The sequence below is a fragment of the Odocoileus virginianus genome, chromosome 5, assembly GCF_023699985.2.
Source record: "Odocoileus virginianus isolate 20LAN1187 ecotype Illinois chromosome 5, Ovbor_1.2, whole genome shotgun sequence".
NCBI lineage: Eukaryota > Metazoa > Chordata > Mammalia > Artiodactyla > Cervidae > Odocoileus > Odocoileus virginianus.
In genome coordinates, this window is record NC_069678.1 from 40,479,762 (window position 1) to 40,551,850 (window position 72,089).

The following is a 72,089-nucleotide window of genomic DNA, read 5'->3' on the forward strand; positions in this document are numbered from 1 at the left end:
TCACCAAGGGGCTACATAGACTGATGAATATGGATTCTAATGTTGCGACTTTTACCTAGCTGTACAGTCTGAAACAAAAGCTTGTGGCTCAGAAAGCGCTTCCCAGGTAGTGCTAGTGGTAAAGAACTTGCCTGCCAATGCAGGAGGTTCAATGCAGAGAGGGGGTTCAATCGCTGGGTGGGGAAAATCCCCTAGAGGAGGGCATGGCAACCCACTCCAGTATTCTTGTCTGGACAATCCCATGGACAGAGGAGCCTGGCAGGCTATAGTCCGTGGGGTTGCCAAGAGTTGGACATGATGGAGGGACTGAGCACGCGCGGTTGCCTCCATTCTACTTGTCCTTTTTTTTTTTTTTCAGGTGAGAAGACTAGCTCAGAGAAGTTGACTTGCCAAAGGTCATGATCCAGCAATTAGAGTAGGTTCCTACTCTAGGAACAGTGCAGTTCCTAGTGCTTTTTAACACTAGCATATATGGAAGTTAACGTGTTGTGAACTCGTGCTGGGGCTGGGGGTGGGGATGGGGCAGCATTGTTGGAATCATCAACGGAAATTGTTCTTTAGTGAAACCAGTAAGAGGTATGCCACGGTTAAACGACTCAGTTGATAAGTTTATTTGTGAACCTAATGTGATACCCACGATTTTTAACGTTAGGTTGAAGCGCTGGATAACTTTTTTGTTTTTTAACTTTTCCAAGTAGAATTTTGCCTTGTTCAATTTATAAACGTATCAGCAGGCTGTAGCACCGATTGAGACCAGAAAGATGGCTGGGAGGTAGCCGTCCGGCTCTCTCACTTAACAGGACAAAAGAGGCCCAGAGAATTACCTCGGATAAATGGCTTTTAGCTGTTTACATTTACAGTGAACTTTCTCCCAGTCGCGATTGCCTTGGCTTTTGTTTTTCTCAAATTTCCCCCTTTAAAAACAAAAGGAGGGCACTTTTGATGATTCAAGCCTAGTGTCAGAAGATTTGGAATGCATTGGCCTTATTTCCCTTTCTGGGTGAACTCAACAGTTAAGACTTTCGGTTACTATACACAAGTGCTACCCTTCTCTTAAACAAAAGGTTGGGGGCGGGGGAATTTACCGGGAGAAGCAACTCAGAGACAGGACGCCTCCCTCGTGCCCCGCCCCCTCGCCCCTGACAACAGCAGCAGACGCCGCCGCTCGCTTTCCTGAACTCGGCCAATTGGCTGCGCCGCTGCGCCCGAGCGAAGGGGGCGGGGCGGCCGTTGCCAGAGAAGCTGCTTGCTGGTTACCAAACCGAATTCGCCTGCTTCCGGAGTCGCGTCCTTGCCTTCCTTCCTAGCTTTCATCCACTGCACTGCCCCCCGCATCCTGCTCCCTGCTGGCCCACGCAGGGCTGGAGAGCACAGGTATGCTCGCCAGGGTTTGCACCAACGTTCACCCAACGTCAGCCTTCGGGGCCCCTGCGGAACCAGCGGCGGCCTGACGTCACGGCGGCGTGATGACGCAGTGGTGGAAGTGACGGCTTGCTTTTGGAGGGGAAAACTTGGGCTTGCGCGGCGGAGGGTTGGCTACCGCGGGTGGCTTTAAGGGTCACTGGTTGGGTCCGTGGCCGGGTCCGTGGCCGTGGCGAGTTACGGAAGTGAAAGGCCCTCGCGTCCACCCAAAACTAACCTCAGCCCCTTTCTGCCTACACCTCCCACTCGCAGCCTGGGCTTGGGAAAGGCAGCGAGGAAGGGTGTGGTCCCTGGAACAGCCTGGCAGATCTTAGCGAAGTGGGCTTGTCCAGGACGGAGACGTGATCCAGACGGCCCTGGTAAAGGCAGCCCTTCTTTAGGAAATACTGCCCCCTTACATATTCGGCTGATTTTGAAGTGCCCACTATATAATATGCCAGACTCTAGTAGGCTCCGGGGCTCCTTTAGTAAAGAATACTTCAGGCCTCAGGAAATCATTCCTTTTTCAGTGTCCTAGATTTCCAGGCTCTATTCTTTAAAGTGTATGGTTTGGACAAGTCACTGACTTTCCTGGTTTCAATTGCCTTATTCGTAAAAATGAGGAGGATATGCCACTTTCGAGTGGTTGTAATAAGAGATTTAAGTTAACCAGTGTCAGGTTTTGAGTAGGTGGTCGGTAAGTGGTGCTTGTTTAGTGAGAAAACCATAGCCAGACTTTGGCTGGTGTTGGGGAGAAAGTATGGCAAAGACAGTTTCCCTATCACTTCACACACAGTTAGGTTTCAGGTGTTTTTGAATGAATGAGGGCTTCCTTGATGGTTCAGTGAATGAGGTTCTTGGAGTAGTTTTAAGTACCACTTGGTTAGTTATGGTTTAAGGAATAGACTGCAGAAAGCCAGTCTACTTTTAAAATGAGTTTAATACCCTCCTGCTTACAATAAGATTGTCACCATCACGTTTGTTATGGTCCTTAATAGCCAGGTATCCATTTTTTGCTTCTGTCTGTCTTCTTATTTCAAAATCGGTGTGTATTAGTAAGGTAGTTTTGCATCTGAAAAACTCCCAAAGGTATGAGAAAATGGCTTTGTTTATACACCTGCTAATCACTGCTTAGTTTGTGCAAATGATTGAGACCCTAGAAGCTGGGTATATCAATGAGGTTAACATAACATATATTCCCTTGGGCACAGTTCTGTTGGAAGTCAATGATGGTTCCCCTGGGCCCTGGCTTAGTAGAACTCAGTCAGTTTTTTACTACATTGAAGATGATTTGTAATAATTCTGCAAGAATGATTTTTGAAAGAATTATTTTGAAGTTGAGTTGATTCTATTACAGATAACTCTGAGAAGGAAAAAGTAATACATTTATTTTTGAAAGATTTTTTTTGATATGGACAGTTTTTAAAGTTTTATTGAACTTGTTACAGAGTAGCTTTTGTTTTATGTTTTGTTTTTTATGGCCATGAGACATGTGGGATGTTAGCTCCCTGACCAGGAATTGAACCCATACTTCCTGCATTGGAAGGTGAAGTCTAAATCACTGGACAGCCAGGGAAGTCCTAATACACACTTTTAAAAGATTTTCTTCAAACTGGTCTAAGTTAATTTTTGTATTTAACGGGATAAGCAGTCATTTTCTGCAACTTAAATGTTGAGCATCCATTCAGATGGTCATGAGTAAATAAGGGGTTACACTTGATCATTTCCATACTGTTCTCTTGCTTTTCTTGTAGTCTGATTCCTTCATTGTTTTCCATGGGGTTTTGTTTGTTTGTTTGTTTTAATCACCAGCAGGAGGAACTTTTGATTTTTTAAAAATTTTTGTTGTAAAACATTGTTGAAATTTCATCTGTCTTGGGGCCTATTTCTACTCTCTTCCGTATGCCTAGTCTATTTTCCAAAACACGACTGGGTTTATCTTTAAAAGATGCACTTCTAATCTGGCATTCTCCTGCTTAAAATTATTTAATGGTCTGTCCTAACCTTTTGGGGAAGAAACTCAAGCTCTTGAACTTTGCATAGAATTACTGCTTTCATGTGTCCAATCAGTCTCATCTTTTGCCAAGTGCCCTTTCAAATCATGTTCTGCCATGATTCCTTGTTCTTGCTGGTACTTTACTCTCTATCTGGAATGCCTTTTTCTTTTCCCTTTTGCCAACCTCAGATGTGTTCTGCTGGACTCTACCGCGGATTCACCTCTGGGAAGTCTCCCAGGATCCTGCTCGTTGCTTTCAGAGGTACCCAGTGAGTCCCTTATAACCTTTAGCTCACTGGATTTTAGTTGTCTGCTCTCTTGTCTTTTCTGGGACTTCCTAGGTGATGCTAGTGGTAAAGAACCTGACTGTCAATGCGGGAGATATGACACATGGGTTCGAGCCCTGGGCCAGGAGGATCCCCTGGAGAAGAGCCTGGCAACCCACTCCAGTATTCTTGCCTGGAGAATCCCATGGACAGAGGAACCTGGCGGGCTGCAGTCCATAGGTTTGCCAAGAGTTGGATACAACTGAAGTGACTTGGCATGCTCAGAGTCTTCTCTCAAGTTAGACTTGTCTGTGCCTTCAGGGAGCTCAGTCTTACTCATCCTTTATTTCCTTGTACAGAACAGTTTTCATTTTTAAAATCTAAACTGAATTTATAAGAGTATTATTAAAACACTTACAAAAGAGAAGTTTGTATGTTACTTTCAGCTCTGTAAATTCTTATGTTTTAGTAACTGCTGGCTTTTGATTCAATACTGAGTTCCACCACTTTCTTACTTATAAACTTGAGCAAGTTATTTAACCTTTCTAAAACTTGGTTTCTTCATGTGTAGCTTTGGGATATTAATAGAAACTGTGTAGGGTTTTTGTGAGGTGATGTTATAAGGTAAGTTAATGCTCTGTTGATAAATGGCAGCATGTCCTCATGATGTTCATGTGTTGAAGGGAAAGAAAGTGCTTTATTTTTATCTGATAAAAGGATACTGACTATTTAGGGTGAAATGGTACTCTGAAGACTTTGGTCCAGTCTTCTGGGTAATTGCGTTCTCTATGAGGCTTGCTTGATCTCTTAACTGTTTCAGGTTGAATAATAAATTATTTGGTCACCCTCACTTATATATTGGAACCTAACCTATGCCTCTTACAGTATTATGTAATTTTTGAGGGTAAAGTATGACGAGTATATTGCCCTCACAGATTTAGTAGCCATTTAAAAATATTACCATTTATGGAGCAATTAAATTCTAAACTATGTAATTCTGAAAATATTATTAGATGTTTAGGATTCTTAGTGGACTGAATCAGTCAGAGGAATATTTTGAGAAGGAGGGAGGACTTGTGCCTTGAAAATATATATGTATCCTTTATTTACAAATCAGACACTCTTCCTGTCAACTTTTTTCTCGATACTATCCTATTATCCAATCTGCAACCCTTTTATATTCATTGGACAGAAGCATTATCTAATTTTCAAAGTTAATCTCTATATCAAAAAATGCGCTTTTGCAGTTTTGGTAGCTTTCACTCATAAGATCTGTTTTCCATCTCTGGCTATTTTTACTCTGTCTAATTCCAAATACCTTTTTTTTTTTTTTGCTATGGAGTCCAAAAAGCTATACAATTACTTCTCTAGTAAACTTTTGACTAGTGTTTAGTGAGGGAAATGAGTAGCATTTCTGTATCTAGTTGGTGTTCTTTGCTGAATATTTCATAGTGAATTTTTCAGTATAAGCTGCATGCTTTTGTTTGACGCTAATGGGAACTAGTTTTCCAAGGGTTAGTATTTGGCAAAACAAAATGAAATATGCAAGATTCATATGCTTTTCTCTTCAGAGAGATTAGTTTTGAATGCATATTTGAAGCTGATTAGTTTGTATAGAACAATGTAGGTTCTATGGAAGGTCATGGACTGTGATCTTTCCTTTCTGTGATCATGGCAGCATCATGGTCCCTGAACAGCCATCTTTCAAATTCTTGTTGTTGGTCAAAATGGAACATTGTTTAGTGAATGTAGCTGTGTTGCCAGAAACCCACGACCACTCCTGGAAAAGGCTTTAAATATATGCCTTTTGGGTAGAAGACTGAAAGTCATTTCTATATAGGAAATTTAATTCTTTAAACATTAAAAATATTTTAAAATTGCTATTCTTTAGGGATTTGATCATTAAAAGTGTGTGTGCCAGAATATGTGTCTTTGTTTCACCACGAGCAAATTGGACAAAAGTTTAATACATTTGTAAATTGGCAGTTTATTCTACACAATGATAATATTTCCTTGTGAAATATCTGCTTTTTTTCCATGCAAGAATACATTTGATGTACCAAGATGATAGCTTTTTTTTTATATAAAGGCAAGACTTTTTATGTTAAAGAAAATTATTATATTTTTCAGCATACATATGTTTCTGCTTATAGTATCATCACAACACAAAAATAATGGAGTACCTTGGAACCTCTCAACAATATTTTGAGAAGTTCCTGTATTCCTATATATTATAAGTGAATAATCCTATATTCGTTTCCCACCAAGCCAAGCAAGAACTTATTTAAAGTACTAATACCAAGCTGAATCTTTTTTTAAAAATATTTCTTTCTCTTTATTTATTTGCATGCATTGGGTCTTAGTTGCTACATGTAGGATCTTCTTCGCTGCATGCAAGATCTTTAATTGAGGCATTTGGGATCTGGTTCCCTGACCAGAGATTGAAGCCAGGCCCCCTGCATTGAAAGTGTGGAATCAGCCACCGGACACAAGGAGTTCTCAAACTGAGTCTTAACCTCATAAAATGTTTTCAATACATTGAGGATCCTTATCCTGTTATAATGATTTGTAAGCTTTTGTTTTAAATATATGAGCTATTGTTCTTTTAGTGATCCCCTAAAAGATGAATCAAGGGGTGAATAGTTATAAAAAGCATCAGTCTTGATTCATCATATTTGTAAATTACTCCAAACCTTGAGCCCTCTCCTTCAGTTATTGCTTAGCTTTTACAAGGCTTATAGGTGCTGAGGATTCTAGTAAAGAAGAAATTTTTCTTGAGATTCCATTGTACAGAGAGACAGATATTTAAACAAGTTAATGAACAAAAGATAAGTACCAAAACTGAGCAAGTGAGTAGATGATAATTTCCTTGATTGCAGTGACTTATCCAAGCATATTCGTTTTCATCTTTAGGTTTGGTTTTTCATTTGATTTTGTATATTCATGAAAGAAAGTGAAAGTGAAGTCTCTTAAGTCATGTCTGACTCTTTGCGACTCTGTGGACTGAGGCCCACAAGGCTCCTCCGTCCATGGGATTCTCCAGGCAAGAATACTGGAGTGGGTTGCCATTTTCTTCTTCAGAGGATCTTTCCAACCCAGGGATCCAACTCTGGTTACCCACATTGTGGGTGCAGACTGAGCCACCAGGGAATGCCTGTATATTAATATTTAAAAAATTTTTCTGCTACCAGTAGCTCAAAATATTGTTATGCTCTAATAATAGATGTTGCATATTTGTAGCAGTCACATAGATCATCTTAGACTATATGTATCTTATTCTGCATTTCCATTTTGACATGAGTTGCTAGTGTTTAAAAAATATGAGCATGCTTTCATTGGCCTATATCCTAAATATTTCTCTGATATAGAGAACCTTCAGATAAAAAAGAGATAACATTTTTTATAGACATTTTAAGTGATTTCTGAATTGCTAATTAAATATTGTGAATACTCTTCAACCTTTAATTTCACATCTGTCTAAAGATCTAAAAATTCTTGAACGTATGTATTTTATGATACAGAAAATTAAAAATAAATTACAAGGAGGTAAAGTATCTCTGCACAATGCAGAAGACCTTAAGTATGATGTTTGATTTTGTATAAACAGAATCAGGGAGACACATTTCTATATATTAGAATTGTGAAAATACAGTCTTAATGATTGCCCAAGCACTAATTCATTACTTAAAATGGAATAGCTTTGAAGAAATTCATAAATGTCATAAATAATTCACATTTTAAAATGACATCTCCAAATCTGAGAGAAAACAATTAGATTATTTACTAAGACTTAGATGTAATATCATCTGTCCATTCAGTGTCACCAAAGAATATCGTAGATTGAACTTTTTTTAAAGAATAGGATTTATTTGTAGAAATAAGTGAATTTAATGTTGAAAAGTCTACTCTTAAAAAAACCTTTATCTTTGCAGCTACTGTTGCCAAATACTTTCAAAAGTATCTTAAATTTTTACTTATAGGCATGAATAACATTCATTTCTTGTTGAAGAAATGAAATGAAATTTCATTAGTTTCTAATGAAACTAAAATTGATAGTTATTCTATGACTTTTATGTCCATTTTCTAATCTGTTTGGATCAAGATATTTTAATACTTCAAGAAACAGACTAATAGTAATTTCTACATTCTTGTGAGTATGTAGAAAATAGTGACTTTTTGGAAGCTGGCAGTTGGCAATTGTTGAATGATTGTGCTATGCAATTTTGATACTATTTTAAATTAGTATCACAACGAGTAGCAGCTACAATTTGAGTTTTGTTTGTGAAATATTTTTCTTGTATACGTCTTTAGGATTTTTATCTTATATGGTGATAATAGAAAAAAATAATCTACTGAAATGTTTAATAATGAAAATATTTCGTAGGTTTCAGCTTATGTGGAGAACTTGCTGTGGAAGCCACCTAAAAATCCATTTAATTTATGGAGGAGACTGCAAGTGATGGAAGTCATTCAGAAGAACTCTTTTCCCATTTTGAAAGTAGATCAGAAAAAGAACATTTACCACAGGATGCCAGTGAAAGTCATCTCAGCTGGTATTTTCAACAATAACAGGGGATAACTTAATTTTCTTGATTTCAGGGTTTCATATTTTGTCCATATTGTAAACTATTTGAATCAAATATAGCATTCTTTCAAGGATATCATCTAACAATCTAGTAATTGATATTTATTTAATTTGATTACAAAGTACTCATGTAGCAGAATATGGCTATTTTGAAATTTTAATGACAGCAATTAAAATTGAAAACATTACCTATAAAAATTTATAAAGTGTATACCTTTTTACCTAAGGTAAATGAAAATATAAATACCATGTAATAGTGGAAATATAGTTCATGAGTACTAATTCACTGTCATTTGGTATATTGCTATGTAACAGATACCTGTCATACTTTGCTTCTTTGGTATGGGGATGCACTTGTTTTTTGTATGACTCATTGCTCCCCAAAGTGACAGTCTTAAAATACCATGGTTGTTGCTATGGATGGTATAGTGCAGCTTCTAGTTATAAATGAAAATAATGTTTGGCCATATATAATTATTTTTGACTTTTTGTATATGGTTTCTAATAATGATAATTGTCTTTTGTAGCCAGCATTCCTTAGGCCCATCATTTTAAGCCAGTGGTGCTTAAGAATACAATGTATTTCTTACAGACATAGCCTCTAAGATGCCTTTCATTGTTGTTGTGCCATTATATTATGTTCCATAGAAGAAAAGTAGTGTCAATTAAAGAAAGACACAGTGCTTTCTTGGAATGCTTGGAATTTTATTTGTAAATACTGTAAAAGCCCCTTCAAACTTATACATAGATTTTTGTCCAAATGACTCTGCTCATATAAAGATTAAATGAAATAAATTAGTGAAGGTTTTCTCAAAGCTTCTTTATACTCAAAATCCAACTTCTTTGAGTCACTTTTTAACTCAGAGTTCTCTCTGCTATTAGGAGTATTAGTGAAATGGTATTTCTTAGGCACATCTGTATCTGAAATGAAAATTATTGGTGATGGGCTCTTACTTACAGTATACAGCAAGCCTACCTTGGAATCTTCCTTCTAGAATGTTGCTAAACATTCTTACTTCAACAACTCCTTCAAGCCCTCTGTTTGACCCTTCTTTGCTAGAGATTAAAAATGTGCTATATCCCATCTCTGGGATAGTCTTCATACTATCTGATGCTCATTCTATTAAGTTTTGGACATGTACAGGAGATACAGCTCAAGACGGCTTCCAGACTGACAAAGATTAGTAAGAAGCATCCCTATTTCGGGATGTAAAAGTATGAACTTCTTGTCCCCCCCAAGAAATGTATCTTATAGTGATACACAGTAGTGTAGATAAAACATAACCAAGAAAGCAAATATTATCAGTTTCATTTTAAATGATAATGTTTTATAAAACCAAATGTGAAGAATTTTTAGGTGTCTGGAGCAGTTTAGTTTTTTGTGTGACAAATGAGTTTAGCTTACACATTCTTCTGGAGGAATTTTTTTGTGAAGAACCATAGATTTCAAGAAAGGATTGGAAATAAGGGCTAGAAAGTCAGATCTTTTGTTTTTTGGACTAGGGAGAAGGAAGGGAAGAAAAAATGACACATTCACATAAATCATTTTACAAACTGAAGAAGAGATGTTGAATAATTATCAAATAGCACAGTGATACATTGCTGTTGGTAGTCTTCATATTTTATACATCTTAACATTTTAGAAACTGTCTTACCACTTATAGTTATGTGTAGGAAAAATATGGAAGTATAGAAAAATTCATACATTTTCAGTGACAGTTTAGTGTTAAATTTTGCAAAGCAATTTATGGAACTGTAATACTTAATCAGGCTATGCTTAGTTTGCACAAAAAGTATAACAAATTTATGTAACAGTTTTAACTTAAATTTTCTTTGTGCATATCTAACTAGCCTAAAGCAGGACATCCAAAATGAGAAGACCGAATTGGAAGCATTGTTTAAGGAAGCCGAGTTAGCAGCTTGTTCTGCAGAATTACTTATGCCATTATTTAAGGACACCATTGAAGAGATTAGTTTTGAAAATGTGAGTATTTGACTAGTGAACATCTAATAAAGTGAGGAGCTAGGATAATACTCAGAATGCATTAACTGAGGTCTCATCTTACAGTAATTATGCTCACACACTGGTATTTGATATAAAAAATGCAAGTTTATCGGTGTTCTTTTTTCCTATGTCATTAATTGCAATTCTTTTCGTCAAAGATAATCTCAGGAATGCACTTGATGAGAGGCCAAGCTAGAGACTGTACCTCAGTGCTTGACTTACCTGGAGTTGAACTAGAGCCAACTTCTCTCAAGAGTGAATTTAAAATATTCTGAGAGATGAAACCTATTTTCTATAGTACTATGTGGAATAAAAACCTCTATTCTAAAATTACAGTGTACTAAAGTATGAGTTAAGGGCAAAAAAATAGATTGTATAATATTAATTTTATTATAATAAATTCCTGAAATATTTTCGGGTTTAAGCCCTTATTTTGATTTCATTTTACTTTAGTGTACCACATAACAAATACTATTCACTGCTATGAATTTGGCAGACTTTACTACTACTATGTCCAAAAGAGGGCCTCCCTGGAGGCTCAGTGGTAAAGAACCCACCTGCCAATACAGGAGACCTGTGTTCGATCCCTGGGTCAGGAAGATCTCCTGGAGTAGGAAATGGCAACCCACTCCAGTATTCTTGCCTGGGAAATCCCATGGACAAAGGAGCCTGGCGGGCTATAGTCCATGGGGTCACAAAGAGTTGGATATGACTTAGTGACAACAGCAACAACAAGTGCAGAAGAATGATTGTTTTTACTGGGAAAAAGTATTCTTTGCTAATAGTAGCATTACATTTTAGAGTGTCTTAGTGCAATATCTTAAAATGTGTTTGTGGCTCTTACATTTTGTCAGGCTAAACTTTCTGCATCCAATTTGAACATTTCTAAACAGATGGAAATAGTAACAATAGAATTAGACACTTAAACGTGTAAAACAAACTTTAGAACATCTTAGAAAGACAGACTACCAACAAGTAAGAAATACTAAGCACTGTTTCAGTAGTGATATTTCTCACTTGAAGGGTATATAGGTTCTTGAACTGTAGAAATTAAAATATTGGTATATTTGAAATGGAAATGATTCTTGAATTTTTGTTTGAAATGGCAATCATTAACCCTCACTTTCAGTGTTTCATGAGTAGTTTTACATGAAAGCAGCATATTTTATAGAAAATACATTTTTCTTTTCAATCTCAAGAACTTTCATTATTTGTTTTACTTGATTTCAGTTGATTACTATAAAAACTCTTGGAATTTAAGCTCTTGTATTCATTTTATTTATGCATTCATATATTCCTTTCTTAATGGTTTTATTGAGATCTAATTCACATACCATACAGTTCACTGGTTCAAAGCGTGCAATTCAGTGATTTTTGGTATATTCACAGAATTGTGTAGTCATCACCATCAGCCTTGGAGCATTTTCGTAACTACAAATAGAAACCCTTAGCCCTTTAGATTTTTGCTTCTCATCCCCATCTACTCCTCCTTTATACATTATCTGCTTTCTCTGTATCTATGGATTTGCTAATTTCACATATTTTTTATCAAGTGAGTGAAAGAAGCTCAGTTGTGTCCCACTCTTTGTACCCCCATGGACTATATAGTCCGTGAAATTCTCCAGGCCAGAATACTGGAGTGGGTAGCTTTTCCCTTCTCCAGGGGTCTTCCCAACCCGGGGATCAAACCGTTCCCACATCGCAGGCAGATTCTTTACCACCTGAGCCACAGGGGAAGCCCAAGAATACTGGAGTGGGTAGACTATCCCTTTGCCAGTGGATCTTGCTGACCCAGGAATCAAACCAGGGTCTCTTGCATTGCAGGTGGATTCTTTACCAACTCAGCTATCAGGGAAGCCCTGATATTTTATATAAATAGAATCATATGGTATGTGTGACCCTCAAAGTGAAAAAACATTTTCTGCATTCTCATTTAAAATATCTATGTGGAATTCTTTTATTAATTTGCTGTAATTCTTTGAAACATTTCTTTTTGCTAGACTTTAGATTGCTTATAATTTTTACCTGTTTACAAACAGCATTGTGGGCCTCCTTTATATACAAGGTTCGTATGATTTTTATGTCATTGGCTTGTACTTTATGAGGCATTATTTAGAAATTAATTTTATAAATTGTGGGCAAAAATTGATTTGGAACACTTAAGCAAAAATCTTTCTGGTTTTTAACTTAAAAAAGCTGAACTATGCATAGTAATTGTCCATATTAATTTCTTATGCTGCACCACATTAGTTTCTTAAGTGATGCTTAATCCACTTTCTGCTGTTGTGTAGAGAAATATAGCTTGTGAACACTGATTTATAACTTCTTTTTTCCACAGAGAGGGGAAAGTTTATCCAACTTGTTAGAGAAACTAACTGATAATGAAAGTGAAAACATTGTAAGTCTTTTATACTTGGGAGTCTAGTTTTTTGAATTTTTTTGTTTATATGCTGGTCAGTTTTATAAAATTAGCCAACATTACCCAAGTTGTGATATTCTAACTTTTACATTATATTTATTGAAGAATCTTAAGAACAAGGTACTTGAAAAGGAGACCTATATCCAAGAACTTTCTTCTTTGTTTCAGAATGAAAAGGTAAGCAAATTTTGAGCTTAATTCATCATATTTTCTTAATATTGACTCCTTCTTTCTCTTCTTTCCATGCTGGCCTCCTATTTATCCTCATAAATAGACACAAAGTTTTTTAGGTTATTTGGACTTTTTCCCCAGTTTTATGTATCAAATATAGCATCTTAATTTTTTAAAGTTGTTTTTTCTTTTTAGATTTTTATGATGTTTCATTCAGGGTACTTGGCATAAATCAGGGACCTAGGTATAAATATATATTTCAGTTTTAGTATAAATTAAGGTATTTCTGTGTTTGTAGGATCATTTTAGACATATTCATGATTTTACTTAGGAGGATAGATAGGAACTTGTAACAAGAGATAATTAGGAGTTATTAAAAAGGGGAGTAGGAAACATCCCCTTGATTTTATATAAAATCCATTCGTAATGGGAGTGTTGTACTTTGCTCTTTAGCAAATTTTTAGATCGTATCCAAGTACTGTGAAATTTAATATTGTAGAGAAATACATTAAATAACACATTTTTGTTTTGTTTTCTCTTATAGGCAAATGCTTTGAAAGCAAGCCGTTTTTCACAATCAGTGAAAGTAGTACATAAACGACTACAGTCCCAAATTCATAAAAAGGAAGCAGAGAATGATAAATTAAAAGAACACATAAAGGTTATAAGTACTCATCCATTTTTATAGTTTTAAGTGCTAAAAGTAGTGAATGACAATATAGTCTTAATTGGAATTTAGTGGATTTGAAAGAATTTAAGTGTTGCCATGGGAAATCCATATTTGGGGCAAATCTTAACATTTCTGGTCTTTCTAAAGATTTGGCTCCAGATCCTAATGTGAAAATGCTGTCTCTGTTTAGTACCGATCTAGGAAGGATTTGTAAAGATTGAATTACTTAAAAAAAATCTCTCCTATTATTAGTTAAATTATATTTATTTGGAAAAGCTATTAAATATGAGAAAATTAAAATAACTTAAAAATACTGAAGTTATTAATATTTGGTATACAGTCATCCCTTTTATGCGCCTATAATGTACTTAAGTACTCTTGTACTTATTTAATGAGACAATAATGTTTATTATATTGTTTTTGTTACTAATGATAATAACATTAAGATTAGGTAACCTAGCATTGGTGTTTAGATAATCAAGTAACCTATTATACAGATTTTTTAGCAGGGTAATTAGGAGGAATTCTCTGGTTTAAACTGCATAGTTTAAATATTCTTGTGGAAGCCTCACAGTCACTCTTTGAGGTGAGAGTTTGAGGTTGCTTTGGTATGACACAACCTAACTGGATCTACTGTCATTTTTGCCAAAGGAAAAGAAGCAGTGCTGCCACTTTTGAAAGAGAAGTGTACAAAGACAAACCCCATTGAGTGTGAGGACCTCTGTGTGGGATTTCTGTTCGCTTTTATCTTCCTGAACCATGGCAGATGCCTGTAGCCCAGGCACATGTTTTTCACGACTGCATATTGAGGGTTGTTTTTTCTTTTTTCGTTCAGTGGCAAAAAGCTTTTGCCCATGAAAGAGACATTAAGCAGACTTACGTGAGGTATAAATTTTGTCTTTTGTCTGCCTTTAAGTGCTTTTTAGCACTTTCCCCCAGAGATCCCCTGTGTTCTTTGCGTCCGTGTCTTAGGACACTGGAGATGAGCTAGAGTTGAAATGTACTGCTCTGTCGTGGTAAATATAAGAGAATACATGTAATTTAACATCCCAGATCGTCTACTACAATTTATCTTTTTTTTTAAAAAAAATTATGTCCTTAAATAGCAGTTGGGGAGTTCTTGAAAATATTTTCTTCAGTTTAAAAATGAAAAAAAAATTTTTAAGTTAAATTTGACAGTTCCTTTTTATATTCATGATATTTAGGAGAGCAAATATAAGGCTATAAAATCCTAAGATTTTGCCATCACATTCACCTGTCTAATACTTTGAGTTGACTGTCTCTTATAAAATTCTATTATTTAGAAATAATTAGAAGTTGAATTAGCTCATGGATTTTTTTTTACATTCCTTCTAACACAGTTTTGGAATTTATTTAGGGTTGACAAGTTTTGTTGTTGTTTTTTTTTTTAACAAATGCGTGCACAGTGAACTAACTAACTCAGTTTGCCAACATAAATCTCATTTTTTTTTAGTACTGTTGATGACTCAACAATTATATTAGGTCTTTTAAATTTTTTAGTTACATTATAATTCTTTGAGAACTACCTTAAAGATACTTTGAACTCATTTTTCTTTCTAGATCTTTAAAATATGTCAATTCAAGTTAGAAGATTTTCACATTTTATAAGAGACAGAATAATTATCTTTATAATATACTGCAAGTATAATTCTTTGGGAAGAGGAAAAGGCAAATAGTTGGCTTAAAATATATATCCATTCATTTGGCAAATGACGGTGAAGGGATTATTTTGAAACTATAAAAATAATTTGATAGTTTCAGCACACTTCCTAATAGTGGTTGAGCATGGGATTTGATAATCTAGTAAGAAAGTCTGTGGATCCATGTTCAAAAAAATCTGTTTCACCCTGTTAAGTGTGCCTGTCATTCATGATGTGATGATGACACCCTGTGGTTTCTTAGAGAAAGTACAGCTGTTTTTCTTGGGTTGGGGAGGGTTCTTCCTTTCTCTCAGCCGACTTAACTATATTGCAGTTTGTTTTCCCCAGCTACTTATTAAAATGGGGATTTTTAGTTTATAGAGATTTTTAAAGACACTTTAAGAATGTTTTGCTTTTTCTCTTAGTTTGTGAAGTTACTTTTCAAAGAGATCAAGTCTTTAGATGTTATTTAAGATGTATCTTTTAAACTCAGTTTTACTGAAAGTTAAGTGTAGTTTTTTTGTTGATCATAAGGTAGAAAAGCTCCATCTTTTACTGTAACTCCTTTGATTTTTTTTTATTAAAATGATTGTCCAGGAAATGAAAGACTAAAACTTAAATTCTTTAATAATTTTGCATTCTTTTCAGAAACACACAACTTTTAAGAAACGTAGAAACGTTAAAACCTTAAGTCTTTAAGTTCTTAATTAGTACTCAGATGCTTTAAAATACAAAGTTTTAAGATAATTTGAAATGAAAACATGAGTTATCACACTAAATCATATTCATCATCGACCCAACCTAATATTCTGTGTTAAGTTATATCCCCAAGAGATATGTAAGGAAAGTTATGTCAATTAACATTATGAGACTCAGTGGATGAAAACATGCCTTACCTTTGGGTAAAAAGATAACCAAACATCTTTTTACCCTTAATCACTCTTACTGATCTGGTAGGCGTTTCTCAAACTCTGTGTGGTCTTAGAATAATAGCTTCAACAAATAGCTTACTACTTACTGGGCAAAGTAGCACTTTTATTGTCTTGATGTAACTCTTTCAAATATCAAGACTTCCCCTTTAATTCTAGTAAATTAAAATATAGCAAATAAGTTTTTGTTTATCTCATCCATACTCTTCATGATCTATAGATTTTGATTATATAGCCTTTAAGCATTTATAATTTGAACTGGAGTCCTAATATATTTGGGGAGCTATTGATTCCTTTGAGCTTTATGTACCTACTGTTTGAATTGTCTCTGGCTTAATTACATTTTTTTTTTGTTTGCAGTAACTAGTAAGTGCTATATATAATATTCTAGATGTGAAATTTAAAAAAAAAATCTAGTTAATCAAAAAAGTTTTAAGGGAATTAGTGTTTCTGCCATAATCACCAGTATTAACATCTTTAGTAAGAGTAGTATTAGTTTTATATATGTTTATACATTTTAAATTTGCATTGTATAACTGGTTACAAATAAACATTGGTGAAATCACCTTTCTTCACTGTTTTGCTTTTTACTAAACTTATTAGTCCTTTTGATAAATTCTATGTGGACGATTACTTACATATTTTAACAATGTTTATGTCAACATTGGCATTCTAAAATAACTACTGCTGATATTTTTTAGAGCTTAGAAACCCAAATATCAGAATGGAATTTGCAGTTGAAAAAGAGTAAGTATGTGGCTGTAGCAATGAAAGAATCAAGTAGGCAAAAAACTATTGCTCTGAAAAAGGCATCCAAAATTTACAAACAAAGGATTGAACATTTTACTGGAGACATGGAAAACCTTACTTCCCAAATTAGAGAGCAGGTGAGTTATATACATTCTTCCTTAAAGAATTGTTTTATGTACTTAGTTTATGTACTTAACTTCGTAATGCTTAGTATAATTATCTTGTTAGAGAAACTTTACTCATACTAATTTTGCTTTAGTCTTTATTTTGAAATATTACATAAAGTGACAAATTTGCCTGTTGAATTACATCAGCGTTTCCTTGGGACTTTATTTAAAGGATATGTAAGTCCCAAAGCATCTATGATTAACTAAGGGTTGTACCACTTCATACATATTCACCCTTGGAAATTTACATTGCATATTAACTTTAAATTAAAGGACATTAACAAAGGCTCTGAGAAGGCCTTCAACGTCAAGGAGGGTATTGAATTCAGAGTTTTCTACCACTTGGTTAGCTGCAGAATTCTTCTGTTCACAAAGTAACTTTTAGAACTGATTCTGAGGAATACCAGTTTGGGAAATGCTGATTTGTATTATTAGACCATATGACTTTATTCAATAATTCACTTCACTTAAACTCCATAATGCACTTAAATACACATGCTGATGTAAACCCACCATGTGAAAGTTATCTTTGGGTTTATTAACAAAGTTGAAAATTGACTTAGTGCTTTGTTTTTGATGAATTGTGTCTATTCAATTACCAGGTAATAAAATATTTACTCTTTTTAAGTATCATTGGTATCCCACCTCTTAAGAACTTAGATATGAATGAAATGAAAACAGACTTGCATAAAAGCTTATATAAACAAAACAACCTACTATTTTATAAGCTCAACTATGAACACTTAAAAACTCTTAATATTTAACCTACATTCAGAAGAATTTAATTAGATAAAAGACTTGAGGACTAAGTGCAAAATCTGTAAGGCTGAAGTCCTAGTTGAATGCCTGAAAATATTCCTGTGTTAAAAACTAATTGAGTCATTAACATTCTTGGGATTTTCTTTTAACTAGCACCATGTCACTCATGCCCCAGATCATAGTATAGGAAGACTTTGCCACTTGTTAACCTGGTGACTTTGGGTAAGGTACTTAACCTCTCTAAGCTTTAGGTTCTTTATCTATAAAATAGGGGATAATAATACTGCCTGTCTCATATAGGAATAAATGAGAAAATATATGTCAAAGCACAGTGTCTGTCAGACTGCATTTTTGCCACGTTAAGCTCCTTTCTATTCCCCTGATGCGGGTAGTTTGTTTGTTTCACTGTTCTATGCTGTTGCCTATGGCTGTAATGTTCTTCTCAGGTTCTATAATAGCTGATTCTTTTAAAAATCATTCTGGTATCTTTTTACTTGACATCTCTTCACAGGGGCCTTCCTTGACTACTCCTTTTGAAATAGCCCCACAACAGTTAATCACATCAATGTCTTAAATTTTTTTCTTAGCCTTATTTTATAGGCAAAATTTCTAAATATGTTAATTTACATTCTAATATAATTGCCCAACATATCCTTCATAATGTGTATTAATATTTATTTACATATAATATAAAAACAGAATACTAGTCTTTTTTAAATACATTAAAAATATTACTGTAAAAATGTAAAAAAAAATTGTCTCACACACAGTAGATGTTGCATAAACACTTGTTCAGTGATAGGAAAGAAGGAAGCACCCAATAAATGTAAACTGCTCATATCACTATTTCTAAGTCTTCTCGTTAGTAATTATTGGCACCGTTGTCATTCTAGTGAATTTGTTTTTCTTTAGAGAGGGGGCACAATGGCTACAGCTCTTTAGGTGGATTTGTAAAGAGTAGATTCATTTGACAGTTATTTGTTGAGAGTCAGTAGGGTGATCTATACAGAATAGCTTGGCATACAACTATCATATGACCCAGCAATTTCATTCCTGTGTATTCATCCAAAAAAGCCCAAAAAGCTAATTAAAAAAGATATGCAGCCTAAAGTTCATAGCAACATTATTTATGATAACCAAGATATGAAAGCAACCTAAGTATCCATTAACAGATGACTGGATAGAGAAGATGTAGTGTATACACACACAGGAATATTACTCAGCTATAAAAAATGAACTTTTGCCATTTGCAACAACATGGATGGACTTGAAGGGTATTATGCTAAGTGAAATAAGTCAGAGAAAGACAAGAGTTCAATAAATATAAAGGGAGTTATTTTCAGTAATTATGAAATATTTTTTGAAAATAGCCCCACTAACATCCTTAAAATGTTAAGTTGGAACTGTTATTATATGCATATAAATTAATAGTATTATAAAGTCATTATTAAATTTTACTTTAATGTTTTCCTGTGTTCAGATCTGTACACTGAAATTTTCTGTAACAAAAGTTCCATAACTTATAGGGGGAGTGTTTCCTTGTTAATAATGTATTTGTTTTTAGAACAAAACTAGTGTTATTAAATTACAAGATGAGTACTTTATGTGTTTTTTAGGAAGCCAAGTTGTCTGAAACAGTTTCAGCTTCCAATGCCTGGAAAAGTCATTATGAGAAAATTGTAATAGAGAAAACCGAGTTGGAAGTTCAGATCGAAACAATGAAAAAGTAAGAAAAAAAAGAGTCCTTTTACTGTTTTATAAGAAATGTTTAAAAAAAAGAAATGTTTTTAGTTCTTTCCTCTTTGAGTAGTTTATATATGGTTCCTATGAATTACATGTGTAAAGCTATTGTCTGATTTGCTGTGTTTGCCATTTATAATTTATAAACTTTTCTTACTCTACTTTAAAAATGTAGTTAAAAATTATTACCCATTAAGATTCATTTTATTCACAAATTATTGATCCTTAAGGTGTCTTAAATGCATAACAAAGAAAGTCTGAGTAAAAATATGTATGTTTTATATTTTGTTATTTGTTATTAATAAGTTAACAATAAAGAACTATACATTTGCTTTTGAATGTTTCACTTTCTGTATATTTTCTTCAACTTTTTAACTGAAAAGTAGTGTATATTATTTGCATCTACAGATTACTTAGTATCTTACTTGATCCTTTTATTTATCTCTTTCCCAAAATTGTGTGTATGTGTCTATGCATGTATGAATGACAGAAAGACAGGCCTACCTGTGGATCATAGTTTAGATGTTTTACTGACTAGTGAAGAGAATATTGTGTACTTTTTCATTAATGTCATCCATGGATAATTATTTCTAATCAGTTATTCAGGTAGAAGTAACCTTATAGATTATGGTTTCCTATTTCCTTTGTTCTGAGTGTGAGTAACTTTTGAAACTGTACAAAGAATAACTTCAGAAGCACACTTAAGATATATATTGTTTGAATTAAAATTTCTATGGCTTTTATAAAGGCAAATCATTAATCTTTTGGAAGATCTGAAGAAAATGGAAGAGCATGGAAAAATTTCATGTGAAGAAATTCTTAGAAAACTTCACTCAATTGAATATGAAAATGAAAATCTGAATCTTGAGAATACAAAATTAAAGGTATTATGTGTTTGTGTGTATGTATATCATGTTGTATAATGACAACTTAGTCCTTTGTAGAAGTAGCTTGAAGTAACAACATGTTTAGAAGTATGCTGTTGTATCATTTATCTTTTATGTTTCTCAGTTTTAGAATATCATTATAATAAGTAATTCTAAAACTATATCTTTGTATCTTTATATACTTATATATGGACAATACTTATATATTTAAATGTTTACAGTTGTGTACACAGATACATGTAAAAATTGTTTTTAGTAGTACTGAATAAGATTTATGAAGCTGAATAACTCTCTTTGTCTCAACCTAAGAGAATTTATTTATTCTCCAATTTTAGCAGTTTAGGTGAATCTCCAAAATTACATTAACTTTAATGCATAAGATTATTTCTAGGTGTCATGGTTATGATAGGATATAGCCTCAGCCTTGGTCCATTTGAAACCAGAAAGTATATTTTTTGGCTGCTTCATAACCAGAAAGAATTTTCCAACTTAATCAAATCTGAGGGACAATTGAATTTTTATGTACCAGAGAAAAGATGTAGAAGCTTTTATACTTCCTGAGAAAAGGGATATTTGAGTTCCCATTCATAGATACATGTAACCTGATGAGACCTGACTAAAGAGGATGACATCATTTTCAGTTCCTTAATACTGTTTTTGGAGAACAGTAAATAGAAGACAGAAAAAAATCTGTTTACAGGAAAAAAGGCTAGATTTGGCAGTTCAAAACCAGGGTGGCATCAGAGAACTGAGCTACTTTTTAGCTCTCTACCCTGCCATTCAAATGGGTGATGGGGCTCCATCCATTATATATCCAAGATTCAAACAACAGGATGGAGGGAAACGAAAGATTATCTCTCCCTTTTTCCCCATTTCCTCCTCTTTATGGAGACTTCCTGAAAGTTCCATACCACCTGATTCTTCTCCTTAAGTATGGTCGCTCAGTTGTGTCCTACTCTTTGTGACCCTATGGACTGTAGCCGCCAGGCTTCTCCCATGGGATTTTCCAGGCAAGCGCCTTATTTAAGTATTAATATATGGCTCCCTCTAGTTACAAGGGAGACTAGATAATGGAGCCTTCTAGAGATCCTGAGCTCTAGCCAAATATGAATACTGCTTATTTACTGCAGTTTGTTCATGTTTTCTTCTATCCCTATAGTTTTACTATTGTTACAGTTTGAAATTTTTTTTCTCAAGTATATAAATCCTACCTTTTCTTTAAAGTTGAGTTTAAATGCTCCTTCCTCCCAAAGTGTCCTCAATTAGGATAAATCTTTCCTCACAAACTCCCATCTTTTATGTAGAGGATGCCTAGGGGAGGTCTGACATATAGTTAGTTCTCATTCAATATTTATTGAACAAATTCATTTTTTTCCTATTAATTTATTTTGATTGGAAGATAATTACTTTACAGTATTGTAATGGACTTTGCCATACATCAACATGAATCAGCCACAGGTGTACACGTGACCCCCTATCTAGAATCCCCCCCCACCCCTCTTCCCGCCCCATTCCTCTGGGTTGTCCCAGAACACCAGCTTTGGGTGCCCTGCTTCATGCCTGAACTTGCACTGGTCATCTGTTTTACATATGGTAATGTACGTGCATGTTTCAATGGTATTCTCGCAAATCATCCCACCCTTGCCATCTCCCACTGAGTCCAGAAGTCTGTTGTTTACATCTGTGTCTTCTCTGCTGCCATTCAGGTAGGACCATTGGTACCATCTTTCTAAATTCCATATACATGTGTTAATATACATATATATGTGTTAGTATAATTTCTTTCCTTTCTGACTTGCTTCACTCTTTATAATAGGCTCTCATTCATCCAGGTTCATCATTAGAACTGACTTAAATTCGTTCATTTTTGTAGCTGGGTAATATTCCATTGTGTATATGTACCACAACTTTCTTACCCATTTATCTACCAATGGATGTCTAGGTTGCTTCCATGTCCTAGCTATTGTAAACAGTGCTGCAGTGAACACTGGGGTACTGAAATGTGTCTCTTTCAGTTCTTGTTTCCTCTGGGTATATGCCCAGCAGTGGAATTGCTGGGCTGTAGGGCAGTTCTGTTCACAATTTTTAAAGGAATCTCCACACTGTGCTCCATAGTGGCTGTACTAGTTTACATTCCCACCAACAGTGAAAGAGGGTTCCCTTTTCTCTACACCCTTTCCAGCATTTATTGTTTGTGGACTTTTTGATGATTCCATTCTGACCGGCATGAGATGATACCTCATTGTGGTTTTAATTTGCATTTCTCTAATAATGAGTGAAGTTGAGCATCTTTTCTTGTGTTTATTAGTCATCTATATGTCTTCTTTAGAGAAATGTCTGTTTAGGTTTTTTGCCCATTTTTTGATTGGGTTGTTCATTTTTCTGGTATTGAGCTGTATGAATTGCTTGTATATTTTGGAGATTAATTCTTTGTCAGTTGTTTTGTTTGCTATTATTACTCCCATTCTGAGGGCTGTCTTTTCACCTTGCCTATAGGTCCTTTGTGTTTATTTCCATTACTCTGGGAGGTGGGTTATAGTGGTTTTAGATGAGACTTATGTCAGAGAGTGTTGTGTCTATGTTTTCCTCTAAGAGTTTTATAGTCTCTGGTCTTATATTTAGGCTTTTAACCCATTTTGAGTTTATTTTTGTGTACGGTGTTAAAAAGTGTTCTAGTCTCATTCTTTTGCAGGTAGTTGACCAGTTTTCCCAGCACCACTTGTTAAAGAGACTATCTTTTCTCCATTGTACATTTTTGCCTCTTTTGTCAACAATAAGGTATCTATACATTCATGCATTTATCTCTGGACTTTCTATATTGTTCCATTGATCTATATTTCTGTCTTTGTGCCAGAACTATACTGTCTTGATGTCTGTATCTTTGTAGTATAGTCTGAAGTCAGGAAGGTTGACTCCTCCAATATCATTCTTCTTTCTCAAGATTGCTTTGCCTCTTCAGGGTCTTTTGTGTTTCCATAGAAATTGTGAAATTATTTGTTCTAGTTCTGTGAAATTACCATTGGTAGTTTGATAGGGATTGAATTGAATCTACAGATTGCTTTGGGTAGTATACTCATATTCACTATATTGACTGTCCAATCCAAGAACATGGTATATATAGTTCTTCATCTATTTGTATCATCTTTGATTTCTTTCATCAGTATTTTATAGTTTTCTGTACACAGGACTTTTGTTTCTTTTGGTAAATTTATTCCTAAGTATATTATTCTTTTGAATAAATTCTTTAAATGTTTTATTGTAGAAGAGGAAGCAGCTTTATTGATTATATTTTCTTAATTTCCTTGATATCCTTCAGAGAGGGAATTAGGATATTTCATTAATTATAAGTCTGGTTTTTAATTACATATAAAAATCATTGAGTTAAAGTTTATATGTTATCATATCCTATTAATAATTCAAAACTATGTATTTGTAACACATTCTCTGAATTTTGTTCAAGGAAAAACATATGTTATATACAATGTAAAATTGTCTAGATGTTGTATTTTGTTACTTTCTCTTATTTCAGAATAATTTTTGATTTTAGTTTCAAATGAAGATGATAGTAGCTGATACTGTTTCCAAGGCCCAGTGACCTCCTCTATTAAAAACAACAAAAATTATTCGGAGGGTTACAAAGTTCTATTTGTTCATTATAGAAAGTTTGAAAAACAGAAAAGCACAAGAGGATAAATCTAAAAATCACCTATGATCTCACAAATGAAAGAAATGAAGTTACTATTTTAGCATATATATATAATTGGGATTTTGTATTACTTTCAGATTTTTTTCTATTATAAATAAAAATATGGATGGTTTTAGTCTTTTTGCATATATATATATATATATATATATATATACATACATACATACATATATATATTTTAGGATAAATTTCTGGAAGTAGAATTATATGGTCAAAAGAAAGACCCATTCTTAATGTTAGTATTATATATTTACAAATCACCCGTCATAAATGGGTCCTTGTACTTTTGACAACATTTGACAATTTTAAAACAAATCTCTCCAAATTTGATAAGTGATCTTACCTAGTTTTGGGGATTTAGATACCATCTATATCCTGACGGCTCTCAAATCTATATCTCTAGCCTAGACCTTGGCCCTGAATTCCAGACATATTATGTATTCTACTGCTTACTTGAAATCTCCTCTTGGATATTTCATAGATGTCTCAAAGTTATCATGTCCAAAATAGAGCTCCTATATTCTTCAGTATAATTCATCCTACAAAGTTTCCCTTGCCTCAGTTAATAGCAGTCATCCTTTCTATTACTTGACTCCTTTCTCTCATACCTACAATCCAGTTTGTCAGCAGATCTACTTCAAATACATCCAGAATTTAACCACTTCTCACCAGCTTCACTGTCATTGTCCTGGTTCAGCCCACTGTCATCTCTCATTATAGTGACTTCCTATATCTTCTCTGCTTCTGCCATTGCCCCTGCAGTCAGCATTCAGTGTAGTAGTAGAGTAGTTCCTATAAAAATGGAAGTCGTCTTCAGACCATGCCACTGCTCTTGGTTAATGGAGTAAACCTCTACAAGGCATTATACTATCTGACCTCTGACATTACCTCTCTGACCTTATCTTCTTCCACACTTCCCTTTTTCTTGCTTTCTGCTACATTGGCCTTCTTTCTGTTTTCTTCTAACTGACCAGGTTTTCTCCCACTATGGCCTCTTTCCTCAAAGCAACACATCCTTTTGGTGTTTACTCCAGAGTCTTTTTCAGGAGGCCTTCCTGGTGGCCCATTCTCAACTTGTCCTTACTATCTTGCTATCATGCATGATATATCTTACATCTTGTTTTCTTTGTCTATATACTCCTTGTTTTTGTCTGTCTGTACATGGGGTACATTAAGCTCATGATGGAAGGGGTTTTTGCTCTTTATGTTCACTACTGAAAGACTATAACCAGTGCTTAGGGCATTTTGTAATAACTGGTAAGCATATTTTTTCATGTATTTTTCATCATTTACATTTCTGCCTTTTGGAATTACCTACTAATTATCCTTTACATGTCTTTTTTTTTTCAAAATTATTATATAAGGGCTCTCTATATTAAGGGTATTAATCTTTTGTCATAATCCTTCACTTTGTTGCACATTTTGTTAGCCTGTTTAATACTTTGAGGGCTCTGAAATTTTGGCGATACACATGAACCTATGTATGTATATGTGTATGTGCATGTGTGTGTATAATGTGTGTGTATGTGTATATATATATATATATATTTTTTTTTTTTTCCTTTATGGCTTCCTTTGTTAGTCTCTCACATTTCTGAATATCTTGGGAACAATGTACTGACTATGATCGAGAAACAGACTTATCTTTTCAAGGATGTTTGTATAGTGAATATCCTTGGAAGATAGTAGTGTTTCCTTCTACCAAAAGGCATGCTTACTGCCTGTTATAAGAGATTTGGGTTCCCTAAATTTGGAGTTGCTTCTCTATACGTCTCACTATGTATACAAGTGTCATCGGCCCTCTTGGTATTGCTTTGGAGGAAGTGAGGCTTAGGAAACTAACACAAACGCTGATATAAGACTCACCCAGGAGTCTTGTGTCTTCTGCTAGTAACCATGAGACTATGCTAGGCTAACTGGTAGTCTTGGAGGGTAAAAATTTCAGATTCTTACAGTTCTTGATATTGTTTTTTGATTTTATGCTTAGTTAGGTTTTTACTATTCTAAAATTAAAACAAATTTTACCTGAATCTTCTGTGAAAAAAAGTGTAAGCTTAATTTTTTTAAAATATTTAACACATTAAAATAAATGTATCATTGACCAATGTAAAAATCATGTTTGCTGAAGGTATATTGTTAACCTGTTTTTTCCTAATGCATGATTGTCTTATTACCATTAGAGTGATCCATATTTTCCCTGTTTATTTAAAAATTCAATCTTTGTCATATAATAAATATAATCTTAATATTTTTTTTTCTATTCCATAGACTTCTGTATTATATAGAGAGGGGTCGCAGAGTCAGACACGACTTGGCGACTGAACAACAGCATAGATTTTAATATCTAATAAGTACTGAGATTCTCTACTTAGTATCCTTTAAAATTTTTATTAGTCTCTTCTATTTTTCCATGTGAATTTTAAATTAACTTTCTCATATTCCTCTTCCCCTCAACTGTTTTGGTTGTAATTATAATAAAGTTGTATTGATTTGTAAAAAACTGATATGCCAATAGTATTGAGTCTCCCCTTCCAGGAATGTGGTCTTTCTATTGTTCAAGTCTTTTAGGTCAATAAATTTTTAAAGTTTAAAAATATGTTTTTAATAAATTACTTTTTGAAATTCTTAATTTTAATGGTAATCATATGCAGTCAGAAATAAGCTAATTTTATTAGGTTTGTTGATAAATGAGTTAATTTTTAATGTATTGAAGTACAAATGAATTCTAATCATTTATAAAATCTATTTATATATCCCTTAATAGACTACACTTGCTGCTTTGAAGGATGAGATTGCCTCTGCTGAAAATGAAATCTTAGAATTGCAAGAAGTAGAAAAACAACAGAAAACCCTTATTGAAGTTTATAAAACTCAGGTGACCGTTGCATTTATTTTAATGTTTGTTAAATTTGGTAGATAATTTAAACATTGTATTTGTTTATGGTTTAAAAAAGCAGAACTGAGGAAAGATGGAGTTATTGTATTAAAATATGATTTATCTCAAAATATTTCTTAAGGTCCCAAATTCATAAAATGATTCTTCTTAGTCCTAATTCAAATGTGCTGTGTTTATATTGGATAGTCCTAAAAGTGATCTAAAATTAATTGCATAGGTGTAATGGAACTTATAGTAATCTTGTTAGTTAATTTTAGTTATATTTGTCATCTTGTATTTTTAATCGTATTGATTTAGAGTAATGACTCCATTCAAGGGTCATTAAAGCGCAATATTTCCTCTTTGCATCTTAATAAAGTGTAACTTAGATTTATTCTCATGAAAGACCTGGAAAAGAACATATGTATTGAATAGAGCATATGTTAATTGGTAATTTATAGAAAAGCTTATGATTTAGAAATACAATATTTAAGAAAAACTTCATTTGAAAGATGGGACATATGCAGGTCCTTGAATGATGGGTAACAAATTGGTCAATAAGGATTTTATTTTCTTGAAAGAGAGTGTTTAAATTGAAGGATAATGAACTAAAGGTTAAAGCTGAAGGAGGGAAATAATTTAGGTAAGTAGGAAGGACTCCATTCCCATGGTTTGGATGGGAAACTGGAATTGAGACTAAAATTTAGTTAGAATATTCCAGTTATCCCTGCTTGAGGTAAGAGTGGAGGCTGTGATGGACTGTGTGATGCCTCACTGGAAATATCATCTGGGTCTTCCAGCTGCTGGTTCTAATTCAACCCTCCATCAAGAATACTGTGGATGAGTATATTCTTGGCTCTGGGTCTTGTATAAAGTGCTTGTTTTTTTTTTTTTTTAACATATTTTGATTTGTAAAGTGAAGTAGTTGCTTTGAGAGCTAGTTTGGACCAGAGACCAATTCTTTAAAGTGACATTGACCTGCTAATGAAGGTTTCTCTCTAATATTCAGAGCTCAGGTGAAGATTCTAGAAATATTATGGGAAAAGACAGGTAAATCACAAGAGGACTGTGGATTAGAGTAGAGCACTGAGTGATTCGTGTATTTAAAGAAGGAATAACATTAGATATACATACTGACAGTATTAATAGGGTAATGATAATGGGTTTAAAATTGAAATTTAAAAATTTAAATTGACATTTTTAGCTTTTTATTTCATATAATGGTTCTAATAAGAAAATAATGCATATTACTGTAATAATATTTTTTATTTTCAGGTACAGAAGGTGCAAGAAGCAGCTGAAATGGTAAAAAGCAGGTGCAAAAATTTGCTTCAAGAAAATAGCCTAATAACAAAAAACAAAAATAAAAAATTAAAAAAGGTTAGCTTGACATTTTAAATAATAAAATGTTTTATTTATGTTTTGTACTGTATGAATTTTATATGAATTCTTTTATATAAATTTTATATAAATTCTTTAATTTTCTTTAGTTTAGACTTAGGAATTATCTGTTTTCGATTTCTGTGACAATTTGTTGTCTAAGGAAGTAATATTTCTTCACCTGAAATGTGATAATATATTTTTTAAATTTTTCCTAAATATTAAAAAAATAACATAAATGTTTAGTTTTTCTGATACAAGAGGAGACTTAAGTAGCATCAAAAAGTGGTTATCACTGAGCTTCATGCAAAGTTGACTTTCATTTTTAATCTCACCTTTTTTATTCTGATACTAAATCTTTTGTGTAAAAAAACAAAGTAAATATTCTCTTCTAAATGCTTTTTTGGAAGAAAAGTAACATAAAAAAAAAAAGAACCCAGAATCATTTCCTTTTTTTTTCACCCTATTGCGAAAGAATGAGGGGAAGGTCAGTGTTGGCAAGTTATGATGTTTTTGTGACTATTTTTAAGTTTTTAAATGAAACCGCATCCTTTTTGGGTCTTCTCACATTGCTTTTGGTAAGGAAGCAGTGAAACTTGTAGGACGCTGACACCCCTGACTGCTGGCTGGAGAGGTCATGGGATGTTACTGGTTAGTTCCAACTGAGTGTACTAAGGTGACTGTCTCTGGGTTGCCCCCACATCTTGGAATTAAGAAGTCTGAGTAAGACACCAGTGTGAAGAAGCGGTCAGTGAGAGCAGGCATTCTGCTGGTTAAAAGAGAGAAAGGTAGGCCATCAGATGTGCAACTTACTACTTTTCACCTATTTTTAGCAGACCAGAGAAGAAATCATTTCATACTTCTTGATTACTTTTTCTCATGAGATATACCAATGCAAATGCCTCCTCTTTTATAGGCAACACTATAAATAAAAGTCTATTTTAGAAAACCTGTTCAAAAGGCTGAAGAGGCTGGAGCCTGTGCAGGGTTTTCAGATACTGTGAGGTCACAGTGTTTTCTTACTGGTGTTAAACCAGATAAGCTGTTTTTTTTTTTTAAGTGAAATGCTTCCTTTTTCTTGTCCACTGTTTTAAGTCTCTTGTCTTTCTCATGAGCTCTTAGATGTTTGGGGACCCAGAGGCAGGCATTTTTCTAATTTTATCATTTGTGATCCAGAAGCCCTGTGTTGCATAGTAGTTCTTGGTATTCCCTGTCTTGGGGAAAAGTCTAGCTTTTGTTTTTCTTCCCTATGAACATTCTTGGTGCCCTGTGTCTTGTTATTTTCTCTTAATTATCAGTTCAAGCAATTTTTATGGTTGCTTCTTGTCACATCTCTACAAAAGTGCCGTGGCGGGAATTGTAGCAGCCCAGAGATAATATAGGTACAATTAGATTTGTTCTTAGTAACATAGTGACATTAATGATCAAATTATAGTCTCCTGAATACTACTGATATTAGGTACTTTGAACTTACATACAGCAAACTTCACTAATTCCGACTAAGCTGAGTGCAGCAAGGCTGCTCTATTCAAAATATCTGAGTTACTAGATCAAATTTTGGAAAAAAGTCTAGAATTGCTTCGGACTGATGGCTGGACAGCAGAAGACTACTGTACCAGCCTTATCAGTAATGTCTGTGCTTGCATATAAATGCCAGGACGGAGTCAAAAATTTACTTTCCTAAGTAATGTAAACATTCGCCCTGCAATGTTTTACTCATTTAAATGAGCAAATGTTTTTCATTTACTCAACAAACTTTTTGTACACTAATTAAAGTCCAACATACTTTTGTGTTCTATATTCTTGTGTTCTTATTTAATGGGTGGACATGGTGAAGAATTAACCTGTCATGCAGGAGGTCCGGGTTCGATCCCTGGGGAAGGGATTGGCAGAATGTGCCTGGAGAATTCCATGGACAGAGGAGCCTGGTGACAGTCCATGGGATCATAAAAAGTCAGATATGACTGAGAAAGTTTCACTTTTCATTCTTATTTAGCACAGTCGAACTTGAAGTTTATTCTTATTTATTTGGTTAAATCTCTTTTTATAAGCTCTTATACCTAAAATATTTATTATATTACAGGCATCTAGTATTTAAGATAGTAAAAACATGAATGCTGAATGTGTGATCTTGCACTTATTTCCCTAATGCTACAACTCAGATGAGAGGCCAGATGGAGTCTCATCTGAAGGAGTTAGAACGAGTCCGCGATTCCTTGACGGCGGTGGAACAGAGGCTTCAGGAGTGTCAGGAGAGCCTGCAGCACCACAAGGGGAAGTGTGCAGACCAGGCACACACCGTTAGGGAGCTTCAGGGCCAGGTGTCCAGCCATCATTTTGATTTTCGTTAGACGTGTTAAATGCTTTGGAATAATTTCGCCAGTTGAGGGCACTCCTGTCAGGGGTTGATTATTTTACTCTTATCTAAATAAGTTGATAAAGTGTCAGTTTCTTGTGAATACTGTGATTATTTTGTAAGCTATTCTTGTTAGTATTTTATCATGAGAAATTGTAGTTAAATTGCTAATTTAGTTTATTCATACAAATCTATATTTAAACATTTGAGGACAGTAATAGCATGAGAGAAGGAGCAAAGCTATGCTTACATGTATATTTTTGATGTCAGGATAAGATAAATTATTGTAATTTACCTTATAAAATTAGGATTTATTTCTGTTAGAATTATGTGCAAATTTATTTGGATTATTCTCAATTATTTTTTTAAACATATACTTTTTCACTGCATCAGAAGAGAGAGATCAATGGGTTCCATAGAGCCATCTCTTAACTAAATGCCTAACACATAGTAAACACTTAATAAATATTTTTTAATCTTTTTTTTTCAAAGAAGCATGTCCTAAGGTGGTGGCACATCTTTTTATTTGCAAAATAATTTTAGGAAGAATTCCCTATCTTCCAAATCCATCTGGATATAATATTGAAAATCATCTCTTTAAAAGAACCCAAATAAAACTTGCTGAGTTTATCTCCTGAGAAGAGATTTTTCTAGGAAAATGTCAAATCACACTAACTGAAATATGAGAAAAAAATTTTTTTTCAAAACTGCATTATTTAAACATAGCTTTTAAAGCAGTGGGAAGAATATTCTGTTTTGGTGTAGGCAAGTGTATATTTGGTTGATTTGCTCATCTGTTTTGTTTTGCTTCTCACAAGTATGGTTTTTATTCAGTAGTTACAACTTGACAGGTATTCAATTATTAATCCCTGCCTGTAGATGAATCAGAAAACTGTGTAAGAGTAATCCTAAGTATCCAACAATAGGAGGTTACTGTTTAAAATCTTCACATTTACTTAACAAAATACATGTTATTTTTCAATAAAACATTACTCAGAATGTTTTAATTGCCATCTTTTAGTAAAAATTTTAGTAGATAATTTTCCATGAGGCAGCAATAGTTTTTTAAAGAAATCCAGGAGTTTAAGAATTTGTTTCTTAACAATGTAATATTTCTTGGTGTCTCTCTCTGTAGGGGTAATAATATCTATACCATCTCTTTTGTAATTGCTCTAGCAATAAACTATGTAGATTTCTCTGGAAGTCACTTATAAAGAAAATAACCAAGAAAACTTTTTTCTCTTCTAGGTTGATGAAAATCATAATCTTCTGACAAAGCTTTCCCTGGAAGAAGAAAATTATCTTATTCAGTTAAAGTGTGAAAACCTTAAACAGTAAGTATTAAACTGATTTAAAGTATTACATTTTTTTTCTACACACTATAATTTAAAAATATATGTCTTCTGTAAAAAGAAAATTAGAACAGATGGATGCGGAAAATAAAGAGCTTGAAAAGAAGCTGGCAAACCAAGAAGAATGTCTTAAGCACAGCAATCTTAAGTTTAAAGAGAAATCTGCAGAATATACAGCACTGGCCAGACAGCTGGAAGCTGCTTTAGAAGAAGGAAGACAAAAGGTACAGATGGCCTTTATTTAGAAACGTTTTAATTAGATTACCAAAGAGTCATCTTTTTAAACAGACGATATCTCATCTTGCCAAACCTACAGTTATTGTTTTTATCTTGATGACAGGGTGAAGGGAGCAATTACATTTTTGTTTTTTATCTACTTTTCCCTTTTGGAGCTAAACAGATACATTACTGGTCCAGAGTTCTTCACTAAATAAATGGTGATGTGGCAGGGTAAAGGGCAGGAATGGAAAACACTTTATAGGAATCGCCCTTCTTCTTTTTTTTAATGAAACCAGAGCAGATATGCAAATTACTGAACCTTTTGGTTTTGATTGAGATTCAGTGAGCTATAAAGCTTAACTCCCCTTTGGCAAATGTTATAAAAATAAATATGGACAAGAATTAATTTCCAGTTAAATCCGTGTGATTAGCATTTAATAAATATCTCACTGTCTGTTGAGAAGCATTCTGTTAGTGCTTCTGATGCAAAGATGAGTAAGAACTGGCCTCAGCTCACAGTTCAGTAGGGAAACAACATGTGAACAGACAGGATCACCCAGCAAGTAGGGAAGTACAATGTAGGGAAGACACAAGGGACACTGCCAGGTGGGTTAGTTCAATCTGGAGATGAGGAGAAATGATTCAGGAAGATCTCAAAGAAGAGGTAAACTTATCAAATGATTTGAAAATGTAATCTTGAAAGACATGAGGTGGGCTTTGGAATTCACAAGAGGTGGATTTGAATTCTGGCCCTGACACATTATATCCCAACCCAGGGCAAGCTACTTTCCAAACTTTAGTTTCTTAATTGATAAAATGGGGGTGATGAGCTTCCTCATAGGATTGAGTGACACTGGAAAGAGAGTGTCTATACCCTGATGACTCTCAGAAGTATATCTCTGCCACAGACTTCTCTCTCTCTTGACATCTAAATTCGTATGCTCTGCTATTTATCTCCTCTTAACGTTTTTAGGCAACTCAGACTTAACATGTCCAACACCAGACTTTAAATGTCTCTCTGAACTCTTCTACTTGTGGTCTTTCGCAAGCCTGTTAAAGGCAATTCCACAAGAGTGAGAGAACTTCTGATACCCTTGAAATCTTAAGTGTCACATAGACATATTTTTATTTTTTTTAACTTCTGGGAAAGCTCTTTAAGTTGACTTTGAAAGACATATCATTGAATGAAAGCTGAGTAGTAAAATGTACTGCCAATGATAGAAATGTAATCCAGGTTTCTCAGTCCCAGCCTGTGGGAGGAGAAGTGAGTTGAGCCTGGGTTCAGACTAAATGAACCTTGGAAATGCTGGATGCTCTCAGATTCCTTCTCAGAAGTATTCAGAGTCCTCAGAGATGTGTCTGCCCGCTCCTTTCCTGCTGCAGTGAAATATGGAGCTGTCTCCACCTGCCACATGAAGAGTGCCATCACTGCCCTGTCACTGCTGTCCACACTGCAGGACATTGTAAAGGACACAGATACTTGTCCTGGGGGCTCTTTCTCCCAAAGCTTCAAATCCTGTTAGAATTCTTCTCTCACAATCACCCTTGGAATTTGTGCACAAGAAATCTTTGTAAATAACTGTATAATAACTTAGAATTTAGTCTGTGGGAGTTAGGTTAGAGGACAGTCCTTCCTACTAGCTCCTTGCTCCTGAACTAGTCTCTGCCTCCACTTTCATTCTTGTGGTTCCAACCCACCTTTCCTGCAAATAGGTTCCCATGTATCTGAATCATTGGATAACATCGCTAAGCTAGACTTTCTGCTGAAATAAACCATCAGAGAAATAAGAAAACTCAAATTCAGACCATTTTGGAAGTGAATGAATGAAAAACCAATCTTGTGTGTGTGTGTGTATGTGTGTGTGTGTGTGTATGTGGTGTGTGGTGTGAATATCATCTACCCTGCCCCCAATTCTCTCTATCCAAGTTTATAATCAGCATTGATTGTGAACTTTCTATGTCCCACTACCACTTTGGATGCCATGATAAATATAAATACTGTAAAAACATGGCAGTTAATCTCAGCAGATTGTGGAAATACAGTATTGGGGAAAACCTGCCTACGTCACATCTGTGGTAATATATACACCTCTTCCACTTGAGGCTACTTTTTCAGATACTTCCATACCAAACAGGAGAATGCATGCTTATGCTATATGTGTTTCTCAAGATAGAACACCTTTAAACACTTTCTAGTTAAGTTGTCTAATATCCAAATAATATCTATTTGGAAAGAAGAGATACAGTATAATTATGTCAAGGCTTTAAATTATATCTTAAAGCACATTTAGCTCTTTTACTCTTTCAATTAAAATTACAGGTTTCTGAAGAAATAGAGAAAATGTCATCTACAGAAAGGGCTTTACAAGTCAAAATAGTAGATCTGGAAAATGAGCTTAGAAAGAAAAATGAAGAACAAAATCAACTTGTTTGCAAAATGAACAGTGTAAGTATTAGTATGGCTTAATGTATTTTCATTAAAAATAAGTTAGCATTTCACATTCTTACCATGGAGTTTTAGTTAAACAGTTAAAGTGAAGGGAATCAAGGCTATTACTTTACTGATAGTACTAAAAATAACAAATAATATAAATCATAAAAATAAAAATGTCAGCATTTGGCCAAAGAATTGTTATCCTGCATCCTTGGTAGCTTCTATTACATTTCCCCCAAAGTCTCATCAAACCCTTTCTCTGTGTATTATTTTTACATGACAGATGCTTAATGAAAGTTACAGATATCATTTACTTGTTTTCTTTCTGTTATGAATTTTTCATTTTAAAGATAAACACTATGATTAGATTTTGATAGTATTAAATGATGAATATTATATTTTAGGAAGTTACAAGTTGATGATTTAGATGTTTAGTTATATCTGCATGTGAGGTGGATGCTTGGGTCTACTCAGTCATAAAATGAGAATACCAAATTGGCTGTGTTTAGTTAGTCTTCTAATGTTTTCTCCTAACTATTCATGAAATAGTTGGTGTAATATACTATGAAAGCTAGCACAAGTTGTGATTGACTTAGTTGAAAACTATCTCCTTAACAGTGACATAGGGAATAATAGTACTTTTATTTTTTCCAGGAGCCAGACTCTATGATAACTATTTTTTCATTCCCAAACATGTAAACCATTGAAAACATGAAAGATTCAAAAGTTAAATATTTTAGCCATCATTATTAATTTTATTACCATCAAAAATATCATGGCAATTTAATCAGAACAAAACATTTCTCATCTTTAGTTTAGCACAGACCTTCACTTTATTTCACAATTTTTTTAAGTCACAGTTTCTGTTATATTATAAAATGTGCAATATTCTGTGTGTAATTGAAACTTCTAAAAAATAAGTATATTAAAATGAGGTATGTGTGTTATAATATTCCCAGTACTTGGTTAAAGCTGCTAAAATAAGTAAATTTAAGATCTGATGTTTTGTTAAGCTTGATGATTTTTACAGAAGTAAAAATTTAGAATTCTGACCCTGGATTTAGACATTGCTGAAAAATGGGTTTATTTCTGTCCCTTCCCGAGAGCAGTTCTGTTGGCAGTTTCAGATATTTGTTTTGTATACATACCTTAGCTCCATCTGAATTGTAAGCACCCTGAGAGGCCGTCTCATAGTTAATTGTATGCTGCTGTCTTCCATAGTGCCCGCCCCACAGTAGCAGGCCCCTACAGGTTTTCTGCCCAGTGCTTCAGAGGGAGAGGGCGGGTGGAACAGATACCCAGACCCAAGGGTGAGCCTCAGCGGCCTACTCTAGATCAAGAAGCCTGAAATGTCTTTGGAATATGTTATATACTTATATATTATACTAAAATCTATGTACATTTTGCATTCTACCTTATAATATGTGTGTTTGTATTAATATTTTTCCCTCCGAGTTGTTGAGTAAAATCATTGTTTCTCAAAGATCCATTATAGTCATTCTATGCCTTTGTAGACTGCAGCCTAGTGAGTTGTTTTATACCACCCACTACACTTTCCTTGGGGGCACTGCTCCGTTTCAGAAGGTATTTGGTATCACTGAACACCTGGTCAGAAGGATATAAAGGATTTTTCTTCTCATGGTTCCTGCATTTTAGTTGGAAGCTAGGTGATTTTTGTAGCCTGTCTATGTAAAATAGTTTCAGTGAACAGATCTATTTGGGAATTTACACACAACTGAATATTTTAAAAATATATTACATTTTAAATGTCTGCCTCAAAGACCACATATGATATTGAGTTCATTTTGTTTTTAAAAGATTCTAAAAATAAAATGTTCATATTATCAAAACTAGAATTCTGTCAGTTTTTAAGATAGCAAAAGTAGTCAGCCTTTTAAGCAAAGAATATGACAAAAACTAGTATTAAAATATGCCATGTTAAATGTAATAGAAATTGTGACAGTTTTAAGTAAAATCTATTTAAGTTAATCATATTAAATATATATAATTTGGGGCTAAGTGAGTGTGTATTACAACAGACTATCACAGAGAGATCAACCATGTATGTGCTCTAATCTAGATTTTAAAGAAAAGTAAGCTCTAAGATTTTTTCTTTTAAAAACTTAAAAACCATGTATTCAATTGTTGTGTATATAAATTTTTATATTATGATTGTCCTTTGATATTAATGTAATTATTAACTATTTTTATTTTTTTTTATTTAGAAAGCACAACATCAGGAAGTATGTTTGAAAGAAATACAACATAGTCTTGAAAAGTCAGAGAATCAAAATGAGAGTATTAAGAATTATTTACAGTTTCTTAAAACCTCTTATGTAACAATGTTTGGATAAATTTTTGGCTTTACTTTCTATAAACAATAGATTTTTACTATGAGTAAAATGTAATTAGGTAAAAATTAAATAAATATGTTATCTATTGCTATACTTTATGATTTATGAGTGGTGCTATTAGCCTTTTATGTAAAGATTTTTGAAACATAATTTATTATCCAATTGAAATTTTAAAACAAGATACATGTTAGTATTCCTTTTTTGCTGGATAGTCTTCACTTAACTCTGGATTAATATCTATTTAATTTATTTTGGTTTCTAGAATATTTTATACACAGAAAAGAAGCTAGAAGCATTCTTTGTGGCTCTAGCCACCATTCAAATGAATTTGTAATAAAACTTTGGCCTATTATGAGCCAAATACATGATTTTAAATAATGTATGTAATTGTTTTACATTATAGTCCTATATGTATATATATTAATATAATAAAATACTTTGAATATTATTTTTAATAATGATATATTTGCATACTTTCTAAAGTTTCCAAATGTCTCAGTGTACTTAATATTGTTTCAAATATATGCTAAAATGCCATTATAATTTCTGTGAGGTTTTAAATATAAAATTTTAAGTCATGGCTTTATTAAATGTCAACTGACAGTGACAGATGAAAACACGTTGGCATGCATTGTTTCTTTATAAAGAATAGGTCTTTAGTCTCTCCTGTGAATTTATAGTCTTTTTTTGTTCATCTTATGTTCGTGATTGATATTATTAGTGTAGACATTCTGAAACCCCTGAGTTCACTGAGAGATTAGAGAGGACTGACTTTTCCTACCCCTTCCCATGGCCAACTCACATGGGATGATCAAAATAAACACTCTTAATACCAGGAAGCTTTAGAGTGAGATCTTTGTTATTGGGATAGAGTAGAAGAGACACCAAGAACATGTTCTCTGTAATCTCCTACCCTATGCGTCAAGTCAGGATACTCTACAAGGGGTCGGATATCATTGACAAAGAAGCAAGTAACAGTGACTCCTCTCAGAGAATGACTTGAGAGCTGTTTATTCAAAGGATACTCAGGTCTCAAAAGATCATTCAAAGTAGCAAGTTGTGTACTACACAGTCAATCCTATGAACTGAATTCAGTCCCTCCAAGATGTTTTATTTACTTCTCTGACCAGAAATGAGGGCCTGCTTTTCTCTGGTCCCCTCACTCCTAAGACTGCCGTATCATCCGCAGGGGCATACTTCCCAGTGACCCAATTGCTTCATGGTATTTTTCAAAAATACATTAATTTCAGAAACTGGCCACATTTTTGGCCTAACAATTGCTAACAATATTAGTGTTGCCTTTTAATTTTAAATCAGAGTACTTGTATTACATGCTTGAACCTTGTCGTTCTTTCTTCATCTCCTTAAGCAAAGGCAGCCTTAAGAAATATTCTCATGAAAGGAAAAAAAAATACTCTCAAGAAAGAAAACTAAGGTTCTTGAATATTTTCCACTAGACTGTGAGCTCTTTAAGAACAGAACTGTATCTTATTGATGTTTCTATTTCAGCTATAACACAAGACCTGGTATATAGACACTTACTTGATGTTTGTGGATAGGTAGATAGATGGATGTTAAAAGAAGGAGGTATTCATATTCCTGTTTTAAATATGAAGAGTATAAAAGGGATTACTCTTGTGGCTGTGGTATAAAACTCTTTTTGAGTTTTAAAGTTGGTATTTGAACTCGAGTCTTCTGACTCCAAAATCTCTGTACAATACTTTTTTCCTGTTGTAAGCAGTGACAGCAGCATTAGCCCAGCAGCAGCATTGCTATTCTTTATTGAGCACTAGTCTGTGGGTGTTCATTGGAAGGACTGATGCTGAAGCTGAAACTCCAGTACTTTGGCCACCTCATGCAAAGAGTTGACTCATTGGAAAAGACTCTTATGCTGGGAGGGATTGGGGGCAGAAGGAGAAGGGGATGACAGAGGATGAGATGGCTGGGTGGCATCACCGACTTGATGGACATGGGTTTGAGTAGACTCCAGGAGTTGGTGATGGACAGGGAGGCCTGACATGCTGCGATTCATGGAGTCGCAAAGAGTCGGACACTACTGAGTGACTGAACTGAACTGAACTGAACTGAGTCTCTGCCAAAGTTCTGACTCTGGTATATGTATTAATTCATTTACCCTTTGTCAATGAGATAGATGCTATTAATTACATTTACTTTTCAGGAAACCAAAACACAGAAAAGTAACTCACTTCAAGGTCACACAGCTAGTAAGTAGCAGGTATCCAGAATCTCTTCTCTCAGCTATGACTATACAATCTTCATGTATATTTCATAAATAAAGGTAATGGTTTCTTGTAACAGTCATGCATTACTTCATCTATGAATATTTTTTCTTTTAAACATTTTTAATTTTATCAAAGAAATTTGTGCATATGGTATTTAAAAGTTGGTCCCCACCATATTTTGGCTGGACTATGGAAGGAAAAGACCCTAAGGTTGATACTTGGATGTAATGACACAGAATAACAAAGGAAATTTACCAGAACGAGAACTTCAGCAATCTCCATGCTTAAGGTTTCCATGTGAAGCATTAAGCACAGACATTGGGATTTTCTGGCATGTGAACCAAACTTGGTGTCAGGGAGGCTCACGGTCAGTCCCCTGGAGTCCCCAAGTAGTGTCTGCTTCCAGCTTCTCATCATCCCAGACGGGGAAAGAAAGCCCTTGTTCCCACAGTACTAATAGGCTGGCAGGGTTTTCTGTTTATCCTTGATATTCAGGGTCTCATGACTCAAGTTCTAAATGTTTCCTTCCATTATTTATGTGATTATTACGTCTCTACATATTCCTCCCCTCTTCCTAATTTTGTCTGCTGGATCTGACCTCCACACCACTTGCCTTTTCCCTCAGGCTATCTGTTACAGGACTTCTTGTGAGGCATTTCTTCCATCTGATGTTTCTAACCGCTTATATGGTTCTCAGGGGCAGTCATTCTCTTTTGTTGGATACTGAATTTCTAAATAAGAAGTCTTGAATTTTATTCCTAAAAATGTTGGGAGTTTTTTTGTATTTTGCACTGTAATTCCATTCTATTTTCATTAAAATTCTCTTGTTTCTTCCATTGGTTCTACTTCAGTAGGCATCTCCTGTTTCTGTTCTGTTGGCCATCTTTCTTTCAGAGCGCTGTGAGTGAGTTTTAATTTTCCTTGCCTACTCATGGTTGTGGTTCCCTCAGTACTTGCCAGCAGCCTGCCTTGCATATTTTTGGGGAAGTAGGAAGCTAAGTGGTGAAAGGCACCATGGCTTCAATTCTCATGGCCTGAAACCTCTTACCCGGCAATGTGGTGCTGTGAGAAACCATTCTGCTCCCAGACTTTTCCAGTCACAAGCATCAGTGCTTTCCCAGCTACCAATATTGGAAGCACATCACTCCACTGAAGAGTCTGCTTCAAGGCTTTCTGGGGTCAGCAAGTTTGTTGTAGAAACAATGAGTGAAGTTCCCTTCAGAGGGGAACCACGGGCAGCGTCTCTACCAGGAACAATATGCAGCACTTTAAAGAAGGAATTCAGCCTGTATCAGAGATTTGTTGATGATTTTTATTTTTAGGGTAAAATAACTCTCGGAGTTTTGTATTGGATATGATTAACTTTTCATAATCAAAACAAGCATTTATACACACATATGTAGAGACAGTTCACATATGTTGGTATGAGCATGGAGGAAAGTGTAGAAAAGCCTACATGCCTTGATAGGTTGGCGGAAATAGTAATAACTTTTCACTTATTCTGATCTGAGCTTATATTTCAATTTTTTTTTCTAATCAGATTTTAAAAACTTTAAACAGAGGACAGGCATGATAGGTATAGAGTGGAAGAAAAGTAGACTTGATAAGAGGTTATGGTCTGACATTGAATCCTGGAATTTTATTTTCAGAGGTGGACTAATTTGGGACAGGAGAAAGTGGAGAGAAGCCTGATTGAGGAGGAGCTTGGGGGGTCACTGGAGTCCAGGGTGTTAAGCTGAGAAGTCTTGGATGTGAAGCTATCTGGGATGTGGAGAGCTTTCGAATAGAGCAGAAGGATGAGCAACTAACCCGGTTAAATGTGAGCAGATGAGTCATGACTCTGGTAAGGAGTCAAGTTTCTGGTTGCATTTAGAATAAAATCCAAAATCCGTAACGTCACCTTTGAGACCCTGCCCCTCTCCTCAACCCCTCAGACCACTCCCCTCACCCATTTGCCCAATTGTACAGTTTCCTTGAAAACTGAGTTCTTTCCTTCTCATCCTTAAATGCTGTCACTCTTGGCCTGACCAAATCCTATGGATTCTCTCATATACCTTCTTATTCTTTTCTTTCATAATTGACAATGATTTGCATAATTATGTTTCATATTTGTCTTACTAGATTTTAACCTTCATGAGGATTTACTGTTCTATAGCCTACAGCTAACAAGGTGCCTGGCACATGGCAGACACTAAGTACAATACATACTTGTTGGATGGATAGATGATGGGGTAGTGATATTGTTCCTAGTTCTGAGCTTCAAAGTAGGGACAGGATTTGGCTACTAAAGGGCAGTTGTATGGAGTCTGGGAGAATGAGTAACTTTGACTTCTGAGAGCTGCCAGGGAAGCAGTTTCCTGGGTGAGGGGTCAAGTTATCTTTTAGGCAGAGGTAGAGACAGAAGAGACTTAGGATGTAGAGACCTTGTTTATAATCTGATATGCATGTGTCCCAGAGGCCACAGTGGAAAATAGGAGGGAGCAGGTACTGGAAGTCAGGAAAATAGAATGGGTTCTACTTATAGCTGTTTGCTTCAGATAGTTTAATAGGAATTTCTTTTTTTTCTTGTCTAAGAATTAATAAAAATCCCATACATTGTCTTTTCTTTTGATGCTACTGAACTGGGAGGTTGGTTAAATCCCAAGTGTACCTTAGTGGTTTTGATTTATTTAACATTATAACCAGTTGTAGTACTTTCAGATAACACACACACATGCACACGCTTGCACAAATATTTAAAAATAAATAACATTTTCCTTAAAATTTAAGATTTCTTTAAAATCACAAAGTTTAGTCTTGTTTTTAAAAATAACTTTAGTATCTTGCTTCTTTTCTTCTTATATAGGTTTAGTTTGGAGTGGGAGGTAAGAACAACTGTTAGAAATCCTCTATATCTAGTTTGCTATTAGAGGAGGTTAAAATTGACAGTTGTTTATGGCCAAAACAAAAAAAATTAAACCTGTAATTAACTGTCATACATTACTGACTAGAAACATTTTATTTGGCAAGCTTAAAGTTTATTTTTTGCAGCCTTTTTGTAAAACAGATATCTTTCCCTATCATTCAAAAAAACAAACTCAAAAAAAAGAATTAACTAGAGAGGGCATCTGAAGCCAGGGCAGTAAGACATGGTCCTTAAAAAATAATGATTTCATTTTAATAATTAAATTTCTTGAATAATAATAAAACCTCTTGACTCTCACCTGACTGTAATATTGCCTAAAACTATTCTTATTTTTAAAAGGTTTGTTTTCACCTCTACAGATAAAACACTTAATTACCTTAAAATTTCATAAATTTTCATTTCTATTCTAGAAGTTTAACTTTGTTTTTACTATTGTGAACGTATTTGAAAAAAAATTTTTTTTAGCCTTATCAATAGTACCCATGAACTAGAACACTATCAGAAGTTGAAGCATTTCAAGAAATAATTTCTAATGAGCTGATTCATGCTAAAACTCTAAGCATAACACTTGAGGGTAAAATAGACTAGAAGACTTTTATACTTTCTTTTATCTGCCCAACATTTAAAGAGCTATTACAAATTAATAAAATATAAACGCCTGTCAGATAAAATAGCCACAGGAAAAAAACAAACAACTCAGAAGATTCACTAATGACCAATAAACATTTTCATAGAATGTTCATAGATATTATTAGTGAAGGAATATAAATGAAAATTAATCTTTTTTTCCCCTACAATAATTTAAAAGACATAATCTTAGTATTGACTAGATTGGGTAAAATGAGAATGATCATACACTACCAATAGCTTACTGTTCCCCTATCTCTGGATATATCATAATATATTATTTATTGCTCCATTATTGTATAGTTATGTTGTTTCTGTTTTCTGCAGTGAACATAATTATGTACAATTTGTTGTCTGCATCAAGTTATTACTTTAAGATAAATGCCTATATATGAATTGTATCAAATGCCATGAAAAATTTCAAGATTCTTGAAACAGAATTGTTAATGCCATTTGCTACAATACTTTGCAATTTAGCCATTTATCAAGAGGTTTAGTTAAGTGCTGGCAGAACTACTGTTAAATGCCATTCCATTGCTTAGTCATTGTCTGGTATCTAGTGAAAACGGTTCTGTCATTCAGCATTCAGATGAGTATGAATTTGGTCATCTCTCAGTTTTGTTATATCTGTCAAGTAGGAATGTGAACATGCTTTGAAAATTATAGAGTTCTGAAACTGTAAATATTAGTATTTTTTCCTAATTTTAGAAGTGCTGTATTTTTTATTTCTCATTAATATTTAGTTGTTAGCAGTTTAGTAATACCTGAAGCTGGTGTTTATTCTCCCATGTCTGTTTATTTTACTATCCATTTGTGTTAAAATTTTTTCATGTAGTTAAAAGTCAGGTGTAGATAGTGTGAAATGAATTCCAGATATGAATTTTCACTGAAGATAGTTATATAAAACATTTTCTACTTTGTGAATTGTTCTTGCCTAACACTTTTTAAAATTATGACTTGCTGATCAGGATTTTTGGTTTCTGAATTCTTCATGAAGTTTATTAAGATGTGAATTAATAAATGTTTTAAAATAAATATCAATAGTATTTGTGATTGTGAGGGATTCAGTCACATTTCAAGGCCTTCCCCTTTTTCCACTTATTTTGAAACTGCCTAAGTAACAAAATTTTTTTTAATTGAAGTGTAATTGACCTACACTACTGTGTCAGTTCCTAGCATACAACATAGTGTTAGCTATTTCTATACATGATTATCAGAATAAGTCCAGTTACCATCTGTCAGCATACAGAATCATTACCATATTATTAACTATATTCCCCATGTTGTATATTTCATCCCTGTGACTCATTTATTGTGTAACTGGAAGTTTATCCCTCTTAATCAGAGTTTTTAATTTGAATATTGTGTTAGGATTCTCCAGAGAAACAGAATATATATGGCATTGGTTCATGTGATTATGGAGTCTGAGATGTTCCATAATCTGATGTCTGTAACTTGGAGTCCTGGGAATGCTGGTGGCATTCCTCAAAGGCCTGAGAGCCAATGTATAGTTTATAGTCTTGAGCATAAAGGCCTGAAATCCAGGAGTGCTGAGGGCGAGGAATATTGATGTCCCCACGCACTGTAGTCAGGCAAAGAGCCAGTGAATCCTCCCTTCCTCCACTTTTCTTCTATTCCAGCTCTCAGTGGATTGGATAAAACCCACCTACATTGGGAATCTGCTTTATACATGCTTTGTATATGAAATTTTCCTCTAAGCACTCGTTATATGTATCCAACAAGGTTTGGTATATTTTATCTTCATTATCATCCAGTTTAAAATGACTATAGATTTCTATTTTGACTTAATATTTAATCCATGGATGACTTGTGAATATAGTTCTAGTATTTAGGCATTTGGTTATTTTCTAATTTCCTAACACATGGAAATGTTTCAGATATCTTTCTGTAACTGGTTTCCAGTTAAATTCTTTTATGATGAGAGAATATACCATGAACAGTTTCAGTCTTTTGATGTTCATGTAGATTTGTTTTAGGTCAACTTAGTTGATAGCGTTTTTTAGGTCTTCTTATATTCTTACTTATTTTTGTCAACTTGTTCCAATTACTGAAAGAGTTGTATTAAAATTCCCAACTATAATTTGGAATTTGCCTATTTTTCCTTTTAGTTTTATCAGTTTTTACTTTATACATTTTGGAGCTCTATTATTAAGTTATATACAGTTAGGACTGTTATGTCTTGGTGAATTGACCCTTAGTACTATAGAATCTCTCTCGGATAATATTTCTTATTCTAAAGTCTACCTTGTTTCATATTAATAGAGCCACTTCAGTTTTCTTTTAATTTGTGATTGAATGCTATATTTACTTTTAACACTTTTATTTTAGGCCATCTATGCTTTTATGTTTAAAGAAATTTCCTTACAAGCAGAAATCTGACAATCTCTGCTTTTAATTGAGGTGTTTAGATAATTTTCATTTACTATAATTAATAATATGGTTGAATTTAAATCTACCATCTGGCTAATTGTTTTCTAATTGTACCATTTGTTATTTTAGTTTCCTTTTCCCTCATTTGGATTAATTAAATATCATTATTTCATTGTATCTTTACTATTGGGTTATTAATTATATTTTTCTTTTAATTTTTAGCATGTTTAAGACATACATCTTTAAGTCCTCACAGTCTACTTCATGTAATAACACAACACTTCACATATAATATAAGAACTTTAACACTGTATAATTTCATTGGCTCTCTCCCATCTGTGTTGCTATTATTATTATTATCACATTTTACTCCTGTATTTGCTCTAAACCTCACAATATATTGTTACTATATTTTCTTTGACAGTTATCTTTCACAGTGATTAAAAATAAGAAAAACTGTGTTTTATATTTACCCTCATTCTTACCATTTATGGCATCATTTGCTTCTTTTTGATCCATTTTTTTTCCAGTTACTATCATACTGCTTATGTCTGCAAAACCCTTTAATGTCTTTTGCAGTGGGAGTCTGTTGGAAATAAATTCTCCCACTTTTATCTTTTTCTGGAAAAAAACTAGTCTTCATTTTGAAAGATATTTTCACTTTCCATAGAATTTTAGATTGACTTTTAAACAAAAGTTTAAAAAGTTCATTTCTCTAACAAAATTCATTGTCTTCTGACTTCCATAACTTCTGACAAGAAGTACATTATCAACCCTATCTTTATCTCTGTTTTGATTCTTTCCTTGTTTTCTTCCCTCACCCTACTACTTTCAACATTTTGTCTTTGATTTTCTATAGTTTAACTATGATGTGTCTAGGTTTTTCCTTTTTGTTTTATTTTTCTTATCCTTAGAGTTCTCTGAGCATCTTAGATCTTGGAGAGTTTTGTCTTTCATTAGTTTTAGCCATTGCATTTTCAAATGTTTCTCCTGCTTTGTTCTTTCTCCTCATTGTAGTACTCTTAATTTCTTATGTGTTAGACTTTGGATATTGTCACACAGCTCTTGGATGCTCTGTCCTCTCTTTCTCTCCCTTTCTTTCCCCTTTCTTTCTCTCTCTCTTTCCCTCTCTTTTTGTTGTATCTCTTTCCCTTTTTCTTTGTTTCAGTCTGGATAATTTCTATTGATCTACCTTTCAGTTCACTGATTGTTTTCCTTGGTTAGGTCTAGTGTGTTAATAAACCTTTTGAAGAAGTTCTTTATCTCTGATATCATGCTTTTTTTTCCATTTATTTTTATTAGTTGGAGGCTAATTACTTTACAATATTGTAGTGGTTTTTGCAATAGATTGACATGAATCAGCCATGGATTTACATGTGTTCCCGCCTCCCTCTCCACCCCATCCCTCTGGGTTTTCCCAGCCTGAGCACTTGTCTCATGCATCCAACCTGGGCTCGTGATCTGTATCACTCTTGATAATATACATGTTTCGATGCTGTTCTCTCAAAACATCCCACCCTCACCTTCTCCCACAGAGTCTAAAAGTCTGTTCTGTACATCTATGTCTCTTTTTCTGTTTTGCATATAGGGTTATCATTACCATCTTTATAAATTCCATATATATGCGTTAGTATACTGTATTGGTGTTTATCTTTCTGCTTACTTCACTCTGTATAATAGGCTCCAGTTTCATCCATCTCATTAGAACTGATTCAAATGAATTCTTTTTAATGGCTGAGTAATATTCCATGGTATATATGTACCACAGCTTCCTTATCCATTCATCTGCTGATGGGCATCTAGGTTGCTTCCATGTCCTGGCTATTATAAACAGTGCTGCAATATTTGCACAACAAAGGAAACTATAAGCAAGGTGAAAAGACAGCCCTCAGAATGGAAGAAAATAATAGCAAATGAAGCAACAAAAGGATTAATCTCAAAAATATACAAGCAACTCCTGAAGCTCAATTCCAGAAAAATAAATGACCCAATCAAAAAATGGGCCAAAGAACTAAACAGACATTTCTCCAAAGAAGACATACAGATGGCTAACAAACACATGAAAAGATGCTCAACATCACTCATTATCAGAGAAATGCAAATCAAAACCACAATGAGGTAACATTACACACCAGTCAGGATGGCTGCTATCCAAAAGTCTACAAGCAATAAATGTTGGAGAAGGTGTGGAGAAAAGGGAACCCTCTTACACTGTTGGTGGGAATGCAAACTAGTACAGCCACTGTGGAGAACAGTGTGGAGATTCCTTAAAAAACTGGAAATAGAACTGCCATATGACCCAGCAATCCCACTTCTGGGCATACACACCGAGGAAACCAGATCTGAGAGAGACACGTGCACCCCAATGTTCATGCTTTTTATTTACAACATATCTATTTAACATTTTTAGTTTCTATTTTTATGCTGAAATTTCCCATTTGTTTATACATACTGTCTACAATTTTCATTTGTTCCTTTAACACAGTAACCACAGTTACTTTGAAGTTGTTTTCTAATAATGTCAACTTTTGTGTGTGTGTGTTAGTTGCTCAGTTCATTGCTCCAACTCTTTGTGACCTCTTTGTGAGTTTATACTTATTTATAATTTTATTAACTTTAAAAATTCTAAATCTATGGATAACTTTTTTAGTATTTTACAGATGATAAACACAGATTCTTTATACAGTTCTCAGAAAACCTCTTGCTTTATTAAAAGTGAAAGCTTTTATCTAGTTCACAAATGTTTTATTTAATTTATAAATAATTAATCCAATAATAAATTGAGAGTTTACTGTGATAGCTGGTGATGTGGAAGACTATTAGAATGTATTTACACATTAGAGTTTAATTGATTCAATGTGATGTCCTTTTATGGGATGATAAATATGTAAAGAAAGCAGTAGCCTATGATTATGGCATTAATTCCTGCAAGAAGTAGATTATAATTAGATAGTGTAATTACTATAATACTCAGTTCGGGGTAACTGGAATGGCTGGGAAAATAAGATTCTCTAAGCTAATTTATAGTCATCAGGTTGGTACTGATGGTGGGAGTGTTATAAATGATGGGCTACTGTGTGTGTTAGCATCAGCCAAGAAGGACTGCGTTTACTATAGGAAATGGTAAAGGCTGTGCCACCATGATAAAGCTTTATGAGGTTGCCAAGTCAGACACAACTGAATAACTGAACTGAACTGAATAACTTTCCAATCCTAAACGGTTCAGAAGTAAATTAACAAAATGTTAAAGGCAAAAGGATCCAGTTATGATCCTCTGTTCAACTGCCAATAAGAAGGCAATTCTGTAACCATATACTTCAGTTAATGATTTTGTATTCCCAAGTAAAGGGAGACATTTTTACTAAAAGAAAAAAAAAATAAAGTTACCTATCATATTTTATTGGATTGATAAGAGTAAAGAGTGAGGTGTATTGTATAATGGAGTGTATTTAATGTGTATTATTAAGGCAGTGGGAGACAGTATAAAATAGAGTTTCTTAACTCTCAGTTCAGTTCAATCTCTTAGTCATGTCCAACTTTTTGTGACCCCATGAACTGCAGCACGCCAGGCTCCCCTGTCCATCACCAACTCCCAAAGCTTGATCAAACTCATGTCCATTGACTCAGTGATGCCATCCAACCATCTCATCCTCTGTCATCCCTTTCTCCTCCTGCCTTCAGTCTTTCCTAGCATCAGGGTCTTTTCCAATGAGTCAGTTCTTCACATCAGGAGGCCAAAGTATTGGAGCTCCAGCTTTAGCATCAGTCCTTCCAATGAATATTCGGGACTGATTTCCTTTAGGATGAACTGGTTGGATCTCCTTGCAGTCCAAGGGACTCTCAAGAGTCTTCTCCAACACCACAGTTCAAAAGCATCAATTCTTTAGTGCTCAGCTTTCTTTATGGTCCAACTCTCATTCTTAACCCTAGTTCCCAATTAATTTAAGTATTTGTATCTGTCAGTATAAGTTTTCTTCAGACTGCTTACACATATTTCTTTGTAAAATTATTTCTAAGTATTTCGGAGTTTTTGTGTAGAATCAGAATTGTTAGCTTCTAACTATTGACTAATAATCTATATGAATACTATCATTTTTATCTTGTTTTCAGTTATATTACTAATTAATTCTGTTTTCCAATGGATACTCTGGCCTTTTCTAAATAGGCAGCAAAAGATTATAATTAGCAGTATTAACACTGTACTTTAGTTAAGTATCACTTGTGCTTTAAAATGTCTTTTTACAAATGATTTATTTATAGCAGGATCCAAACAAAATCCATACATTGCATTTGGTGGACATGTCTCCTGAGTCTTTAACAGTTTCCATTCCTTAATTTTTCATTTATTTGTGGAACATTTATATTTATTTATGGAATACATGGATAATTTACCCTAGAGAATTTCTTACAGTCTGTACTTGGCTGATTATATTCTCATGACATTATTTAATATGTTTCTTCATCTCCTGTCTTTCCTGTAAACCAGTAATTAGGTCCAAAATCTTGATTAAATTCAGTTTTAAATCTTTTTGGCAAAAATACAGGGTCACAAGAGTCAGACACAACTTTGCGACTAAAGAGAGAGAGATCTGTATGCTTTCAACTGCATGACATTAGGAGCAGTGCAATGTCTGGGTGTTATACTATTATTAACATTAAAGTGGACCAGTGGATTCAGATGATGTCAGACTAATTCATTCACTAAAAAAGAATTACATCAACTTTTTACCAAATGCTTTTAAGCAGCCATTGATGATCATCGCCAAGTCTGTTATTTTATTAAGAAATTTTAATATGGTGATTTTCAAATTCTATTATCCTTCTGCATCTATCCATTATTCATTTTCTACTAAAAAAACTTTACTTCCTCAACTGTTTAATTATCCTGAAGGAAAGCTGAAATGCTTGATTCAATTTTTAGAGTAATGAGTGAGTGCCTGCTGCTGCTGCTGCTGCTGCTAAGTCGCTTCAGTCGTGTCCGACTCTGTGCGACCCCATAGACGGCAGCCCACCAGGCTCCGCCGTCCCTGGGATTCTCCAGGCAATAACACTGGAGTGGGTTGCCATTTCCTTCTCCAGTGCATGAAAGTGAAAAGTGAAAGTGAAGTCACTTAGTCGTGTCTGACTCTTCGCATCCCCATGGACTGCAGCCTATCAGGCTCCTCCGTCCATGGGATTTTCCAGGCAAGAGGACTGGAGTGGGGTGCCACTGCCTTCTCCGGAGTGAGTGCCTAGTAGCCTCAAAAAGTGACAAATAAGGTTTGGGGTTTTTTAGTATATTCTTACAGATTTTATGTATAAATACATATATATATATATATATACACATGTAAGTGGCAACCCACTCCAGTATTCTTGCCTCGGAAATCCCGTGGACAGAGAAGCCTGGTGGGCTACAGTCCATGGGGTCACAAAAGGATCAGATACAATTTAGCAACTAAACAACAATGTCTATTTTAACCCACACAGTAACTTATTTTTATTTTATTAAAAAAAACACTCTTTTTCCTGTAATAGTGAGTGAGATCTGGGTAGGTATGTGTGTGCCTGGTTTGCATCTTTTAGTTTGTATTTTTATTATTTCATATATATGTTCTTAAAAGATTTTCTTGCTTTCATTTTTATATATAGTAAAATGTGGTCTTTGTGATTTCTGATATTGAGAATTTATTATCTTTTTTTTACTTCAGTATTCTTTTCCAAATCTTCCTATTTTGTCCGTTTTATCTGTCATGGAGTAATTCTGATGTATATTAAAGTCTCCCACTCCATATGTGTTGCTGTCCATTTTTCCTTCTATATGAAATACTTTTTTCTACATAATTTAATGCTGTTATTATTTGATGTTATCCGTTTTCTTTCATAGGAATCAAATTGTGCCTATTTCATTGGTTTTATTTTGTTTCAGTGACTCTTCATGGAAACAAGGAATTTGCTACTTTTTCTATCCTCTCCCTTTCTCAGTCTTTGATAATTTAGTCTGGGGTTGTAAATTCCATCATTTACTGGTTTTTCATACAGCAATATAATTTTACTTTAAAAATAAAAATTAATATTATAAAATAATCATTTGCATTTATATTTTTATCTTTAACTGATTTCATAGGAATCCACACCTAGCCTGGAAACCCTGAAGCTGGCAATAAAACCATGTTAAACAGATTTCTAAATTGCTATGAAATAGATGAGGAAAATGCTCTTTCCTTTTGTTAACAAGTAAACTGACATTTAGTAAGGAATTTGAGGCTTCTTGATTTTTAAGATAGATTAAAAAAAACTAACTCAGAATAACATGCAATAATTTCAGTTTTTGTTTGTTTTTAAGACATTAAATATATATCTACATTGGGGCCTTACTCTTTTGAAACTTGTTCTTATCATATATGAGGCTACTTTTCAAGTTTCAGTCAGGGTATTTCTTTTTCAGTTTCTTCAATGATTGTTGATCTCACACATTTTTTAACTTAATTTTATCATTAATAATTATGAATATAACAAATATTTATTTAAAAATAGAGGGTACTGAAGAATATGATGTGAGAAGTATTACTTCAGCTGATTCTCATCCCAAATTCCACTCCCCAAAGTAGTCACTGATAATAGTTGCCTAATCATACCATTTAACCTTCAAAAGATAGCCTAATTCTCAAGTAGTTCAGTCTAACAAAGAAACAGAATCTGGTTCTTTTACAAGTAGCAAGAATTAATTTTCAATATTTAAAAATTTTAGTAACCCACAAAGCTAGAGATTACTGAATAATATTTAACATGTTTGTTAATGCTGAAGTGGCTAAGTAAAAATTTTTCTGCCATTTATTTTCCTTTGTCTCTTCTAAGTAAGAGCATAAGCTACTCTTTTAAAAAAGATGTTTTTCTCTATTTCCAATATGTATAGAAATTTTTACTTGCTATTACTATCAACATAAAATCACTGTAAAATTGTAGTAACTTAAGTTCTGTTTTAAAATGAAAGTATGATTTAGCAGTGGCCTTTTATATGTTTTCCACTTAATGCAGTCTTTTTAAGGCCATACATTCCAGTATCCAAGTTTTAAAGCAGTTTGTATACACCCAAGAGGCAAGGCCATGACTTTAATCATTTCCTCACCAGAACTTCAATTATGCCAAGCACTTTTTAATTATCCTGCAGCCCACAGTCTATTCTTAGTCAAAAGCCTGACTTGTACACAGGCAGTATATTCCTCTGTGGCAAGATTCAACTCACCACTTTGCAACCCCACCCATGAAAAAGCTCTGTGAATTAAAAGCTACTAAATTAAGTGTGTATTTTTAACAGCCTCAATTTTAAAGTCAATTTTGGCATGACAGTAGAAGATATTTTTTTGAAGTACAAAAATGCTATGTTGGCATTTCATGGTATTTTCAGAATGCAGTTTGTTTTTCAGGTTGTCTCTTTACAAAGTTAGTTTCTTCTAACAATTTTTTTTTTTTCTAAAGGAAATATATATAGTCATCTTGTCCCATCATTTTTATTTTTGTATTATTTAATAAAGAAGATTCTGAACACAAAAGAGTGATTATAGAAAAGGGACTTCCATATGAGGACAGGGCTGTAGGGTAGCAGGAAAGATCTGGAGGCCCAGAGGGCTGCAGGGGAAGCCCAGAGCTGACATGTAGCTGGGCTTAGCATTTCATGCACAGACCAAAGCCTGAAATAAGTCTGAAATTAAGAGAAAAATAAACTACATAGAATTATTGTGCTTTTTTCACTCCTTAGTAATGGAAAATCTATTCTTCCCAGTGAATGTAAATAGAACACAAAGTCATTTCAGGACAAGCTTGTATAATGTTTATATAACATAATCATTCAAAAAATAGTTAATGAGGACCTGTTCCATGTAAGACCCTTTGCTACTTTTGTCATAATGTAGCTTCAGTAATTTACTTGTTCATGATCTAAAGAAAATGCAGTATTCAAAATATGAACTTGAGAAACATGCCAGAAACTTGTGGGCTCCATAAACACAGTCTTCCTTGTTTTATCTTGCCTTCGTCCACCATAAAGTTGGGAATATCTAAAAACTCAATTACCCAGCCTGCCTTTCAGCTAGAAGCTGCATGATGGGATTCTGGCCACTGAGACATAAAGGGAAGGCTATTGGTGCCACATGGTTTCTTTCTGCCAAAGGGCTCTGGAAATGCTGCTGTCATCACTAAGGGTGACAGAACTGAAAGCCAGGATGCTGGGTCCTTAAAGGTATCCTGGGCCACTGTACTAGCTGTGGACTGCCTGCTCTGGGACTTCTTGTGATGTGACATGAAGGAAGCCCATCCTTGTTTAAATCACCATTGGCTGGGGTTCCCATTACTCTTAGTTGTATGCATATTCTTAGCTGTATGCATTACTAAATGACTCAAGAATAATTTTATTTGGCAATGAGCATGACAACAGGCTTCCCTGGTGGTGATAGTGGTAAAGAATCCACCTGCCAATGCAGGAGAGATGAGATGTGTGTTTGATCCCTGAGTCAGGAAGATTCCCTGGAGGGGGGCATGGCAACCCACTCCCGTATTCTTGCCTGGAGAATCCCATGGACAGAGAAGTCTGGCGGACTACAGTCCATTGAGTAGCAAAAAGTTGGACGTGAGTGAAGTGACTTAGGACATATGCATGACAGTGGTGTTCATGCTCCTAATTGTGGTGGCCAGTCTCCAAGATGGCCCACAGTGATCCCAGCCTTCCTTCACACCCTTGTGCAGTGCCCTGCCACACTCTGCCAGGGTCACTGCTACAGTAAAAATTATAAATTTAGAAATAACTTTAAGATCATTTATATTTACTTTTTATAGAATGTCACATTTTTCATCTTACATATGACATGTGTTCTGGTCAGTTACAATATGTATCCTTTATTAAAACTGGAAAATAAAAAAATAAGTTCAAAAACTATTTACATAATACTATATGCCAGGCTCTCTTCTATATTCTTCAACTTCATTAACTCACCTTTTTTCTTCAAACAATTTTTTGATATATAACCCACTTTGATTTGGAGAAACTGAGGTAGAGCAGGTAAAAATCCTGCCTGAGGCTACACACCCCAGAAGTGGTAGGGCTGAGATTTGAACCTATAGATAGGTTGGTTCTAGCTTTTGTGAGCCTCTCACCATGTAAAAGTCACCTGCAATCCTGCTAACCAGACTAAACTGGTCTCTTTTCTATAGTTCTGCTTAAACAGGTGCAATGTGTTAGTTGCTTGCTTCTTAGTGTAACAGGTCAGTTCCTGCTGGCATTCTCAGTTCCTTAAACATCATTGCTCCTCCAGTTTTTCACATTTATGTCAATGCTGAATGTCATCTGTATTCTGCTGGTTGCTGACTCTGTCAGTCACTGTTCACTCAGGCAGTGAGGGCCAATAGAGGGGATACAGTGCAGAAAAATGGTTGGAAAGATTGGAGGAGCAAAAAAGAGAGGTGTTAAGTTTACCTAAAGAAGAGTAACTTTGGTAGCCACTAACATGCTGAAATAGGAGAAGCAGGATGGAAGGTGCTGCTACCCAGACCCCAGCCACAGTCATGTTCCCTTGAGGCTGCAGGGAGCAGGGAGGTGTGCAGCATTAGAAATGAAGCTAAGCAGACTCTATTACAATTTGCCAGCAAATATGGAAAACTCAGCAGTGGCCGCAGGACTGGAAAAGATCAGTTTTCATTCCAATCCCAAAGAAAGGCAATGCCAAAGAATGCTCAAACTACTGCACAATTGCACTCATTGCACACGCTAGTAAAATAATGCTTAAAATTCTCCAAGCCAGATCAACAGTATATGAACTGTGAACTTCCAGATGTTCAAGCTGGTTTTAGAAAAGGCAGAGGAGCCAGAGGTCAAATTGCCAACATCTGTTGGCTCATCAAAAAAGCAAGAGAATTCCAGAAAAAAACATCTGCTTTATTGACTATGCCAAAGCCGTTGACTGTGTGGATCACAACGAACTATGGAAAATTCTTAAAGAAATGGGCATACCAGACCACCTGACCTGCCTCTTGAGAAACCTGTATGCAGGTCAGCAAGCAACATTTAGAACTGGACATGGAACAGCAGACTGGTTCCAAATCAGAAAAGGAGTATGTCAAGGCTGTATATTGTCACCCTGCTTATTTAACTTACATGCAGAGTACATCATGAGAAACGCTGGGCTGGAGGAAGCTCACGCTGGAATCAAGATTGCTGGGAGAAATATCAATAACATCAGATATGCAGATGACACCACCCTTATGGCAGAAAGTGAAGAAGAACTAAAGAGCTTCTTGATGAAAGTGAAAGAGGAGAGTGAAAAAGTTGGCTTAAAACTCAACATTCAGAAAACAAAGATCATGGCATCCAGTCCCATCACTTCATTGCAAATGGATGGGGAAACAGTGGAAACAGTGACAGACTTTGGGGCTCCAAAATCACTGCAGATGGTGACTGCAGCCATGAAATTAAAAGACGCTTACTCCTTGGGAGAAAAGTCATGACCAACCTAGACAGCATATTAAAAAGCAGAGATTATTTTGCCATCTAGTCAAAGGTTCATCTAGTCAAAACTATGGTTCTTCCAGTAGTCATGTATGGATGTGAAAGTTGGACTGTAAAGAAAGCTGAGCGCTGAAGAATTGATGCTTTTGAACTGTGGTGTTGGAGAAGACTCTTGAGAGTCCCTTGGACTGCAAGGAGATCCAACCAGTCCATCCTAAAGGAGATCAGTCCTGGGTGTTCATTGGAAGGACTGATGCTGAAGCTGAAACTCCAATAATTTGGCCACCTGATGCGAAGAACTGACTCACTGGAAAAGACCCTGATGCTGGGAAAGATTGAAGACAGCTGGAGAAGGGGACGACAGAGGATGAGATGGTTAGATGGCATCACTGACTCAATGGACGTGAGTTTGAATAAACTCTGGGAGTTGGTGATGGACAGGGAGGCCTGGCGTGCTGCAGTCCATGCTGTAGCAGAGTCGTACACAGCTGAGTGACTGAACTGAAGTGAACTGAGACTCTATTACATTCTACAGTGGGAAGCATTTTATTACACTTGTGCAAGCCATCAGGGTTGTTTCAATCACAATGACTGATAGGCTAACTTCAAAACAATTGCATCAAGAATGTTTCTAGTCTTCCTTGGCTGTGTTTAGGATAGGAACTATTCTAAATTGTCCCTTGACCTGGATGAAAATAAAATGCAGTAAAAATAAAAAATGAAAAATAAAACATCCTGAAGACGTTATAGGAGTCTGGGAACCCTCCTTTTCAAATCATGTTGCTTGTCAGGGGCTAAGGCTTACCTGCTGCTGCTGCTGTTTGTGGGCGCTACCTCCAGGAGAAGGGAAATCCTTCTTTCCACTCTGCCAGGGAGGATGGAAAGATGAGTATGCAGACTTCTGCCTCCCTACAATGCCAAGAAGCATAGAAATGTGGAAATGCAACCATGGGGAACGGCCAAGAAGCAGAGCAGTCTTAACACACTTTTTTTAAACATGTTTTTCATGTTGTTAAATATTCTTCCCACAATTAATGGCTGCATCATGTTCTTTGTTAATTACTAATGCTCTAGTTGTTAAGTTTATTGCTGTCTTTTTTAGTGTTAATTTTCCTTATTTTCTTTGAGATTTTAGTTTGAGAGTTTATCTTATGTGAATGTTTCACCCTCCTCCCCTCCAAGCTTCCATTTTATCAGTTTCTCGGTCACCTGCACCCTCGTTTCCCCCACATCTCTAGCCCCGGGCTTGGTCTCGGTTGTGGCTTGAGCTCTTGTCCCTTGGTGACTGGACATATCAGAGACCTAGTCGTTGAGCTGGCAAAGGGTAACACTGTCCTTGCCTCCAGCTTTAGAAAGGATGCATTGCTCTGTCACCCCGCACAAGTCCAACTCTGGGCTGCTTGAGGCTTTGGCTCCTGCATATTGCCACAGATTTTCTCATCATGCTTTTGATATGATTATGGCTTTTCTCTATATTAAAAGCTATCATAGCTCTGTTTACAGCAGAGGGAGGAATGTATAGCACAAATGCATAGTGTCACAGCAATGGTAAATCTGTCAGGACATTTTGCTGATTTGCTTGGATTTTCTAGGTAATCACATTACACAAGAATAACAAGAACTGGAGTCACCATTTAATCAGTACTTACTACATGGCAGGTACACTCTACTATGCACTTTATCTACATGTCAGGACTTGGAAGTGGGCAAAGAGGATTACTGGCGTCTTTTAGTGGAGGGCTGGCCTTTGGCCAGGTGACCCTCAGGACATTATCTGATTCCAGGAATGTGCACTTTCAATTGAGTTTTTTGACTAGATTATTTTACAATTCCAAAGAGGCAGCTGTTAAATGGTGAAAAAAAATAGCAATGCAATGTGTGTTCATAACAAGGTAAATGTATTTTGACTGGTAAATTATAAAGCTTAAGTCAAATGCTCATTTGAAAACAGGTCTTACCATCTCATTGGTTCCCTGAAAAAATGAAGAGTTGAATAAAATCTTTGATATATGTCCATTTTATATTTATATGAGTCATAATTTTATTGTTTTGAAAATTATGCTTTAGCATATGTGTTTTCTATAGGCACAACCTGAGAGAAAGGTATTATTCACATTTAATAGATAAGAAAACTGAGACTCAGATCAAATGGCTTACCCGCTTAGTGTCAATTTAACTAGTGAGTGGCCAAACTGGAATTTAAGTACCACATTTGCTGTCTTCAAGATCTATGCTCTTATATATTATTGCCTGCCTTGGAAAAATTCCATTTGATGACAAATGATTTTTTTTAAAAAAACATATTAGCATCAATAAAACAATATCTAAGTGTTTGCCATGTGCCATGCATTGAATTACACGTTTATGTGGATGAACTCATTTAATCAAGATGGAAAAACTGAACCTACAGAGGTTCAATAATTTGCTCAAGATTTTCCATGCTATTTCTGTTTTTATCTCTTCTTTTTCCTCATGCAGTAGTACTCCGCATTAGTTTGAGTGTCTAAAACTGTCCAGGGTTTAAATAGAGGTCTTTGAAAAATAGAGCTCAGCTGAAGGTCAAATCATAGTAGGAGCTTAGCATATTGAGAAACCATCCCGGCAGCAAGTAAATGACTTTTGCATGGACTCACTAAATCAGTAAGATCTGCCTGGTACTGCCAAACAGTAATGCTTATGAAAGTCAGTATTTGCTAAGGAAATGTTCTCTTTCTATGATTTAAAATATTTGGATGACCTAGTAATATTTTTTAGTAAACTTCCTCATCCCTTTGCCCACAGAGGCAGACAAGGTGGCTTAAAACCCATTCACAATCTTTCAGTCTTGCCTTCTTCTACACAGGGGCTTTAAAGCTAAAATACCTTTCTTACAATCTTTCCACTACTGATGACCCAATTCTAGCCAATAATATATAAGTCATTGGATTAAACTTAGAAACCGCATTTTAAAGGAATACACTAAGCTTCCCTGGTTCGGAAGGGAGATGAACCATGAGGTGGGCTAGCAACCATCTCTTAAGCATGTGGAGAAAAGCCACCTGCCAAGAATGGTGGAGCAGAAAGATTGGAGGTCTGACCCTGGGTTCTTGATGGAATCAGGGAGCTCATGTACCAACCCTCTACAGCCTTACATGAGAGATCTTATTACATAAAAAATCAGCCCCTTAACTATTCAATCACTTTCAGTTGGTTTTCATTGTTGTTGTTGTTGTTATTATTATTGCTTGCAGCAGAAAGAGGAAAAAAAATTAGCAATGGGAGGAAATATATAAACAAATCATTTGACTTTTTTTCAGTTTTATTGAGGTATACTTGACAAAACTATAAGATATTTAAAATGTTCATCACAATGATTTAATATGTTTATACACTGAGAAAGGATTCCTCCCTAGTTAATTCTTCCCGTCCACCTCCTCACATATATATCTCCTTTTTTCTGATAAGAACATTTAAGTTCTATTCTCTTAGCAAATTTCAATTATACCATACAGTGTTAACAACTATAATCACCATGCTACACATTAGGTCCTCAGCCCTTATCATCATCTAGCTGAAAATTTTCTTATATAATTGTTTTAAGGCTACAAGTTTAGCCTTTTCATAGGAGGAGAGAATTTACTTCTCAAAAGTGAGTAAATTGTATATAAAACTCATTTTGATTGATGCAAGTAACTCATCCTTTTCTATATGGATTGTCCTTATTATCTTGATTATTAATGGAGAGAAACACAACTGTTGTAATTTTCTCAAAAGGAGATGGGTAAGTTGTGGGCAGCTGGTTTTGAATGAACATGTCATTTCATCATACAAGCTTTATTGAATATGCTCATTAAGGTTTTGCACCAGTGGAATTTTATAGCTGTCAGAATCCATGATCCCATTCAGTCTACATGAAATATAGGTTGACAGTATCAATGCTGCCAGAGGAGAGTCTTCAGAGGACTGCATTTCACCCTCTACTGAAATGTTTTCCTTGATACTGGAGCTATGACATTTCTTTGGCATCATGTCATAGTATGAGGTTTGCCTATGCACTAAGCCATTTGTTATAAAGTTCCTTGATAAAGAGATCAGCTATCATGTATTATTTTTAAGTTTTGAGTATATATTACTGCCATGTTAAGAGTTTAGTTACACTGTTGTTGCTGTTTAGTCGCTCAGTCATGTCTGACTTTTTATGACCCCGTCATCTGTAGCCTACCAGGCTCCTCTGTCCACTGGGTTTTCCAGGCAAGAACACTAGGGTGGGTTGCCATTTCTTTCTCCAGAAGATATTCCCGACCTAGGGATCGAACCCACGTCTGCTGCTTGGCAGGCGGAGTCTTTACCACTTGGCCACCTGGGAAGCCCTCTTAGGTATTACTAGGTCTCAGGAAGAGAAGCACAAAGCACTAGATTGTACTGAACACCTCTGGGTCGGCAGAGAAGGAACTAGGAGCAGTGACCCCCATAAAGAACCTGACTTGGGAGTGGCAAGCAAGCCTAGGATGAGGGCCAGGAGTAAGAGTCTCAGCCCTAATTGGATATGAGTATTCACTAGGGGAGTGGGACACAGTATTTGAGGAACCTGCTTCACAGAACAGAAGAAAGAGATAAGAACTCACCAGCTTTCTTCCACTCCACCCATGAGCTCACGTGTGTCCTGATTCTCCTTCCTTGCATCACTCCCATCATACTGGAATCACTCTGCCTTCCCCTGTCTGAACCTAGTCCCCCTACCATGCCCTGAACCCTAACCCTTTAGGGCGTGCTGACCTTGCTTAGGACATCATCCCTCCTCTTTCCTCTGTTCTCACTTCATTCCCCATAGCATTTATATGTATCTAAGGTTTGTCAGTCCCACACCTTGCCTCTCATCACCATCCTCTCTCCCCTTTCTAAAGCTGGTGTTTATGCAGTTTTGAACGTCTCTCTGCACTTCTGTACTTCCCTCTCTCTCCTGGCTAAGCCTGCCTTCTGCCACCTCGGCTCCACTGCAACTGTTCCAGCCACTCTGGCTTCACCAGCCGTCTCGTCATGCACCTGCCTGCTGATGTGATCCAGCCCCTGTTGCCCCTCAGCCTCACCTCCTTACTCCTGCTCATCCAGCCCCACCAGCCTCCTTTTTATAATTCAACCTGCACAAATCCTTGTCCATTTCCAGGCCTGGGTACCTGTTCTTCCCACAGCCCCAGATTCTCTCACACAGCTGATTCATTCTCATCTCTTGGGTCTTGGCTCAGATGTTCACTCTCAGAGAGGCCTTTCCTGAACCATACACGGTGTGTGACCTTGGGATCATCACCCAGTGAGCTGGGTTCATAGGAGGTCTGCTAAAAGGAGGGAATGATGGGTGGAGCTGCTCATCATACTGCTCACATATATTCCCTCATCAACTGAAGAGGGAAACCTTGGGTTGAGCCTACAAGTGGGGAGTAAAGGGCTTAGGCTTGCTTTTAAACTCTAGATCAATTCATCATTTATCAGACACCTAAAGTGCCCAGCTGAGTTAGGTGTTAGGTTAAAAATATAAACAATGTATATATCAAATATATGTATGTATAAACAAACATAGTAATTTACTAAGCAGAGGTATACACAAGTTGGCTGTGGGGGACAATCAGTTGTCTAGGTGCTGGGAGATTCAAAGAAGAGTAAAAACATGAAATAGGCCTAAAACTTATCACATAAAACAGGGAAAGCAATCCCAATTTGAGGAAATAGCACATGCAAAAGTACAAGGAGATTTCTCATGAATATTCAATATGGTGGATAGAGGTGACGTGAAGACCCATCTCTACCATTCCTCTCCCTGACAAAACAGAAATATTCAGCATCCCTGTGACTGTTATGAAGTTGGTGCAAACTTTTGAGGAGAAAATTTTATATGGATTTTGAACTAACTTTATTTTGGAGTAAATAATTTATGGCTTGCTGTGATAGATGGCTACTAGGATAATTAACACTTCTGAATATTAAATATCAACTCATATAACAGTTCCAGCTTTGGAAGACAGAAATATTAGAGGTGGATGGGTAAGTTGACTGGACTGGAAAATGGACAGGTGGGAGATAGGCGGTAGATGCCAAGGAATCTGGTAGAGAACTGGAGTGGTGTTTCTTTATTCAAAGTTTTGTTGGATGATGTATCCAGCTGCAGGGGTGACCTGGGAAAGCCATCCTCATGTCTCTATATGAAATTTTGATTTTATTATAATAATAACAGTAATTACTGAAAATGTACTATGAATTAGATATTACTCCCTGTTCTTTTCTTTTTATCTTTTATCTTTAACCTGGAATTGATACTTTTGAACTGTGGTGTTGGAAAAGACTCTTAAGAGTCCCTTGGACTGCAAGGAGATCAAACCAGTCAATCCTAAAGGAAATCAGTCCTGAATATTCATTGGAAGGACTGATGCTGAAGTTCTAATACTTTGGCCACCTGATGTGAAGAAGTGACTCATTGAAAAGATCCTGATGCTAGGAAAGATTGAAGGCAGGCAGAAAAGGGAACAAGAGGATGAGATGGTTGGATGGCATCACCAATTCTATGCACATGAGTTTTAGCAAGCTCCAGGAGTTGGTGATGGGCAGAGAAGCCTGGCATGCTTCAGTTCAAGGGGCTGCAAAGAGTCGGACACGACTGAGTGACTGAACTGAACTTACCCTGGAAGGAAAGTATGAGAAACCTGAGATTTGGAGAAGTTAATTTATTTACTCAAGATAATACAGCAAGTAAATCTATGTTGTCAAGATCTACAGCAAGTAGATTGTTTTCATGCTTTCCTACCATATGAGTGGGGCAACTACTTCTTTCTTAGCAGACTCAGATTACTTCAAGTCCCACTTTCAAATCTAATCACAGCTCTGCTTCAAGAATCCTCTCCAACTCTTGTGCTACAAAGGACACTGAAGAATTGCACAGCTATTCTATTTTAATAACGCTCTGCTTTAGTATAACTGGTTTTCTTATAGCATAGAATGAACTTCTGCAAATATGAAGTGCTTTCTTTGCACCTGAACCCTTTCCACCCACCAGAGTCAATTTATTCCTGGAGTCTTTCTATTTCATGCCTCTCCAGAGAGAATTTACTACTGTATCTATTGTGGTTTCTGTTGTTTGCATCTGAACACTGCTCATTGGGCTAAGTGAATGGAATTATTGCCAGCTATTAGATGGTTTATAAAATTATTGGAAGGGCTATAAGAAGAGGCTCTAGGCTGAGAAACCTAGAATCTAGGTTTCAGGAAACAACTCCCGATATCCAAAATCACACAGCTTCTGCATGTCCAGAAACTTCACAATCTCTTCTTGACATCTACAGAAGACTACTGACAGGAGAACCTTAATGTCTTTGCCCATCCACAGGCACAGAACGAAAGCCTCCCACCCTTTCTCTCCACTCTGGACCAGCTTCATGAGCAAGCAACCTGTGCAGCCAGTTAAGGTTCAACACTTAGAAGGGCGCCACTTTAGAAGTTTAATACTCTGAGGTTGCCATCTTGAAATTCTTTTCTGAAGAGAAGTCCTTTAGGACAGTGGATTATGCGCTGGGAATCATGCGGCAGGATTTTTCTCCTGCCGCCTGCCTGTGACAAGTTCTCCGCCAGCCCATCCCCTACTCTCTAGCGCCCCAGGCCTCCCCTTCCCTGCTACTGCCCAGCGACCACCGCCTTCCAGCCCCAGATGGAGACCTGGCCCCAGGAGCCAGGAGGATTGGGACTGACTCCCGTCAGGCGCATGCGCCGCTTCAGCAGGTGCTGGGTAGCTCGGCACCCTCCGCCTCCCTGGCGGGTAGCTGCGCCCACAGCTGGTGGCAGGGGTGAGCCTCTTAACTGCCTTTATCTAGGCGCCTGGGGCCTCTGGGCGTGGAAGTGGCAGTACTTTCAAGGGTCACTCATCCTCCGTGGGTTGGGGTGCCAGCCCGTGGAAAAGAGGGATATCTGAATTGACTTCTGGAAGCTTCTCTTGGTCCAGCAGCCTGTGGGAAAAGAAACCGAGCAGCCAGTGAGCATGTGGTCATGAACAGGGACCCTGGGACGATGAGTATTTTAGGGTCCTCGATTTCTGGGATTTCACATTAAATAAAAACAGGGGTTAAAAAAAAAAAGAAACCACCTTGATAAGTTGTGGAAAAGACCACAAAAGGAAGACAAAAGTCCTCCCCCCCACACACCTTTTTTTCTATAGGGGCCTTGTGTTTTCATTTTATATTGGGCCCCACTAATTCTGCAGCTAGCCCAGTCTCCAATTAATTTAGCCTTAATCCAGGTGTTTAATCCAGGTGCACCTGATTAGTGGAATCCTAATTACATCCTAAACTCTGTTTATAAGGAAGTCTGGAAAGCTCAGTTTTTAGCTTTCTAACCTGAGCTGTGAGTGGAAGCTCTGTAGTACAGGAGGGAGATTGGAATTCCTGTTGAGTAAGAAAGACAGCCTGTTCTGTCTGTCCCTGTCACTGCATCAACAGTCTGGCAGGAGTGCTACCTCGCTCCCTGGTACACTAGACTCCATGGCACAGGGGCAGAATCTGGTTCATCCACTCCTTTAACCCCAGTCAAAATATAGGGCCTGTCACATAGTAGGATCCCAGGATTTATAGAATTGAGTTTCTAATCATCAATTTTTGTATGTTCTAGTTGCTAACCTATATATCTAATGGTATATTCTTTCTTGCTGTAGTTCATATTAACTTGAGATCTTCATTACTGGTGACAAATTCATATTCAAATGCAGTAGGTTACTAAAAATAAAAATAGGCAAATGGATTATACTTAGTGATTTATTTTCATGTACTGAGCATAGCTAATTACAAACATAATACTGTATGTCTATTCTGCTTAGTGAATTAAATTACTTACCATGCCACTGTGAAAACATTAATAATGTTTACCCAGCCACAGCAATCACTAATATGAAGTTACATTCCCTCTAGTCTTCACTTTTTGAAATTCACAAACTGGAATTAATTTCAAAAAGAGAATGTCTGGCCGAAGAATATTAAAAGAGTGGGCAAATTACAGATTATTCTATGGAAAAATTAGTTTGATTTAAAACAGGAATACTCTGCACAGAATCAAAACTTTTCATCTACTGCTCATCATCTCCACAATGGAAAGTATTACCACCAAAAGGTTTTAATTTAAAAGGCTTTTGGCATGTGTGTGTATAAAAATGTCTCTCAGTTACAAAGGGTAAAGATAAAGCCTATACCTGAGATTTAATTTTCAGTCTAAAGTTGTATGGATCGATGACAGTGAGGACAGTTGGAAATATGCAGGATAATCAGACCATCCAAAGCAATTAGGGAAGCAAGCCACACTTTCCAGAACTTATCTGTCTATCCAGGAAGTGTGGGGCAGAGGGCTTATTCCAAAATTTAGTTAAATATCATAAAAAGTTAAAACAGTTCTTTGGGATCTCCATCCTTAACTGTTCTTTTCAGGAGCTGTATCATGAAAATCTGGCCTGACAGTCTGACAGGTCATGAATTATTAATAGATTAATTTATAACTCAGAGCAAATGAGTTACTTAAGGAGAGTCAGTGAGGCAACTGTGTGAGTAACTGATTGTGATTGCCTGAAGCACAGTCTGGCCTTTGAGCCCAATCAGGGAATAAATAGAATTCTGGTTCATTCCGGAGAGGTGGGCCAGAGAGTGTTGACTTTTATTATCCAGGTAATCTTGTCTTTCACATCAATTTGAAGGCAAGATTTATCCTAATCCATTGTGCCTCTAAATTAAACAGTTACCCTGACAAAGTGGTACTATGGTACAACTATAAATTATAGCAACAATAAGGGTTATGCACCCAGATAATCCAGAGTAATCTTCCCATCTCAAAATCCTTAATTATATTTGCAAAGTCTGTCTTGGCCATGTAAGGCAATATTCATAGGTTCTAGGGATAAGGGCCAGAGAAGGCAATGGCAACCCACTCCAGTATTCTTGCCTGGAAAATCCCATGGATGGAGGAGCCTGGTAGGCTGCAGTCCATGAGGTCCCAAAGAGTCAGACTTGACTGAGCAACTTCGCTTTCACTTTTCACTTTCATGCATTGGAGAGGGAAATGGCAACCCACTCCAGTGTTCTTGTCTGGAGAATCCCAGGGACGGCGCAGCCTGGTGGGCGGCCGTCTATGGAGTCGCACAGAGTCGGACACGACTGAAGTGACTTAGCAGCAGCAGCAGCAGGGATAAGGGTATGCTGGCTTTTGGGGGAAGGGATGTTATTCAGCCTAACATGTCCCTTGTCTGAAAGTTTGCTAAAACTGTAATCTATTTACTACTATCTCTAAACAGACCATCAAAGGATAGAGATTCCAAAGACCTACTTCCGTTATGACTAGCAATTATAAACCTAGGTTTCTAAAGAAGTTTATTTTAAAAGAGAGCTGTTTGGGGGAACATCTGACAACATAATTCCTGTTTTTAGACTAATAGATATAGTCTTCAAAAATCCTGAGGTTCAGATTTGAATTAAATTTTATCATGTTCATTTTGTACGTTACTGAATTTCTAAGTTATCATGTGTTTCTGCATTCTTTTGAATTAATTTATTTTTGGTTGCACTGGGTCTTCATTGCTGCGAGCCAGCTTTCTCTAGTTGCAGTAAGTCAGGGCTACTCTCTAGTTTCAGCGCTTGGGCTTCTCCTTGCTGTGGTTTCTCTTGTTGTGGATCTCAGGCTCTCGGGTGCACAGGCTTCAGTAGTTGCATGCTTGGGCTCAGCAGTTGTAGTGCACAGGTTTAGTTGCCACATGGCAGGTAGGATCCTAGTTCCCAGACCAGGGATTAAACACTTGTCCTCTGCATTGCAAGGTGGATTCTTAACCACTGGACCACCAGCAAAGCCCCTTTTGCATGTTTTTGATCAGCCATGTGCAAGCTGTAAGACCTTGTATCTGGAATGATTCAACATTATTCATTTTTTATCACCCTAGGGCTGATAGGTTACACTTTGAACCAGATTTTGGGTGAATTAATACATTTTTAAAATGAACTTACACTTGGCATATCATTTAGCATATCATGACTTTGAGCATAGTTATTGAATTTTTGTTGCTTAAGTTTGAATGAAATGACAAGTACCCTATTTCAGGACTCTAACTTTAAATACAGGGCTATCCCATCTTTACTGTGTATTTCACTAAACAATTTTGTTTGTCTTTTTTTGTTAAATATTTTGGTGAATTAGAAAATGTAGCCTTTAATAACCTCTCTTCAACTGGAACTGTTTTCTACTGTCATTTTCAGTGTTAGTTATAATGCTCACAGCTGTACTTGGGACTCATAGTTCTAGTTCTTTTAGTTCTGAAGTGCCTGTGATATGCTTAGCACTTCTGTTGAGCACAGATTTGATACCAAACCCAATGCCAAGGGACGAGTGAATATAAAGAAGTCTAAGACTTGTTCTGCCTTTCCTCTGTACAGCATTTGTTCAACTCTCTAGCACAGGTTTCAGAATTAATGTCTGTGTTCTGTTTTGTTTAAAAAAATTATTGAGACATAGTTGACATTATATTAGCTTGTATGCCTGTAAACAAAATGATTGGATATGTACATATTGCTAAAGGATCACTGTAGGGTAAGGGAGTTAGAGAGGGTGAGGTTCAGAAAAAGAACAGACTGGCATTTTACAGGAACAGATCACCTTTAATGAGGGGAGAAGGGGCAGCAGTCAGATTAGTGAGCTGCAGCACTAACCCAAGAAAAGAGTGAGTATATAGAGGCATATATGTGGAAATCTACTGTCTTAAGGGGGGCCTGTTCTTCTCCAAGATTGTTTGGAGTAGTTATCTCTTAAACGGCTGGGGCAGGGGATTCTGGAGATTGGCTAGAGGCTGGACCGGCTAGGAGCTGGGCGTAATCAACCTTAAGGTCCTTTTTTTTTTCTTCAGGTGAGAGAGTTCTTTGTTTTGCATAGAATGGTGGGGAGGATCTGGAGGGGAGTTTTAACCCCAGGCTATTTTGAGCCCTGTAACTTTCCTTCAATCACTGTTATCAGTCACCATACATAGTTACAAAAGATTTTTTTCTTGTGATGAGATCTTTTAAGATCTATTCCTTTAGCAACTTTCAAATATGCAACATAGTATTATTAAAAATAGCCACCACACTGTACATTACATCCCCCATGACTTGCTTGTTTTATAACTAGTTTACACCTTTTGATTTCCTTCAACCATTTTGCCACTCCTCTGTAAATATCTGTTTAATGAAAACGTTTTCCTTAAGAAATAGTTTTTGAATGAACTACTTATAACTGAGATAACTGAGATCAGATAACTTAGATCACTTCTAAGGGGTGTGACGGAGGTGTGAACAGGATGTAAAGATACCCACCACTTCATCAAGGAGAGTCAGAGAAGGCTTTGTAGAAAAGCAGTCATGTGAGTGAGATCTGGGAGTAAATGAGTTTGCAGAGTAACCACTTCTGTTAATTTACTTGTTTCTTTTCACTGCTTAGTGTTGATGGGGTAGTCTTCATTTTGTCCGTAATAGCATTTGGAGGAATGTTGGGTTTGTCTCTGTCCCAGCTCTGCTGGAAGGAGCAGGAGTGGAGTGACTTTTTGGGAAGTTACAAGGAGCGGAGCCAGATGCAGCATGGCCCTCCCAGGGAGAAAGGAGACCACAGAGATGAGAAGAAATGGGGCCAAATGTATGAAGAAACGAAGGAGGAACCTGGAAGCAACTTCTTAGTTAAGAATGTGTTTATAAAATGTCACTGTATTTGAGAATGTATTCTTTGTGAATGTATGGTCCATGAATATATCCTTTTTCTTTTCACTACATCTTGTGGTGGCACAGACTGTAAAGAATCTGCCTGCAATGTGGGAGACTGGGTTCAGTCCCTGGGTTGGGAAGATCCCTTAGAGAAGGAAATGGCAACCCACTTCAGTGTTCTTGCCGGGAGAATCCCATGGATTCTGGAGCCTGGAGGGCTATGGGCCATAGGGTTGCAAAGAGTTGGACATGACTGAGCAACTAACCCTTTGACTGGCTCTCTCTGGGAAGCAGTACATACTGACCCTCATCTTCATCTTGCTCCTCATAAAAGTCCCCTTTCTCTGTCCCTGCTTTTCCCAACTGCAGCAGCAGGAATCTGGTTAGAGACAAATTAAACATTCCTTAAAATGTTGTTATGAAAACAAAATGAAACTGGTGAACTAAAAGTTTACATAATTTTTAAAAAGCTCTTAAAGCTATCCCATCCAATATGAATTGTAAACTTTATAAGTAGTTCAAAGGAAAAAGAAAATTTGGCAAATTGGCCTTGTGGAAAGTCTTGGCTTTCTGCAGCTGACTTTTGGCAAATTGACCTAGAACCGGTGTTGAAGAATTAGCACACATTTACCTAGCAAAATGGGAAATGGCATTCTAGGTACAAGAGCAGAAGACAAGAGCAGAAGAAATGTTTGGCAGGGACAGATATGTTTGTTTATTCACTAAATATTTTAGAGCACAAAACCTGCCCTTGTGAACAGTCGTACCCTCATGAAGCTTATGTTATCTCTTTTGCATGTTGTCTCTTTTGTATAAATGCCTGCCAAATTATTGATTTTAACTCTTTCTCTCTCTTCAGAGAGAAACTTTTTAGATATTGGATATTAATTGTAGCAGGAAAACAGTAGAGATAGAAGGTAGAATAATTGTAATTGAAGTGAAACAAACTACGCTTTTGTCTGAAGAAGCTAGAAAAGATCTCAGAAATTGAGCAAAATTGCAATAGAAGGATAAAAAGCAGAAATGGAGTATGAAAGCAATGAAGCAAACAAAAAATAATAAGTAATGTTAAGAGGCAGTTTTTATAAAAGTCCACTAAAATAGAAAAGTGTTTGGGGAGTTCTGACCAAGAAAAGGAAAGAGAAAAAACACAAATGTAGAGGGAGACTCAAGAGGGAGGAAATAGATATATAATTATGGCTGATTCACAGCGTTGAATGGCAGAAACTAATGCAATATTTTAAAGCAATTTTACTCCAATTAAAAATTTTTAAAAAGATGACTCAGGTATTCCCATGAGATATTATTAAGCAATAAAATCAAGTCAGAGAAATGTATATGATTTTTTTTCCTTTATTTTTATTAGTTGGAGGCTAATTACTTTACAATATTGTAGTGGTTTTTGCCATACATTAACATGAATGATTTTTTTTAAAGGATAAATTTAAAGTCTAGATCTCCCTTTTAAACGTGCCATCATCATCATCATCATCATCATCATCATCCCATCATCAGTCTATGCCTGTCTGTATATGTGCATGTGTCGATGAGCATAGAGAAAGGTTGTTAACACGGATGACCTGGACAGAAGACTGGGTAACAGTGGACAGAGTTGGAGAAAGAAGAAAACCTCCTCTCTTTAAAGAGGTAGCAATAAAAATAGCATGTGTGATAAGATCTCATGAAACTAATATATTTATGAGATCATTGATGTGTCATTGATGGATATCTCAGGGTAGAATTTCAGGTGAGTTTTATCTTCCTGTATCTTTATATATTGCTTAACATTTTACAATAAACATTTTTACTTAAATGGGGGAGAGACCAATGAGGTTTTTCATTGTATAAAAAATAAAAAGCTTCCTGAATGGTTCTGTTGCCAATTCATCATTAGGATTCAACTTAGGAAGCTAAAAAAAAAAAAAAAGGAATTTCAATCATCAGAGAGCAGAGTGTTAAGAAAGCACTTCTGAAAAAGGGGGCCTTGCTGGGACCCCAGAAGCCACTCATCCTGGATCATTTCCTACTTGTAGCATGCTAAGACTGGCTCTGAGGGACAAGGATGATCAGATAGGATATGAGGTATCTGGGGAATATGTGGGTTGGCTCCCGGTAAATGTTAGTGTGTAGTTCAGGTGTGGCTTCTGAGATCTGAATTGTCTGGGTTGGGTACAGGGCAGCTAATAGAGAGGTGGATGGCAGGAAAGCAGTGATGCCCGCCTTGTTGCCAAGCAGACTGGAGTTTGAATCTGGGCCCTGCCACTCACTAGACTCATGACCTTAGACTCATTACTCCACCTACCTGGGCTTGAGTTTGCTTGTTAAGAAAGTGACGATAATCATGCCTCCATGGCAGGCTTGTTGGGAGGAAGGGAGACTATGTTGATACTGAAGGTGGCCCAGCCAGTATTGTATGTGTATAAGCTTGTAGGAAAGCTCAAGGCCATGGTCCTGGGAGAGCCCATTGCTCAGCCTAGTGGGTAACATAGGGAGAGGAGCATCAGCAAGGCTTGAGGAAATGCAGGCCCTGGGAAAGGAGAGAGGCTCAGGCAAGCCTAGCTAAGGCTTCTGCCCCTCTTGCCCTCCAGACTCAGTTTCCTATATTTTCTCTCCTGCATCACTTTAGTAAATTCTTGTGGATTGGAATTAGGCGACTGAGATGGACTGAAATTTTTTTAACTTTTAGATTTTTTTATTTAAAAAATTTGGGGGCAGAAATAAAAACAAAAAACACAAATGCAAATATTATGAGGGATGAAGGATATATAAACATCAGTTGTGACTGACTCTTTCTGGTCTCATGGACTGTAGCCTGCTAGGCTCTGCTGCCCATAGGATTTCCCAGGTCAGAATACTGGAGTGTGATGCCACTTTCTACTCCAGGGATCTCCCTGACCTAGGGATCGAACCTCTCTTGTGTCTCCTGTGTTGGCAGGCAGGTTCTTTACCACTAGTGCCATTGGGGAAGCCCCTAGATAGAGATTAAAAATGTAGTGAACTTGACCACGTACAACTTTGCCGTTAAAAATAAATCTAGATAGGATGGATCGTTTAAGCTAACCAATGTTTTAGCACTCTAACCCAAATTTTAAGTGTCTTCTTAGTTTAAAACTTTTTTCTCTTTACTCATTTTCAGTTGTTGGTAAAGTGGTAACAAATAAGTTTCTACTTGTGAGTCAACACAATCTAGTGGCCATAACCCATCCATCAGAATAGGTACCTGGGGAGAGGAAGAATGTATTGTCCAGTGCTAATTCAATCATTTCTCTTATTATTAACATTGTTTTCTACAGGTGAAAAAGGAATTCTGTGTTGATTAGAATCAAAAGACACAGTTCCAAATGATATAAGAAAAATAGTGAATTAGAATAGCTAACCTTTGACTAAAAAGTGTTGATTAATGATATCAGAGGGATTGGGTGGAGAGGGAGGTGGGAGGGGGGACCGGGATGGGGAATACATGTAAATCCATGGCTAATTCATTTCAACGTATGACAAAAACCACTGCAATGATGTAAAGTAATTAGCCTCCAACTAATAAAAATAAATGGAAAAAAAAATAAAAAATGTATTACCTGAATCATATATCAATTCATGATGTTTGGCAGGAACCAATGCAATACTGTAAAGTAATTATCCTTCAATTAAAAATAAATA

The 72,089-nt window shown here is 35.8% G+C and overlaps 1 protein-coding gene across 8 annotated transcripts; it reads left to right on the forward strand.

Annotated features, from left to right (window-relative positions):
* Nucleotides 1-392: 392 nt before the first annotated feature.
* Nucleotides 393-37,744, forward strand: ODF2L (outer dense fiber of sperm tails 2 like). Of its 8 annotated transcripts, none has more exons than XM_070467813.1 (17): nucleotides 1,178-1,374; nucleotides 3,587-3,659; nucleotides 8,048-8,216; nucleotides 10,100-10,232; nucleotides 12,592-12,651; nucleotides 12,778-12,849; nucleotides 13,388-13,504; nucleotides 16,805-16,990; nucleotides 19,396-19,505; nucleotides 20,268-20,403; nucleotides 26,877-26,987; nucleotides 28,263-28,367; nucleotides 30,530-30,688; nucleotides 31,972-32,057; nucleotides 32,137-32,299; nucleotides 34,615-34,740; nucleotides 36,954-37,744. In XM_070467813.1, exons 3-17 carry the CDS (start codon nucleotides 8,104-8,106, stop codon nucleotides 37,080-37,082), a joined length of 1,806 nt encoding a protein of 601 aa, XP_070323914.1. In that variant the 5' UTR covers nucleotides 1,178-1,374; nucleotides 3,587-3,659; nucleotides 8,048-8,103; the 3' UTR covers nucleotides 37,083-37,744. The 8 variants fall into 8 exon arrangements, with proteins under 8 accessions (XP_020732929.2, XP_070323914.1, XP_020732922.2 ...); XM_020877265.2 differs by lacking the exon at nucleotides 1,178-1,374 and adding an exon at nucleotides 1,473-1,594; XM_020877270.2 differs by lacking the exons at nucleotides 1,178-1,374; nucleotides 3,587-3,659 and adding an exon at nucleotides 393-415.
* Nucleotides 37,745-72,089: the final 34,345 nt, after the last annotated feature.

Excerpts from the sequence above, each read along its gene's own strand:
- ODF2L (XM_020877270.2), top strand. The coding sequence starts at position 8,104 with ATGGAGGAGACTGCAAGTGATGGAAGTCATTCAGAAGAACTCTTTTCC. Across the intron at positions 10,233-12,591 it reads AAGAGATTAGTTTTGAAAAT|AGAGGGGAAAGTTTATCCAA; the intron begins GTGAGTATTTGA and ends TTTTTTCCACAG. Across the intron at positions 30,689-31,971 it reads TTAGGGAGCTTCAGGGCCAG|GTTGATGAAAATCATAATCT; the intron begins GTGTCCAGCCAT and ends TTTCTCTTCTAG.